This window comes from Rhodamnia argentea, chromosome 3, assembly GCF_020921035.1.
Source record: "Rhodamnia argentea isolate NSW1041297 chromosome 3, ASM2092103v1, whole genome shotgun sequence".
Taxonomy (NCBI): Eukaryota; Viridiplantae; Streptophyta; class Magnoliopsida; order Myrtales; family Myrtaceae; genus Rhodamnia; species Rhodamnia argentea.
This window is the reverse complement of record NC_063152.1, coordinates 34357326-34429414: the sequence shown is the minus strand read 5'-3', so window position 1 is coordinate 34429414 and position 72089 is coordinate 34357326. Positions and strand designations below refer to the sequence as shown.

The 72089-nt window shown below is 40.3% G+C and overlaps 4 protein-coding genes and 1 pseudogene across 5 annotated transcripts; 2 read left to right on the top strand and 3 right to left on the bottom strand.

Annotated features, from left to right (window-relative positions):
* Positions 1–1101: 1101 nt before the first annotated feature.
* Positions 1102–5149, bottom strand: LOC115730240 (urea-proton symporter DUR3). The gene is given in 10 exon segments (XM_030660847.2): positions 1102–1598; positions 1701–2350; positions 2514–2752; positions 2853–3115; positions 3199–3419; positions 3519–3601; positions 3717–3812; positions 3901–4008; positions 4833–4858; positions 4861–5149. Coding segments are annotated over 10 exon segments (2142 nt in total). The 5' UTR covers positions 5027–5149; the 3' UTR covers positions 1102–1308.
* A 4070-nt stretch (positions 5150–9219) lies between these two features.
* LOC115730242 (ubiquinol oxidase 3, mitochondrial-like) lies at positions 9220–10968 on the top strand. Its single transcript, XM_030660850.2, has 4 exons — positions 9220–9597; positions 9722–9850; positions 10068–10556; positions 10894–10968. The coding sequence occupies exons 1-4, from the start codon at positions 9316–9318 to the stop codon at positions 10951–10953; spliced, it is 960 nt and encodes a 319-aa protein (XP_030516710.2). The 5' UTR covers positions 9220–9315; the 3' UTR covers positions 10954–10968.
* A 1808-nt stretch (positions 10969–12776) lies between these two features.
* LOC115730241 (ubiquinol oxidase 2, mitochondrial-like) lies at positions 12777–15339 on the top strand. The gene is made up of 4 exons (XM_030660848.2): positions 12777–13298; positions 13414–13542; positions 14431–14919; positions 15031–15339. The coding sequence occupies exons 1-4, from the start codon at positions 12918–12920 to the stop codon at positions 15088–15090; spliced, it is 1059 nt and encodes a 352-aa protein (XP_030516708.2). The 5' UTR covers positions 12777–12917; the 3' UTR covers positions 15091–15339.
* Positions 15340–16541: 1202 nt separating this feature from the next.
* LOC115730244 lies at positions 16542–30713 on the bottom strand (annotated as a pseudogene).
* Positions 30714–42280: 11567 nt separating this feature from the next.
* Positions 42281–71409, bottom strand: LOC115732548 (alpha-glucosidase 2-like). Of its 2 annotated transcripts, none has more exons than XM_048276547.1 (23): positions 71192–71409; positions 70129–70414; positions 69881–69949; positions 69664–69801; positions 69444–69561; positions 68534–68616; positions 68300–68395; positions 67411–67579; positions 67009–67151; positions 66856–66942; positions 64879–65064; positions 63946–64113; positions 63375–63495; positions 63205–63274; positions 62363–62450; positions 62157–62277; positions 61341–61534; positions 61120–61228; positions 48351–48506; positions 47139–47241; positions 44259–44432; positions 43817–43962; positions 42281–42751 (listed from the first exon to the last, which is right to left on the bottom strand). In XM_048276547.1, the coding sequence occupies exons 1-23, from the start codon at positions 71401–71403 to the stop codon at positions 42558–42560; spliced, it is 3231 nt and encodes a 1076-aa protein (XP_048132504.1). In that variant the 5' UTR covers positions 71404–71409; the 3' UTR covers positions 42281–42557. The 2 variants fall into 2 exon arrangements, with proteins under 2 accessions (XP_048132504.1, XP_048132505.1); XM_048276548.1 differs by having other exon boundaries at positions 70129–70456; positions 71192–71337.
* Positions 71410–72089: the final 680 nt, after the last annotated feature.

Genomic DNA, 72089 nt, shown 5'->3' with positions numbered 1-72089 from the left:
GCTCCATGTTTGAATATGGCGAATCTCTCGTTGCCAGCATCACAGTTTTAGACCAGGTGATGGAGCAAATGTGACTCCATGTATGAATGAATGGGTTAAGTCGTTCCAGTAGAATGACATTAGGAACGAGGCATAGCTTTATGGGCAAGAGATTTCGAACTCTCTTTGTTCCATTCGATTAGGGGATGTGTTATTGACAATGGCAGAGGTTATAGCTGAGAGTATTTGCTTGGAAAGTGACTTTACATGATGATATCGATGGTTGCCCCATACCCTGCATATGTTTTTATTGCTAGAAGGAAGTCGGGAAGGTTGTTGGGAGATGATGAGAACTTTGATGGTGGGTAGTTGTTGAATCCTTAGGTTGTCAATTCCTTGTGTACAAGTACAACGTGTTCACTTGAAACTTGTTTGAGAGGATGTATCTTAATGTTCGTGCTAGATGCTAATGGATTGCGGGTAGGTGGTAGGTCGTGGCTCAGGAGTGCAAGCTATTAAAGATAAGGATAGAAATGAATAATCTTGCTGTCTTCCAGGAATGAGCTTGTGATTGGGTTGGTAATGGCGAAAGCGCAATTCACTCGGTATGAAAGCAATAGTCTTTTTCGCTTTCAAGGGATGGAGATGGTATCAGGAAAAGACCCGGTTCACTATGACCAAGAGGAAAAGATTTGACTCCTATAGTCCTATGGATGGTTTGTTCTGTTCACAAATTGCATTTACATAATTGATATGGGGCAGCAGTTCATGGTCTTTACGTTCAGAGAGAGGCTCCTGAGAACATCATATGTTATGGTTGTGAGTTGTTAAGGGCAAGTGCACTTATATGTGATCTGACTGTATAGGGCCTAATGCTGCAAAAAGTTTTTTTGTAAATTCCTGAAAGTGGACAATAGGTAAGGGGCCTGCTGGTAAAGGGATTGAGAGTGGAGACCCTAGAATCATAGGGGTGGGATTCGACTTCCACATTCAGTAAAGAGCTAGAGCAAAAATTAGAGAAATGAGAATTAGAGATAGGACAGACCAAAAAAAGAAAAATTCGTGAACTTGTAAAAATGAAATGATAGTAGGCAAAGACTATAGACAACTTTGATTTTATTCCGATGAAATCAGGACCATTTACTTGATGAAATTACGCATTATGGCCTCCAAGCCAGTTGCTTTCTTGCCCAAAGCGAGCTCCTTCAAGCACACAAAGATTGGCATGACATGACAAACAAGAGAGAGCAAGTTCACCCATCCAATTTTTCTGCACAACTTTCACTCCTCCCCTGAAGTTTTTCGCATCGGCAACTCACATCAAGCGAGCTAAGCAGGCAAGACTTGTTGCTCACTAGCATCCAGTTTTTTGGTCTTTTCCACCTCGAGGAGATACAATCTTTCCGCTTCGGGTATCGCCGTTACGATTGCCTGTAACTTGACGTTGAGTTCTTGGATCTTTTCCATTAGCCGGTCATTTGTGAACATGCCGATGCAGACACTCTGGATAGTCTGCCAGCTCTCCATCACCGGCAGAGCGATGATAACTGCAGACCCGATGGTTCCCCACGCTATCGCAATGACCGCCCAGAATGTAAAGTACCCTTTACTGAAGTCCCCTGCAAACAAGCCAAGCAACAGGTTAAGTTTCAGAAAAAGCAGAGATAAGATGTAGCGTGCAATATGTCAGGCAAGTATAAGGCCTTAGGAATTCAACTTACTTGCTGGGAGCGAGAGAACCGGCCACAACACGACGATGAGGAGAGTGAACCCGATGCCCCATCTCACGATCCATGCCTTGGCCCTCATCAGCTTCTCTTCCTTGAACTCCTCCGACGGCAGCTCAGTCTTATCCTTTTCAACCATGGTGATCTCCTTGGTGGTTTCCCAATCATAGTTTTGAGGCCACAGTAAGCTGCAGATGGCATGGATGGCCCCACCAGTAAGGATCGAGACGAGATTCCCCGCGAGCATCGGCGCATTCCTCCCAGTGGTGTCCAGATTCACCCGGCCATACTCAACGCTCGCGACCACCAACCAAGTTACGATTCCCAGGATGCACCCGCAGATGGTCCCGAGAATCGCGCCAAACGCGTTTGCCTTCCTCCAGAGGAGCATGAACCCGATGGGGATGACAGCCGAGCCGACGATCACTCCCATCGCGAGGTACATCCAGCCAAGCGAGACTCCGGCCTTGTTCAAGATCACGGCGAGCACTCCCATGAAGCACCCGAACCCAAGGATGATGCTCCTTGAAACTTGGAGGATTTTCTTTCCGCTCGCGTTTGGATTGATGTAAGTACGGTAGATGTCATATGTGCACAATGAAGACACCGCTATTAGTTCGGAGGAACCGGCGGACGTCACGGCCCTGACACATAAGAAAGGAGCAATTCTAAGTTCTCTATTTGATCTAAATTCGATGCCCATGTACCATTTTTCTGCCCGACAAGGCAACAACTGTGAATCAAATGATAAAAGCGCCCCGTTTAATTTTTCTCTCTTACTGTAGTATAGACAGATGCAGAACTTACATGAAGAGCATAGTGAGGAGGAGGATTGCTCCTCCTTTCCCCATCAAGGCAATAGCTGTAGCTGGAGGAACAAGTCCATGGCTTGCTTCGCTCGCTGTAATCGGCAAATCAAGCGCAAGCGCTCCTAGACCGAGGGACGTGGCCAGTGAGAACGGCACAGCAAACCACACTAGTCCGCCTAACAAATAGCCCTTGTGTGTTGATGAGGGTCTTGCAGCTATGGCGCTCACCCAGTATCCCTGCAATGTTTCAGTCAAAACAGGGACATCGCGATTAACGCTAAGGGAAAACCTATGCTTCCTTACGGGCGAACAGATCATTCTCAGTAGCTGAACTTACATTGTCGACAAAGACGGTACCAAAGTTGCCGACAATGTTGATAATACCGAACACGAGCCCTCCAGAGCTTAACATTGTCAAATAAGATCCATCGTAGTTCCCACTAACAGGACCGCAAGATTGCCCGCTGTGGGAAATTGGCTCCTGACATGATCTTGATTTGCTCACTACCTCCAAGAGATGACTGTAAACGACGCTCGGGCTACCGAGCTCGTTGCTTGCCGTGTATACCAAGTAGACGAAGATTACTAAAACCAGGTGCACTATGAGCGAAAACACCGGCCAATTAGTGCTTCCATTCCAAATCAGTAGAGCTTACAGGGAAAACTACGAAGTGGCGAAATACCTATAACAGAATGTATGTAGCTCGCCAAGAAGGTGGCCTTTAGGCCTCCAGCCAAAGTGTAGACAATCACTCCGAGGGGGATCAAGAAGCTAGCGGCATATATGTTCACTCCAGTCAGAGCATTTACGACAGCAGAGCCGCCGAGAAGCAACATTGCAGTGACGATTATGTTCGTCATGAAGCAGAAGACGAGGAAAACGATATGCGCAGCAGTTCCCCAACTGAAATTCAAGCTTACTCAATTAGCATAAGAGAATTTCTTGCCACACAAGTTAAACCAAACAGCAAAAGTGTAATATCTTGGGCCAGGTCATACATACCGAGCTCTCACGATTTCGCAGACAGTGTGAGCATGAGGAGCTTTTCTTTTGATCTCTATAGCCATTATACCGAACAAGAGTACCTGTTCAAAAGCATTTGGCGACTCAGCCATGAAAGCTCTCAGTGTCGATTTTCTCTCGGAAATTAAAGTCAATACACAAGGATGAGCAATCAGATGGAATGGAAGTTGCGCGTACCTGGATCGTAGCACCGCTCGCATACCAGAACGGCCCACTAACTCCGTATTCCCAGGCGACATTTGAGCTTTGCAAGATTGTAGCGGCCCACGTCCACTTCAAGAGTTCAATCAATCCGAGAAATATAAGTTGCTTGAGCTGCAATTCTGTCTAAGCAGCATAACAAACAGTGCAGAAGAAGTACCTGAGAAACGATGACACTAGCTATTAGTCCAGTTTTGACATTCCTTCCTGCAGTGTTGAACCATTCAGAAGTGTGGCGCGACCCGACATAACGCTTCTCCAGCCAGACCTGGCATCAGAGAAAATTACAAATCGGCAATCAGAATCACCATTAAGGTTCTCTACTCGATTCTGTAAGAAAAAGAACGATCACCTAGTGCCAGTCTGGGATGCTAGAGATGTAGGAATACAATGTTCCAATGAGATAGCAAAGAAAATTATGAGTGTCCATTTTTCTCTCGAACATGAGAATGTCTGCTCTCTCTGATACTTTTGTATGAATTATAGTTGTTCGTGGCGCTAACCGAGTGTTCAAGAGCCCAGTCCTCTCGACTCCTAATGATGATAACCCATGCAATCTCGGAAAGAAGTTCGACAAGAAAATAACCACAAAAGAGAAAGCATGTGATACATCTAAGACCCCGCTCGATCATCAAGTCAGTGATCAGAGAGGGACACTGCAGATTCCAGACTCTCCCAAAGAGACTGAGGTTATCAGCAGATAGCAACAATTCCACGTTGGAGCGAGCAACAAGTTCTTCAAAAAGATCAACTCAAGGTCCTTAAATCAAGAATCCAATGACAACAATGGATCATAACCATCTGAAGTTAACGAAAACCTCATCACGAATATCAGGAAATCATCAACTAGTGCCGCATAAAAAGACTAGTCCGGCAACCAAAGGAAAAAAAAGCCGTAAAGCTCTCTATGGCACAGTATTAGTAAATAAATAGTCAAGACTGAAACAACGTCAACATCAGTGAAGAGAAATGCTTTCTTCCATACCAAAAATACCATGATCCATAGATTGAAACGAGCAAAAACAGAGGCCAGAACGAACCGAACAAGCAGTCTACGCAGGAGGAAAAGAGTGAATGAGCTGAACAAAGTACCAGGAAAGAGGTGAAGACAGCAAAAATGCACCGAACCCAAGAATGACCGAATACCCAACGCCCTGATTGAGCACAGCTTGGCCTCCAAAGAAGCTGCTCTGCCTCACACAGCTTCCTCCATCCGCAGACACATGGTAGTACTTCGCTCCGAACCCCAACGGAGGACACCGCGTTAGAGAAGAACCAGCGGCCATTCAAGAACGACGATGCAGAAGAAGAAGATGGAGCAGGAGGAGGAGGAAGACACAAGACACCAGAGTGTTTCAGTTATATGGCCTGCTGAACTGATGAATCACGCAATGGATTTACAAGGGATCACCGATCTTCCTGAGTGCGGATTTACAGAGGGTCGTGTGTGCGTTTTCCGTTCCTTGTAGCTCTCGCTCACGAACCACAGGCCCGATAGTATCTAAACAAGTCAAACAAGGGCGGGGTATCTCTACCAGTGACAGAGAATCTCCGCCAATCATCCATCACTCTCTCTCTCTCTCTCTCTCTCTCTCACTGACCCACCACCGTCATCTTCTCTCGAGCCCATCACCGGAAATTCAAGGAACTTATCTAATTCAAACTTCGCTGCTGGAAAAAGGAAACTGAAATTCTTGGATACGGTTGATTTAGCCACATGAAACATTGATTTGAAGGAACTTTAGCTATGTTCGTGATCGATGGGAAAGAGAAATGAATGATTTCGCGAGCTAAACGATTCGATCGACAGAGTGCACGTAATAAGAACCCTTTGGACTATTTCTAGCGATTCGAATTAAATTGTCGTTGCTTATCTTCACTTCCGTTTGATTTTCTTCTGCTCATACAGACCGATTGAAAAGTTAATCAATTATTTTCTCATTCACTTATTCTATCCGAGCTTTAATTTAATCTGTCTCTTTTCTTTTCTATGGCACGGAGACTATCCACGTCGTGGTTCATGGACCGAAAAAAATGGCGCATGTGAATCTTGGTAAGCCAGTAAAAACTCCAGGATTGGAGGAGCCTGCAAAAGCTTCCTGCATGTCAATGCCATCAATAAAATATGAAAAAAAAAAACTGCATGGAAATTTTTTTTTACAATAATGTTTTTCTACAGTGAAAATTCATGTTAAAAAAATGGAATATTCTTGTCGATGAGGTGCGGTAGCGTAAGCTACGAAGCTTGACGTAATTGACAACTACAAACGAGAAGATATTTAGGGTTTCAAGCTTGGCCTCATTCGCTTTTCGTCACTTTGACAAGTCCTGGCTTGGCATGATCTGTTTGACTTTTATTACATCTGGAGGTAATTAAAATGGCGGCCAATTATTTAACAAGAGATTAAAAACAATTCAAAAAAATTCATTTGTGCAACACAAAGATACAGTAACGAGCTCGTACATGATTGCGTCCATGAACCAGTATTTTGCAAATTAATCTGACAGAATAGTACTAATTCTACGACATCTATCCCATCTTTTTTTTTTCACGTAACGTTTATTCGACACGTGATAGATAAAAAAGAGCTCGAATTGAATCTTGAAGAAGTTAACGGGGAGCTCTTGTCAAATTACCATGTCTCATTAGGGAAGTTCAAGATTCTCGTCATATTAGATTTTCGTTTCTTTCTTTCTGCTGATGGCGACAAAGCATTACAAACCCGTTCGCATCGAACGGTTATTATATGTTAGGACTAGTCGCGCGCTCGTGTGTGCACGATGCACGCACGGCCGCGTGTTGCGAGAGAGAGAGAGACAAGGGAGAGAGAGCATAAGCAGGTGTTTGCATTGTACTTTTGCTGATTCACCTCCTTCCTTATCCTAACGTAATCAAGAATCCCACATACCCTAGTTGGGTACAAGAGAGATGCTATACAAGCAAGAACTTTGTAAAACCCAGGTAAAATTAATACGTGATGGGGATTCCCTTCTTTCATCTTTCTTAATTTTTCTAAGCAAGATTCTGCAACATGGCTCGGAGAAGAGAATGCCCAGCTGCTGCCGCTGCTAACATCACTCATCAGTACGGACCATCACACGATTCACACCTTCCATTCTCCTGAAGCCACCTTTTCAACATCATATAAAGTCTTGCTAGTTTTGCTTTTGTGGAACAGAATTGGAAAAAAAAGAAAAGAAAAAGAAAATCCAATCAAGAGCCGGCCGAGCACGATTATCGCGTGCGGAAACACTTCTAAGGGCCCGTGATCGACGGCCAAGACTTCCTATCGTGATTTTATTTTTATTTTTATTTTTTGTCGGAGATGCACGTAGAGACTAGCATAGGGACTTTACTCACATGTGCACGTGCATTGACATGCGACAAACAGACCGATATATTTACCGAGGGGGAAATCATAAAGAAGGAGTCCAAATCAAAATCCGCACATATTCAGTCAAACCTATCATACTAAAAAATTTGAATTGATGAGTAATTTGGTCTGCTAGAATTGTTAATTGCTCCACGCCATTGAAGTAGACGAGAGGGGAGAACTTTCCTTGTATGGATCTTCGACTAGCCCACGCGGAAGCGGCGAACGGAGGAGCACATCGTCCCCAAAGCTCATTCACACGGGCCCTTTGCTCTGCCCTAAAAGAAAGGCCGTCCCATTATTTTTGAAAACAATGATGCTGTCCAGCTGACTTTTGCGATTCCTGGCTCTGTTCTACTAATCTTCAATTCAACCCTCTAGACTATCCATTGAATAATCCCCAATTTGTTCATTGTTCATTGGGAACGGGTGGAGTTTTCCTAGATCAATTCGGCTCGAATTCGAAACTTCGAGTGGAAATTGACATTTTTGAATTTGGGTACTTTAGGAGAGCTCATATGCATAAATTGGAAGATCTGACGTCACCCTACAAATGGGTCTTTGGTGTACACGTTCTCTTGAAGGGCTTGTGTTAAAAAGGTTTCCAATTGTATCGTGCTTTATCGCAGTGTCGTCAAATCACTTCCATGAGTGCCGTATATCTATAAGACTAGACTGAACATGAACCATGGAAAACATTGGGTCCGTAATGGTGCCACCGAGAGGTGACCACCAGGTCGGTGTCACCGAGCAAGTAGGCCGAGGGGAAAATGGGCGGGGCTTGAACTCGGGCAATATTCTTACACGACTTATGCCCAGCACCTCCAACTCTACGAGCTTGAGAATTTCTGTGTAAAATTGATGTTATGAACGGGTTTGGACAACAAATTAGGTCATTTTCGTGGGGAGAGGCCAATTTTGTCAAGAAATCTATGGAAGCAGTCAACTGAGTTGTGAACGAAATAGCTTCTTGGTAATTGCTACTGCCCTCTGTCTGTCTGTTGAGAAGCTCATGTCTTTTCATATACAGGACGTCGTTTCTGATTTCCATTCCGCCCCCTCCAAGTAATGGGAAGCCCTAAAAAGATTCCAAGCTTATGATGTTCACACTAGCTTATGGAAAAGTCATAATTGTCTCGATGACCGTCTTCTTATAAAAGCCGACGAAGCCGTTTGCCCTCCTCGAAGCTTCCTCACATGTCCTCTTGGGTATATTCAAATACGAAGAAATGACGATCACTACCTAATCAATCAGGTGCTCAAATTGCGTCTTCAATACTAATTCGAGATTGTTGGAATGTCCTAATCAAAAGCTTAAGCTTATAGTTAGTGATTGATTACATGTATATGAAAAGCATATAAAACACATTATTAAGCGATATCGGACATATTTGAACGGAGATCATTCTCCTTTAAAATTTGGTAAATTCGGGCCCAAGAGAAAATGCTAGAGACACGTTGATCATATTTTCACTTGAAATATATTATGCCAACTTCTCTCTCCTTGTCTATGATCAACTTAGAGGTACAACATCCTAATAAGTAGGAGAATTGACTTGATTTGGATTTGATCGATCTATGCCGATACCTTGAGAGAAGTACAATATATGTGAAAAATCACCCAATCACAAAAGACATACAGATAGAAAGGGAAAAACACGAGTTTTGAAGAGCGATGAGAAGTGCCGGACCAAAACTTAGTGTTAAAAAATTTCCCGACGGACATATTTTAAACTATACATTATCCTAAGTTAAAAAGGAAGGCTCAAGTGAATTATGACATCATGCCACCAACGAAGCAGTCACTCACGTGTTCTAATTGCGGTTGCAAATTAGCAAATAATAAAGCACTCCCTTACTTTTCTCCTCAAGAATGCACGATTCTCCGAAGGTCAACTCTCCCTACCAGTCAACACAAAGGTCCCAAAAAACTTTGCTGGTTTCGTGTCAAACCAGGACTTCGAACTATTCAACCTGAATTATTTGGTCAAATTTCTACTCTTTCCTTCGACTTTCGCAGGTACAAACACCGCAATCAGAGCCATAATTTAACATCTGCAGATGGCCTCCAAGTATAAATACATCCCTTCCATGAACCGTGGAATTCATAGTCAGACGACTCAGACCTACCCCAGAAAGAACAACACAAACGTTTCCACGCACGACAAACCATCTTCAACATCTCTAAAGTCCTACACCTGATGAACCCCGTCGCCGCAACCAAGATGTCCGGCCTGCTGCTCCGGCAGCTCAGCCAGCGGGTCCTCTCGACATCGGCCTGCCGGGGTCTGGTGGCCGAGACGTCGGCTAACTTGAGGCACGTGGGTTCGGTCGGTGGGGTCCGATACAAGAGCACTCAGGCCACTGATGCCGCGCAGGAGGAGAAGGGCGAGAGCAGCAAGGCCATCTCTAGCTACTGGGGGATCGCTCCACCTAAGATCACCAAAGAGGACGGCTCGGCCTGGAAATGGAACTGCTTCAGGGTAGGCACACAAACACAGATTGATGCAACTTTGTGTGGTTGGTCAGATTTCTGTGTTCTAGATCTTACCTTGGTCAACGCGTTGACTTATCTGTTTTTCTTCCTTCTTCTTCTCGTGGATATAGCCTTGGGAGGCTTACACGGCGGATGTTTCCATCGATGTGGAGAAGCACCATAAACCAAACAACATGATGGACAAGTTTGCTTACTGGACTGTTCAGACTCTCAAAATCCCCGTTGGGCTCTTCTTTCAGGTTAGCACTTCTTGCTCTGCCTTCCAGACTCCGACTGCTTAGGAAATTTTCAGAACAAATTCGAACACGGGACGTGTAAACCCGGCGAACCCGTCATGAGTTCTGGCGATTCTAGATCAAACTGCTCGGATCGATGCTCGTTCACTTGACTGAAATCCCAAATGAAACTCTCTATCAGTACTTAGTCCTAATTCTGAGTGAATGCGATCTTCTGCAGAGGCGGCACATGTGCCACGCGATGCTGCTGGAGACGGTGGCGGCCGTGCCGGGCATGGTCGGCGGGATGCTCCTGCACTGCAAGTCCCTCCGGCGGTTCGAGCACAGCGGCGGGTGGATCAAGGCGCTCCTGGAGGAGGCGGAGAACGAGCGGATGCACCTCATGACCTTCTGCGAGATCGCGCAGCCCGCGTGGTACGAGCGGGCGATCGTGTTCGCCGTCCAGGGCGCCTTCTTCAACGCCTACTTCGTGGCCTACGTGGTCTCTCCGAAGCTGGCGCACAGGATCGTTGGGTACCTGGAGGAAGAGGCGGTGATCTCCTACACCGAGTTCCTCAAGGACTTGGACAACGGCAGTTTCGAGAACAGGCCGGCGCCCGCGATCGCCATCGATTACTGGAGGCTGCCTCCGGACTCGACGCTGAGGGACGTGATCGTGGTGATCCGAGCCGACGAGGCTCATCACAGGGACCTTAACCACTATGCATCGGTACGAACCTAAACTTGTTCAATTCGCGTGTTCTTGGACATGTGCATAGCATGATTTCCGACAAGCAGCCTAGGTTAAGTCCCGGCACATTGTTGCAAAAGATCTACTCTAGGGTCTAAACACGTGAAGTGACCATAAGTCGAGGCAACATATTTCGCGGTTACCACGCGTCCCATTGACGTGATATAACGCCATCAATTACAAAGCATTGGCACGTGGAAAATAATCGTCCACCCGATCCCGCACTGTTGCACATCACATCATATCGCATCAGAATTCTGATGAAATTGTTGTTCTGGGTACTTACAGAAGATTTTTGCCAATGAAATTTTTGCAGGACATACAATGCCAAGGACATGAGCTGAAGGAGGCCCCTGCTCCAATCGGATATCATTGAATCATATGTTATATATATTTACATGAGAAATTCCATTAATTTAATGTAATCTGTGATAAAGTGAAAAAAAAAAGGATTTAATTTTACGTATCGAATGTAAGCATGTACGTCTTGAAGCCTTTTAGAGAGCCCGATTAATGTTATCCAATCTCTTCTGTCGAGCTGATTTTGTCGGGATCTAATGTCATTCTAACCATTGATTAAAGATGAATTATATGGTTTTGGGATGTAATTGATCCGATAGTGATCATTGACCAGGCACTGTGCTTGATGAGAGTTGAGAAAGACCTTTGAACGAAAATTCAAAAGGAGCTCAAATAATTCTGGAGAGATCTTTGAAGTCGTACGTTACACTGTCTGCGCGCATCAACTCGTTGGAAGATGTGGCTTATGAAGGTTTTCCTAATAGAAATGGTCAAAGGTTGACTTTTCCTTTAAGAAGATCCGACCCTAAGAATAATGTACTTAAGTACTATGTCATGTTTTATTTTAATTTTTTTTTATTCTTGGTTTTTTTTTTCTTAAATTCTTGGTTAAACACTAGAGGATCGTTTCTAAGCGCGAGATGTCGTAAGCGCTTACGTGATCGCGGCCAATGAGGATCGATTTTGAGGCCCAAGAGGAGGGGGGAAAGTTGGAGACGTCCACTGGTCACGGGCCACATCTTTAATTCCTTCCTACGACGCAACCTCGTTCAATTAATTAAGTCTTAATTAATCGCTCTGATCTAGGATGGTAAACGTGTAGCGTTACTCCCAATTGCCGTTTTTGAATCTACAAAATTGATGCCCTTCCCTCGGCGGTCAATTACGAAAATGCCCGTGGAATCCAGGAAACGGTGCGTGCCCGGGTCGGGCCATTAAAGGCACAAATGACAACGATTCTCTTCCCGCGCTCTATTTCTGATCATGAATAATTTTTTGAATTTTTATTATCTTGACGAGTTTTTGAGCAGAAACACGTGTTTGATAACGATATAAAAAATTTATTTTATTATTTGATAACAACATAAAATTTTTACGATTTGCGGTAGAGATCCATAGACTGATGATCAACCAGCGAATGGCAAACGGCAAAGCGCAAATGGGAGTTGGGGACCGTAGATCAACATCAGTCAATTAGAGAATGGCAAGCCATCCGCCGACAAGGACGCTAGAGAGGCGATCGGCGACAAATGGCAGTAGAGATGCGAAAAAGAGGGAGACCACATACAAAAAAAAAAAAGGAAGACAACACGCAAGAAAAATGGGTGGGTAATGAGAAGAATTCTTATAATAGAAATGAAAAAGTAAAAAATTTCTATTTTTTATTTATGTTCCAAACCTATTTTTAAGCAAAAAATTTGTCTCATAAATTTTAAAAAAATGAAATTATGTTACCAAACCAATTTCTTTTCCAAACCTATCTTTTGGAATATAAAAAAAAAATAGGAAAATAAAACTGTTGTCCCTAAAATGAGAATCTAGTTCTGTGAACAGTGCCAATGCATGCCATCTTAAGAGAGGGCATTTTGGTCAAAGGACCGTAGTTTCCAGATCACCGTCTAATTTTGAACATTGCTGTGCTGGTGGCTTGCTCTCCAAGTAATATCTCTTCTCGTCGAACCTTCCGTGCCCCAAATCGGCGATCCAGTTGTGAAGGGCCAATCTCCAACCGGCGCGTGTCGCTTCCCCGCCCTGTCCACGTAGGCGGTCCACAGGTCATACCAACTGACGCCTTCGAGGCGGCAGCAGCGAAACAACGGGAGCCTGTCTCTCTAGAAGTGAATTTCCGAGAATGCCCCCGAGCCGTCACCATATAAAACGCAACCGCCCCTAAAAGCTCCCCCGTCATGCCTTCAACGTGAACTCATAAACCCCTACAACAAACGCAGAAAAAGCAAACGAAGCGATTCCCTTCCATACTCTCGCGTGCGGGCGATCGATCCTTCTTCCTTCGCTGATCGGGGAGGCGACGTCACGACGATGATGATCGGACCACGCCACGGCAGCAAGCTCGCCGGCGCCACCCTGGCAGCGCTGGGCCAGAGGATGTTCGCGACAGCCTCCGTCGCGCGCGGCTTCACCGGCGAGGCCTCGACGGGAGCGAGGTATTTCTACTCCGTTCCCCCTCGCGGCATGCCGACCGCGTGGCTTGGGGCTCCGGCGATCGGGCTGCGCCACGAGAGCACCTTGGCTCTCGGAGAGAAAGAGGCGCAGCAGCAGATACCGGCGAAGGACAAGCGCGGGATCGCTGGTTCCGACGGAGCGAGGAAGGGCGAGAAAGCGATCGCCAGTTATTGGGGCGTGGAGTCTCCGAAGGTCACCAAGGGTGACGGTACCGAGTGGAGGTGGACTTGCTTCCGGGTAACGTGCATTTTCTCCGGCGATTTTTCTGTTTCGTTTGCGTTGAGTCTGCTTTTGGAGATGTTTGTTTGCTTTTCTTGCTGACGCGTGTTCTGACGGTGGGGGGTGGATGAAGCCCTGGGAGACGTACAAGGCGGACATGTCGATAGATCTGAAGAAGCACCACGCTCCGTTGACGTTTTTGGACAAATTGGCCTTCTGGACGGTCAAGTCCTTGAGATACCCAACTGACTTATTCTTCCAGGTACGTCCTCATGTTCCGATGATTTAGGGTCGGAGAGGGATGTGATCCGGCAAATTTAGCTCATCTGGCGGGTGGAAGCCTAGTTCTCCTTCTAATTCTAAAGCCGTATGGGATCGGAAAGTTGTATTGTCGCCCATCTGCACATACAACACGCCTAGGCATGTCGAGATCCATTAGAATATTCAACTTGGAACGTGTGAATGCATGATCCTGGCGTTCCATTGAGGATGGACTAGTCAATGTTTTTATGTGGACTTATACTTGTGGAGACAAAAGGAATCAATGTTTTTATGTGGACTTGGGCCTGCTAAAAACGAAATATTTAAAACGTTTAGATATAAATTGTTATCAATGAAAATATTTTTATTTTTATAGATTATTTCAAGCGATATCAGCGGTTATGTTTAAGAAAATATTTTCCAAATTAATTATTTTTCGCCAAATAAACGGAGCTTGAAATGGACAAAAATTTCTTGGACAAAGTATCAGAGTGCGTTTGAATGGCTAATTGTTATTTCAGCTTTTTCTGTGTTTTTAGTGGTTCGTTTAAGATTTGCTTCTAGCTTTTAAGAGTTCATTTTTATTTTAACCGAACACATCAAATGTTTTATAAAATTATGTGAAGTTGATGTTGGACCTTTCTTTATTAAGTATCAAAGTATTTCTTTTTAATTTTTTAGCTTGATATGTGCATTCAAAATACGAGTTCATGGATCTATTTGGTAATTAGGGGAGATTGTCTTATTTCCAGCCTCTGTCCATAGGAGGAGATGGAATTTTTTTTTTTTTTTGGTTGTTAAACTCATCTCAGATGTAAGGGCATGAGACGCTAGACATGCGCGATTCACTCTTATGAGTTTGACATGAATATTTATTCCTTGTAAACAGAGAAGATATGGCTGCCGAGCGATGATGCTAGAGACCGTGGCGGCGGTACCCGGCATGGTCGGAGGATTGCTTCTGCACTGCAAATCGCTGAGGCGGTTTGAGCACAGTGGTGGTTGGATCAAAGCCTTGCTAGAAGAGGCCGAGAATGAACGCATGCACCTCATGAGCTTCATGGAAGTTGCACAGCCAAGATGGTACGAGCGTGCGCTCGTGTTTACAGTCCAGGGCATCTTCTTCAACGCCTACTTCCTGGGCTATCTGATCTCTCCCAAATTCGCTCACCGGGTGGTTGGTTACCTCGAAGAAGAGGCCTTACACTCCTACACTGAGTTCCTGAAGGAGTTGGACAAAGGAAATATCGAGAATGTCCCAGCTCCAGCCATTGCCATGGACTATTGGCAGCTCCCTGAAGGGTCCACTCTAAGGGATGTCGTGCTTGTGGTGAGGGCAGATGAGGCACATCACCGGGATGTGAACCACTTTGCATCGGTAATGATCCTATTCCCAGGGCCTCTCAAATTTTCATTTGAGTACATGTTCAATTTATTCATTTGACTGTATACTCAATCCTGATGGATTTAAATGGATAAATTGTCGCAGGACATACATTATCAGGGACGTGAGCTGAGGGAAGCTCCTGCTCCACTTGGGTATCACTGAAATATCCAGCGTCACTAGAGTGCTGTGAAGGATTAAAAGTTCGTTATATGATCGAGGACTATGTCTTTTACTTTGAAATAAGTTGGGTACTCATTACAGTGTGTACAATGCCCTGTTTTGTCATTAAAATGATACTGATTACTGGAGTTCATCGTCATGAACCTTTTGGTAATTGTACTTTGATTCCTCTACGCCCGTGTGAATAACCCCATCTTGCTGTTGCTGAATGAAGAAGTTATGTTTGACCGAGATCATCCCTTCTGATTCACGATGGTACTTTTCAAATGGCAGATTTATGAGACATGGAAGAATTGGAGTTCGTCTGGGGAGAAGCTTTCTGCTTGAAGCAATTGATAAAAGTTCAAGCCATGTCTTCTCTCCTGGAACTCCGTGGGAACCCAAATGGTAATTGCAATACAGGGTGCATATTTTCAGGCGTAACCAGTTTTAGAGTTGATACTTCTTGAATTTGAACTTGCTAGAGACTAGATGTATGACTGGCCGGCAACTACTGTGTCAACTGAGAAGGGTTTAGAAATTACAAAATCTGGCAACATCTTTACAGCAGAACATAAGTTCATGTTGGTTCTTTCAAATGGAAGGATAGATTTACGTGGAAATTTCAGGTGTCGGTGAACCAATTCAATCAGGTCGATGCAAGTTCGAAGCAAAACTGCAAGATGGTAATTGTGGTGGCGGTTCAGTGTGGTGGTGGCAGTTCCGTGAACAGCAGGCAACTACCTCAGCTTCTAAATGTTGCCTGCGATTGGGAGATGCTAAAAGATCATGAGGATATACGATCGATCTTAGTGTATCAGTGTACAAGTATTGGCATCCGCTACAGTATATTGCTAACTGGTGACTAGTTTGCATGAAGGTTAGGGAAAATGTTCTTCTCTAACCACACCACCATGCTTAGCAGAATAAATACAAAAAGATGCAGCAGCATCAACGCACCAGAAGAGAAGCCAAGGAGGGAACACGGTGCTGTGCTGGGAACTACTCGTTCCCACAGAAGATCTCTTAAAGTAGCTTATTGGCTACTTGGATAGAAGCCCACATATTCTAAGTAACCTCCCTGATATTATGGAGATGAACCCGCGGAGACCATGGGTAAGTGTAACCAACGGCAAAAGCTGGATTGAGAGACTGGATTGGCTACACCATAATGAGCTGATTCACTGTTGATGAAGTTCCTTCTCCTGATTTACATATGTGCCCTTCTAAAGAATCTTTGGCTTAATTTAATGGAAAAAGTGCCATAAAAGCCCTAACTTATAATATTAGTACCAATTCAGTCTTAAACTATTCAATTAAATCAATTTAGTTCTAAAACTTTTTATGTTAAAAAAAAATGATTCATTAGCGATGACACGGGTGTAGAATTAAATTGGTCAAATTGAAAGATTTAAGATTGAATTGTTACTAATGCAATAGGTTGAACATTTTTATGGGGGTTTTCCCTAATTTAAGTGTGATGTTAACAAATAAGTGCTCTTTTCTATGACAACTGTGATGATTCTGTAGATCTTCCACTAAATTTGGAATCCAAAAGTTACACACTGAGATGCAGGTTTTTGAAGCATACGCAGAGATTGTAACTGGTTTGGCCGCGTCCAATGGTCATAGGTAGCTTGAAAGAGAAGATATGTGCCATTGTGACAAGCTTGTGATGGGAATTTAGTAACGACAATAATGACCAGAGACGTGATAGAGCCTCAGCATAGCGCACACAAATTCACCTTCTCCTTTGGGATAATGCTCCTGTTGTTCAGTCAAAACAGTGCAACAACATAATTTTCCAGTGGTGTGGATCAACAAGCGGAGCAGCTCAAATGTTCATTCTAATTCCCAGTTTCTTAATTCCACAGTGGATTATGGGAAATTTACGACATTCTTACAACCTTGTATTCGTGGGAAATCTTCAGGGGGTCTCTTTGGAAACAGGCCTCTCTTCTGACCACAGCTCCAGATTAACAGTTCCGGTTCCCCATCGGATCATACACTTGAAGACGCCATCGACATTGAACCGATTGACTAATCCCACACCAAGGCATTTGTCCCAGAGCGACCATTCACCTGAAAAATTAGACAGTTAGGCACTGAGATAAAGAACATCCTCATTTGTCAGAGAAGAAGCGTCAAAAGTGAGTGGCTGCCGGTTCGATGACCAATTAATGGTTGTTCTATCCAAAAGGATTTCATTTTAAGGAATTTTTTTTTAAAACTAGGAGAAAGATGCGTTAATTACAACAAAACTAAATACAGGTTCTCTATCAAGTTCATTTGAGTGGATACTAGTAAATGACCATTTAGGTTATGTAATCAAAAAGGAAAAGGTTCCACCGGGGACAGGAAAATAGAAGCTGGAGTGTTGCAACGGAAGCAAGGAGTGCTCTGACAGTGGAAGCAGGAAGTTTGAATGACAACAGAAGCAGGAACTTCTATCCCAGGAGCAAGATGTGCTTCACAAACCTGCAACTTCAAAATTCGAATCGAGTTTTGAATGATTCAATCTGAAGACCTACCACTTGATTGATGAGGTTACACTCAATCGTATATGATTCAACCCAACCAAAGGCTAGATATCGATTTATCATGGAAAAGATTGAGCAAATTGAAGATATGCTGAAGCAGATGTATTGACATCCATTTGATGAAGATTTTAACATAATGTAGATATGACCATCCAAAGAAAGTGAAGATTATTGCCATGCTCCGCCTATTGATGAGATGGAACTTCCGGATATGCAGTAGCTAATTGATGAAATCGGATATGGAGGGACCAGCAGTTGGTGGTTTCATGGAAGGAAATCTCACCTATCGATTGACTTTGATTAATACAAGGCCATACGAAGATTCACACAAGGATGGAAGAGTGGAAGACAATGATGGCTGGCTAAGGGACCTCTGACATTCCGATCAACAAGAACTGAGGACTGGAATTCGAAGCAGGAGACAAGAATAGTCCATAACAAGAGTACCACCGATATGAAGAGCCTACACCTTGATTGTCGAACTTCCACATGTGCTAAACTTACAGAGACCTCGAGTGTATTTTGAATTATCATGGTATCATCTTTTCTCTAGTCAGAGTGTGTTCACAAATTTATATGAGAGAGGGGCATTGATAGGAGACCATTCTTCTGTTCTAAAGGAGCGGCTGGTTCTGTGCCAGGGTTTAGTATAGAAGCAACTGATGCTGAAGTTGTGTGGAACAGATGGCATGAGTTGTAATATATTTGGTGGAAGTAGTGGATTCAGCCTTGGTTTGAAGCGAGGAGTAAGGAGCGGGCCTGAACCTCTCCGATACTTAGCTGAATCTTGTTATCTCCACTCTTTTATTTCTTGCTAATCACTTAAACCATCAACGGTCTCTATAATATTTATGTCGAACTGATACCAGTGTTAAAACTTCACTGCTAACCAAATTTTGATGATGCAAGATGGTAGAAGTACCAAAATCTTGAACAATGCACATGGATCTTTGTTTAACAAGGAATTTGTGATCCTGGTACCCTGGCCTTCCAGCAGATAACCATATGCAAGTTTTGGCAACCCAATGTGAGAGTTCCAAAATATGGAATGATGCAACTAGATCTTGGTTTACTAGGGAGTATAGCTCTCCAGTTAGCCAGGCCTTTGCAGCTGCTAACAAAATGCAGAACCAAAAGAAAAGGTAAGAACAAGAAATTACCATCAGGTAGAAGATTCCCTTCAAAAGTCTGCTCGCCAGAATCGGGCCAAAGTTCATGCTTAGAACCATCAATGGCTGCAAATGAGATGAAAGATTCTGTAGGGTGCAACAGGGTGAATGTGGGGTGTGCTCTCAAGCAGACCAACCTACAGCAGAATATAGACAAGGTGATTATCGACGATCTGAAAGTCAGATAAGAAACGAAAAGCACAAAATGCAGGCTTAACTTTAAGCATGTGTTCTCAATAGTGATTTGTAATGAGTTTCTTCGTAACATTATCTTAGCATTAACATAATTGCTCGTTTTCCAGAGGCCTATTATGAGAAGTTCTTTGTAGATGTGTAACTTTCTTGGGGACAATGTTTGAGCTGACCTTGAAAATCCACCAGAACCAGCACCAATATTCCTGGCTACAAGGCTGGAGTCAATTCGAAAGACCTTAGGGTTGTCCTTTCTGATAGATATGAGTCGTTGAAGAACCAGTCCACCACCTATTTCACCTTCCATCATAAGAGATTCCTCCTCTCCAGCATGTTCAATATTTCTCCTATAGGGAATGCAGAGCTTGCACAAGGTAAATCTACTGAAAGAACGACAATGGTGTCCAGACCTTACAGGATGAACTGAATATAATCCACATTCACACCGGTTTTGATTAAAGCACTGAAGAAACAAACTGAGATACAAAAAAAAAAATTGTAACCTCTGTGTCATATAACAAAGGTGAAACTTGTGAAAACTTGATTTGATTTGCGGCAAACTAAACATCACCGCACAACGCTGGACTTTGGCAGCTTGATGAAGGTATGCTGGTGTCCAGTGCTCCCAGCTACTTGGAAACTTGACAACGATCTCACTATTGAAGACAAACCCCACAACGGATAACAACCACAGTAGGCTTCTTGAGATTTTAAAGGGCCGCAATTGGGCAAATTTTTTAAGATGAGTTGCTACTGGATGGGGCCTTTTTTCCGACTTATCTTTTTTATAATGAAGGGAGCTCTGTTAAAGAAACAAAAGCACATGAACCAGAGTAAATTTGTAAAGCTCAACCAACACACAAACCAGAAACGACAGGGGACAACAAAGGATAAGAAGACGGCTGCTGGAATGATGGACTTAACAGAACCCTGTATTGGAGAACAGAGGGACATGATTGAGTGTTTCCACTATCCATGAAGGAAAGGACGAGCGACAAAGAACAGCTCAAGAAGGTGATGCGGAGCAATGTAGACTCGTGACGGGTGGGATGGACAGAAACTGACCGACGATGAGGCTATGAGCAACAGTGGCATGAGAAAAGTTTCCTCCTAATACCTGAAATTTCTTAAACAGCTATTTGACTCATTTTCTTCATGCAGCAGAGACGTAATTACCAAAGCTGAGAAACTTACTCGATGACAGTATAGTCCTCAGTACATCCGGCAGACCTATACTCTCTTCCACTATACTCTTCATATCCATCGATTTCAGTTCGGCTATGAAGCCATTGTGTCCCTGCGATACACACATATAAAATAGTAAAGGTTCTACCTTAAACTCTGACAACTTATATATGTTTTCGCACGTAATTATCTTATAGCATTTGCCTTCATGCTTTGCTAATCATCAGATCAACCTCAGCATTCCTTAGTGTAGCACAGTACAGAGGATCAGCTGTAATGTTCATCATCGCCGTGGCAGTGACAGCATACAGGTCACAGTTTTGTAGCAAGCACAAGTATGAGATAGAATCAAACTTAACGGTTCACAAAGTCTCAAACTTTTGCACACTATAGTGATGCTAGATTACTTCATGTCTGCTTTCATGAGAAAATACCAACTGAAGTGGCTGTGTTACCACTTAAGGCATAATTATCATTATGGCCACGACACATATTCAGAATTCCCTGTAACAAGAAATATCTGGTCTATGACAAGCTGCTTCATGGGCAGTGTAAGTAAAAGGATAGGCTGTCGTGCTCCTCTCTTCTAGATTGAGCAAGACAAGATGTATCCATGTTGACAAAGATGCAATAGAGGTAATACAAATGGTGTCGGCAATGCCAAATAAGTCTCAACAAGAACTTAATTTAAATTGAACTTCTTACGAGCTAAATTGTCACATATGCAAAGAAGGAGCATCATACATATCCTAATAAAGAAGGGAGGTTCAGAAGTAAGCAAAGCTTTGTAGACAGTGTTATCCCAAAGTCTTTCCAAGCACATCAATTTACTTCTTGAGCAAAGAAAAGAAAATAGATGCTTGTAATCAAGTGCAAAAGGAATCTCTGCATTGAATTGAACCTCTTATATATCTCATTGTCAGCTATATAGCTACCAAAGAGCATCACACATTTGTAAACAATTCAACTTTTGCAAAAATGTGTTTTGCTGAAGAGATTGGCATTTAGTTTGAACTTACTTATAGGAAAAATCAGCAAAGCATGCTTATCACTGCACGAGCTCTTTAATGAAATCAACAAAGCTTCTACTTTCAAAAGTTGGCATTCAAAAACATACAAATAGTTGTAATAGTATCGGGATGGTTAAGAACCCAGTCAAATCACCTGAAGGGACATGCTCCATTGATATGATCCTTCCCCCGACCCAAGGAACGACTTTGGCTATCCATTCCCCACTTTTTAACTCAATAGGTGTCCTTGAAAGTTCTACACCCTTATGGCTTGAAATCTCTTCGACGTCTGGAATGCGCTTACAGCTCTCTGCATGCAAGAATCACTTGCATCAAGAAACAAAAGTGTGCATGGAGAAGATGCAGAAGATATAGGCAAAGTCACTGCATGATATCATCAAATGCAGTGATTTTCAAAAAAATTTCTTTGACACCCATTATAATCCATGAGGAAGAATGACATCCCCTGTCAAGGAGGAGCCACCTTCCTCAAATATCAGCAAAAATTTAGAAAAAATGCTACAGGATATGCAGTAATGTTCATGGATTTACCAACTCTCTCTCCTTCCCACAGAAAAAAGTTTGTAAAGGATGTCCTGAATATATCATTCAATATAAACTTCTTAAAGTTGATGCATGGCAATCAGTAAGGAATTGAAACAAGTGTAAGCAGTCATTAGGGAGGTAACTTTACTCTGTGTGGATATGAATTAGCACAAAGTACCTCTTTCCAAACCATGGTTCATGATTTCACTTTGCGTTTATGGCTATAAATTTGATAAACAAATATTGACGTTCCATGTTGTTGACATGTTAACAGAATAAATCAGTTCTTATGGAAAGCATATTTACTCTACCAATGTGAAAATGGAAATTTGTATCTGTTTTCCATCGAAAACGCCAATTAAACCGACAAAAGGAATAGGTAGCATAAAGACCGAAAAATAAAAAAATAGATATCAACATAAACTTGTGAAATCGGTTTGATAAGAACTCGATAATGAGAGAGGTCCAGCCATGTTGACGGCAAAACACGATTCTTTTTGCAAGGAAAAGTAATGAATACATCCTCAGAGACAGACACATCATAGGGTTGCCAACTTGCAAACTAGCATTACCTAAGCGTGCATTATATTTCTTCTCACTTGCAGCTACCATCTTAGACACTTCATGCTCTGAAGGCAATGTAATTTCGATTGTGTCACCATCCATGCCCCATGCATCAACCTGTGTGTGATCATATTTGCTCACAATTTCAAATAAGAACTGGTGCTTAGTAACCAATTCTTAAATCAGATAAAACAAGCGTCCTTCCTTATGAAAAGGAATTTACCATTGCCCCTCCACCTAGTAACAGCAGTACATGCAGACGACGTTTTGGCCTCTTCCACGAACCTTCTTCTTGGTACACTCTTATGGTAACCAGTGAAGACTCACATTCAGCAATGTAGCAAGTTAGTAGATATTCTCCCTCCAAATACTTATATCCATCACCATCATCTTCAAAAAGAGTGCCTTTTGCGGACCCTGTTAGGCAGGAAGGATTCAAATCAGAGTGGATAGAATTAAACCAGTCTTCTTTATGGCAGGAAAAGAAAGGTGCGGACAAAACACACTGTTATCGCATGCTATTTTATCGAATATTGATCCTTCCTTTTTTCTTAACAAAAAGATTCTCTTGCAAGTGTATTTTGACTTCGGCCTAATAGCAACAAAAATTTAAACTGATTGCCTCACTTTGCCATCAACTTGAACAGTATCAAAGTTTTCGATGCTTGCCAATAATAGTGTGCGACAAAGGAGCATGTCACAGGATAGGAAAATACAGAATTAGAAAAGCTTACTTATTGGAAAAATGAAAAGAAAACAATCGGACACAGTTTAGCAAGTACTTTTAACAAGATTGAGAAATTAAATCACTTAATGACATGCTTAAATTGTTTTAAGCTTGAGCAACCAGAAATTATCTATTAAATAGACATCCGGCATCAGTGATCCCGTCAACAATCAACATAATGCCTAATTATGAAAATCCATAGAGGAAACAGTAGATTTTTCAATTGAAAGCGATGGGCAATGATAATTAGAATTCTAATTAGTAATTTGACGCATTCCAAAGATGAACTTTCACAAGTTAAATATGTTCATGACCTGTCTATATTCGAAACCATAGATGCAGCACCACCCTAGAAAAATTTGGGTCACACGAGAAAAATCAAGTGGAAGAGATATACCGTGTTCATTCAAAGCCACAAGGAGTGTCAAGTCATCTGAAAGATTAGCTTCACCAACATGTTGGTGGGGAGGACCCAAAGGAATGATTGACCCACCTTGTAGTAATAATAAGGGCAGATCCTATCAAGTTAAAGCAAAATAACATTAACTGCCGACAAACCTGTAACATGAAGAGCATTACAGAGAAACTAAGAACTTGTGGTACCGGGTGTGCATCATCGAAATCAAAGGTCAGCCAAATACCCTTTGGCAACACATGCTGCAAGTCATTTGATTCCTGCTGGGGCATAGAGCTGATGAAGATTAACTGATATTAGCAGATGCATATGGATTGATGTTCGGCTTAAAGCCCTTTTAAATGTGATCTTTTAGACCTTCACAGGACCATCTATAAGACCCAAAAACTCGAGTCTTTATTCGATAACCGGTAGTTTTGAATGGCCAAAGAATCCAAATAACCATCTGTTGTTTGGAAGTACAAACTCAAAATTTGATGAACATCACATCTTTTGCTAACTAATCCCATTAACATACCAGATGGCATATCTTTATGACGGCAATGCTACAAAATGCAGAAGGCCTTTAAAAGTGAGACATAAGGTTAAAAAGTACTGATACATTAACCTAATCAATCTCTCGTTGGTAGGGTTTTCCTCTCACAGTGGGACATGTACACTCAAATGTGAATAACATAGTTACGTAGGAAATCAGTGTAATTTGTGAGAATCAATGGCTAACTGAGCCTAAGGGGGTGAGGGCCACCACCAGCCCCTCCAGGTCCGCTTGTGGTGAGAACATTGATATTATACCGTATCTCATATGTTCACACATGCAGAAACATGCATATGTCATGTGATCAAGCTACATAAGACATGGACAGAAATTTTTGCTTTTGACATGATTAGACACTAGTATCTCTAAGTTGTAATCTCAAAAGTTGGAAAAATATATTCTCTTTCTCAAACTCCGAGAAAGATACTAACTAGCTAAGCAAAGAGAAAAGGAAAAGGGAAAGACACTAGTGACTGCAATACAATGTGGAGAAGCAGCAAGGAGCTCAGGTTGCATGTATCGTCATGACATATGCAAAGTGAAAATTTTTAATTTTTGTAGTGGAGAGGATAACCTTGCACAAACCAAGAGTGGCCCCAATAAAAATGAATTTTCCAGTGTCCTTAACCTGGGATCTTTGGGATCTGCACAAGAACTTGCATAATGCTTAGGTACCTATACAAATTAGAACAGTAATACATGTAGTAAGAAGGGAAGAATGCTATTTAACACCATGCTAACCCACCAGCAAAAAAGGTTGGACTTGCCACGGGAATGCCCATTTTATGAGCCATGTAGAAAAGAGTATATATGTGGGGAATAAAGCGGTAGCGCCGCTCCAGTGCCAGGCGACAGACTTCCTCACACTAGTGCAAGAGAGACAAAAAAGAAAGTAAAAGATCAATTCTGTAAGATCTTCCAAGGTAACCAATGATTTTAAAAAGTCAGTGCCAATGAAAATTAGAAGAATCTATACATTCCAGCAATCCGAAGGTAGAGAATCTGAGGTTCCCTAAGGACTGAGACTTGATTTAATTCACATATTTTCATAACCATCAAAGAAATTTGGAGTCATTCTGACAGGTCTCAGTAACTGATGAGCCAAACCTTTTCTTTCAAAAAACTGGGAGCAAGGTCAGCTGACAGAAGTGCTTTAGATTGGAGAGAATTTAATTTGAATGAATGAAATAAAAATCATCAGGAAAAAGTTCATGCACATGACGTGAGAACGTCACCAAGAAAAGGAGCACATACCTCCTCACCAAATGACCAAGGTTCATGGTCATTGGTGTCCTTTTCAGAGTGTCCACGACAGAATGGAAACATTGCACCTATACCCATCCACCTTCCAAAAAGCTTGGGTGTCGCATTTCCTATAAATCCACCAATATCAGGTCCTGAAAGTGGTTGACCACTGAGACCCTGAACAAAAGTAAGAATAGTCAGGACAGATGATTTACTAAGGGAATATCCATTATGTAAATTGTTCAGAAAAACAACACATCAATTTGTTGACGAGAGTCCAAAATCTGTGCATAAAAGCTAGGATCTTTCAGAAAAGGATTCCTATTTGAAGGTTGCATAAACTCATGGATAAGCTCACAGTAACCCATCAATTTGGAATCCAAAGATCATAAAAGTGGCAGTTAGAGTCATAGCAAAGTGAGGGCAAACAAAACCAGGCTCAAGTGCTTCAAAGGGTCCAAATCGATTAAAAGACATTGAGAATTAATTCTGCAAAGAGTGTTCCACAAACAATAGAACTCGATTATTTGGAGTTATTGCTTTGTCATGCTTTGTCAAATGGAAGCTTACTTATTTAAATCAAAGTGGCAGCATGACATACAACAGCTATACCTAAACTATGTTAGAGCATCACCTTTGTAGGGAAATACAAATTAAGGTTACTGCTAGCTCATCCTCTTTGATGATATGCACAATTATTACTCCATGATTGATGATGAAAACCAAAATTGTATGTCCATGCTGCACACTGCAGTTACAATATCATAACAACCCTGATGTTTATAGACACTTGAGCTCACCTTGAGTACAAAAGCTTGGAAGGAAAGACCTAAATTCAATACTGTCATTTCCTTGAAGTAATCCATTATTAAGTCAAAAAAGATGGACGTTGGACAGGAAAATGCAATAAGTTCAGAAACCATAAGCAAATGGAATATCTTGACGTAAAAACAAGCAGCGTAGCCTCCATTATTCACTTACGAGCTGAAGTACCATCGAGATGCTCATGTGCAGGTGCTCCCAGTTTGAAAGGTTATCACCAGTCCAAGTAGCTGCATACCTCTGGCTACCAACGAATCCAGCTCTAGTAAGAACAAAAGGACGCTTGTGTTCATTAGCTGATTTCATGCCCTCATACGTAGATCTAGCCATCAGCATTCCATAAACCTGTAATGGGGACGGTGAAACTGAGTAACCAGATTTTGTGGACAAAAATAGGATAACCAGCTGCATGAGCAATGCTCACAAGTCACCAAGATAGTTAGGATGTACTATTTGTCACTGGGCATCTATAATAAGGAAAATTCTTGGGAATTATCCCCAAAAATATTCGATCTCTCTAAATAATGTCACTAAATAAAGGAGACAAGTAGAACTACTTATTTTATTTCCAATTGTGAGTACATTCAAAGTATCTTTTCTGTCTACTTCTCCCACTACACTAGAACAGCAATGACTCTAATCTGGTAAAATTGCCTATCATTTTTAAGGCCTTGAACTACTGTATTTTATCCTTTTGTCATCTTCACTTCTTTGCTTTCCATTCAAACTAAAGCAATAGCCAAATAGAAGCCTTGAAACTTTACTTAGGGAGCATCAGAGGACCAAACCAAGCAATGTGGATTGCACATGCAAGCCAGAATCACAAAATTGACCTTTTCTCGATTTCAGTTTTGCCCTTTGTGATGTTGATGGAATAATTTTTTACTGTTTCCTCTTTTAATGTTTGGAAGTTATTGATCAGCTGTTTGGTTCTTCATGCAATCTCAGTACCTGCACAGGTTATGGTTTGATAAAATGATGAGACTAACTTCACAAAAGTTTCTACACTGATTTAATCTCCACTACTGGGGTTCTTTTGCAAATCTTACATGTTTAAGGTTAAGTTGTAACTCACTCCACTGTCAGATTGTCGCAAATAAGTCACTTGATTCCAATATTCATATCACTGGACTGCTGTTTAATGCGATCACAAGCCACATATCTCTATTCTGGAGCTACGAAAATGATAATTGTCTTCAGTCCTGTTATCCTTCAGACAGCAAACTTACTGATGAATGAAAACCTAACAAATGTTTGCCGATCTCTTCACACAGTTGGTATAGTAGTTATGGATCCGCCGATTAGTTTTGTGTGAAATATTGCAACCCACTCACATATGTGTTTTGTGAAGGAGGACCAAGGCAACCCTTGTAAATGATGAAAGTACCAAAGGATAAAAAATAAACCTCCTGCCTAATCTTGCGATGGTGGTATTGCTAATGCTTTACAAAGAAAGAAGTCTTCTTCAACTAGCTCAGTCTCAATTTGCTTGAATTTAATGGTTTGATCGTTGTTGTATATATGGAAGAGAAAGGTCACGGGAGAGAAGGCTCTCAGAGTGCACAATGCAAATGGCAGAGAAGATCCTCAGACACAGAGGTGAAAAGCAAGGCACTCTTTTATTCTACCAGCCTCACCATTTGTTTTATATGACTCTAAATGTACAGCTATGATGAAGTAATCAAAAGTTAATGACATTGCTTGTGCTAAAAATGTGGAAAGCCCGAAGTTATCATATTTTAGCACTTGACCCCGAATCGTGGTGGATGCATTACAAAATTGCTTCTATTTCCATGTATCTCTAAAACATGAAACACAAACTACAAATAGCAAAAGGCTGGAAAACATACATTATGATAGTGTGAGTGATTCTGGAGACCTCCAACTTCATCATCTCCCCTATGAATGTTGCTCTCCGGCATGGTCTTCGTTACCGACTGAAAGGGAAGTTCTAAGCCATAGTTCAACAAGAGAAAATGACAAATACTAATACTTCTAGTTACCTTAAAGACAGCTGGTTCATTCATATCGTTCCATATACCATCCACTCCATTAGAAATGAAATCCTGAACTAACTGAGCCCACCAATGACGGAATTTTGATTGTGTAAAGTCAGGGAAAACACAAGGACCAGGCCACACCTCCCCTGACAAACAAACAGTTACTCAGCATTGTCAGATCAATTTTTGCCTTCCAGAATTTTGCATACATACCTGCATACATATTGATTTATTTTCAGCTTAGTAATGATTCAGCATGTAAATGTATGTGTGTTTTGATAGATTTTAGGGGTTACTTGTATTTCAAATGCTACAAAAAAGGGAAAGACAAAAAGGAAAAAGCAAGACAAAATAGACAACAACAAAGAAACCACAGTGAAAGACAGCAAGGTACCAACAAATGGAGTTCCATCTGCTGCTTTGACCCAGACATCACTCTTGCAACCACTGTCATAGACAAAATACCCCTCTTCACGTTTGATACCAGGATCAAGCATCCAGATGGCTTTGAACCCATCTTGGTGGAGACTATCTACCAAACATTTTGGATCAGAGAAGCAGTCCTGAGAGTACATCCTCAGTTTCAGTTTCCATGCTGAAAATAGCACTCTTTATTTAGTAGAGAGGTGTTTACTGCTTACTAAGCATTGAACCTAAGTCCTTTTACTATGAGACAAGTAAGTGAGGCAAGATGTCCCAGACATGAATTCGCTTTGGAGGTTTCAAACATAAAGTGACTACCAATCTCAAAGGACTCAATGGATTTCATGTATGGAACCGATGGACAAAACAGAGATGCATGGCATAAAAATAGAATATCAAAAGAACTCTGATCATTGCAGTGCCTCCAAAGTGTACTAACCGACAACATATTCCACACAACCTCCCCTCACTTCCAAAATGAATAACTCTATCTTCCTCAAGATTATTCCTAGATTTAAGACATATGTTCATTCATATTTGACAAAATTCTGTCATCTTACATGTAGATGTAGATATATGCTTTGCTTCAGGTGAACGTTCATGATGCAGATATGTAGTTATGCTTTGTTTTAGGTGAATTTTCACGATATGTATGTGATGGCTTTTTGAAATTGGCTAAAACTGTGAATTTTCATCCAGACTTAAGTTGCAAGTGGTTTGATACCTATGCAAAAGTAAGGTAAATATGTGAAATTGGACCTACTTAGAGGAAGGTAATCTGTAATTTTTCCAAACAAGGCAATAACAGGGTTAACACAAGATGAGAGTCCATGCCTTGTCAAAAGTGAAGCAGCGAAACCCGTCCATATAGTCTATATCCATCCATACGACATCACAAGGAATCTTCTTTTCTCTGAATTTACTTGTGATCTGCAATAGATGGACAAAAATAGAGTTAAAGAGGTATCATGCATTAACTCATGAATGATATGCTGACAGCTTACAGTGCAAGTTGGACATTGCTATAAAATCAGGTGAAAGGAAATGATGGTTGAGGAGGAAAGATTTTAGAATCAAGCAAGATGCATCAGAAGGGCCTACCTCTCTAACTCGGTTATCAGAGTCATAGCTATAGCGGCATTGATGATAGCCTAGGGACCACTTTGGTGGCATAAACACAGTTCCTGACAATATATGCAAGCTATGTCGTTAATTCAAGCAATAAAAGTAATAAACAGACTGTCAAGAAGACTGTACAGTCATTCTGGCGGCCCTGTAAAGTCCATTGAGTACTAAACTAGAAATCCAAAGATGGATTTTTCTTGAGATAAGAAAAGTCATAGAAAGAAATATTTATTTTGACAACTTCATTCAGAACCATGAAGCTTTTTCTTCATTTAAAGACAGGAAAAACCAAGAGCTCATGGTAACAAGAATTATGCATGATATCCTGATAAAACAAATACATTCAACTTTTCTCTATCTGTAACTCTAATGGCGTATCATGTACACTACTATACTTGTAATAAAAGGAAAATGGTGGAAAAAAGCAGAAAACATGCCTCAACTGTTTTGGCATCAAATGTCGAAATCAAGATCTCAAGGTTTAGAGAGCGTCTGTAGAAAAGAATCTAAGAATTTGAAGTATCATTTGTCCACAAATAAAAAAGGACCAACTAAAAAAAATGGCAGAATTTGCAGTACAGGAAGCATGAGAGCCTTGCATCCAACTGTTCGGTAACCTAACAAAATGAACTTCTTCCATGTTCTTGGGTTGTGCTTTTTACTTGTTTCCTTTGCCATATGCCCCATTAGAGATTTTTTGCAAATTTGTTTTGAGGTCAGCACATTCATTGACACACTTTTCAACATAGTGATTAGCATCTTAGAAAAGTTGCCAGACATTGAAAATCATTGGGAGAGCAGAATTAAGCAAGAATAGCACACTTATGGAAAGAAGCTGAGTTGTGCAACACAATTACCAATTGCATGAGACAAGGATGTTAGAACCGCGCCAGGTGAAGCAAATGGACCGAATGTAATGACAGGATATGAGGATGGAGCCGTGAATTGTATTCTTGACTTGTTTCTCAGATCAATCTGCCCATGAAAAATATCACTTGTAAGCTTAAGACAAGTTCAAATTAGAGCTTCCAAGAAACTACTCCAATATGTGATCATAAGAATGAGTTTTACAGCACCTCACAACGCCGTGTCGTATCAGCAAGGATCCCCAGTGACTCTCCACTCGGAAGAACAGCTAACACCCAAGGATGAGATTGGTATAAAGATGTAGTAGCAGGGCCATAACCCCATGCATCCGTGTTCCATGTAAACACCTACAACAAGAGATATCCCTGGGTATTATTCAAGGAGAGAAAAACCAAATGCTAGCATGGAAAGTTGGAGAAAGAGGACCCAACTCCTTTTCCCGTACGCTCTAGCTGTCCAGTGACTTCACCAGTCCCGTAAAAACTGGTCCCATCAGGTAGCTAAATCAAATGTAACATAATGTTAATCCAACCGAGGTTTAAGGACTCAAAGAATACATACTCACTTCGAATACATAAATCAAGCAAACAAAGTTCCTAAAAGTACTGGAAATGTCAATCTGGAGAGTGCAACTTCCCAACCAACAAGTGATTCAACTAATTCACGAGAAAGAAATAAGAGCATGCGGTGACTGACCTCAAATTTGACAGTCTGCTGCCTGGAGAGACATTGGTAAGAAGGGATATAAGGAGGGGACATGATGACTCATTATCGGTGTGTCCCTATCCTTGCTGTTGACGAAAGAAAGACTAGGAAATGCAGCATCTCTATCCTTTGCAGAACAATCAAAGCGGAAAACTCCTTCCTCCAAAATAGGCTCAAAAATCATATCCCCTGTGGGGACATCCGCAGCCATCACCTGACTTTCTTGAATAGTCATTTTAGATTTCAATCTCAGCTCCTTACTGTTTGTCGTCCTGTCTCTGCATGCACAAATTTGCACTGGTATCACTCTGCTCTACAACTATTCATTATTTTTCCACATGCCAGCAGATGCAAAACTGCTAAACCCAATTGAAGATTATTGATAAGAGTATTATTGTATAAGAAACAAATTTTGTAACCTCAGTATATGAAAATGGAAGAAGAGCTTTTGACGTGCAGGGACTTCCACATAAGAGAAACATTGCGCATGTTACAAATCCAAATCTGCTGCAGCACACCAGTTTGATATTGGAAAAAAGATTGAAACAGTAGTAAGCTGATACATCAATGCAGCTTGTTGACTCGCAATTATACCCTCTCGACTTCACTGAAAATCACATCAGATTGACTCTCACAAGTCACAAGTAATCAAAAACCACACCACAACGAGAGTCAGAAAGCTCGATCACTCGCTCTATTAACGACCGGCGGTTGACTCGCCGCATTGAAAAACCAAAATCAGTCGCCAAAAGCATGCGTGATCAAACGACGAACCAGGGAGAACAGACGAAGCAGGGGCAGACCTGAACAGAGACGCTGCCGATGCCGCCGCAGAGAAGACGTTGGTCGTGAAGAGGAGGGAGAAGAGGCTTTAAGCGCAAGCAACCGGAGTACAAGGTTCTCGACAAAGGCAGGTGAAAAGCGAGAACGACGACGGAGAACGACCTCCGGTGAAGAACCTCCGCGTGCTGCGACGATGCTGCTGCGACTGAGCACTGGCAGGTCCTCCATTTGTACACCCCTTGGCCGGCGCACGGGACTGAGTATTAAAATACTATTTCTTGTGGAAAAAAAGAAATACTGAGCAAAAAAGAAGTATATTTAAAATGAGAGAAAATGTGGGGCGTCTGCGAATTGCATGCACATGCAGCATCTCCATATTTTGTGGATCTCGTGACACTGACAATCATATATAACTTTCATGCGAGTGTCGAACGTGCATAACATCATACTAAATCAAATCTACTAAACTAAGGATTCCTTGACACGAGTATCAGGAGACCGGATCAGTGCTTGGCGGCATCTGTTATTAAAAGGATGCCCGGCGTGGCCTGTGCAATGGGTTCCCAGGATCGATTAGACATTACTGGTGGTTATCATCAGCACATCTCTTCCAGATGGTTCGGCCGCAGCGACAGGCGATAGGCTTTCGTGTGAGGCCACAAATGTGGGATGTCCGAGATCGCCATAACCGGAATGAGAAACAGAACAGGAGAGAAAAGAGGAATAGCATGAACCTTATTTAGAATGTTAGAATTATCCTAATGTGGGTTTATATTAATTGAGACTGTAATTACCGTTTTATGGGATTAATTTACCGTTTATAGGTTGGTCTAATAAGGTAAGATATAAAGATCCTTAACTAATTTAATATGGATATGGCATTGTGTGGGCTGAGTTGAGTCCGGACCGTAATGAGAGGGGCATGGCTAGAAACTCTATAAATAGCAATTTAGTCCCTCATTTAGCCCTAACGAACTCATAACATTTTCACCTAAAGAACGCATACAAATTGGCATCATTGAGGGGCTATCTCATTAAGTCCAGGGATACAGAGAGTCATAAAGGAGAAGATCTTGAGTATCGTATCATCGTGATTCCGCCTAAAGTAACGATGGATTCCAAATCAGGTGCACAAATTCCTTTAAACACCATTCTTGCTTTTCTAGCTTTTAGTTATGTTGATCTTGGGATTGTCATCTTTAAGGTTTGTAGCGGCTTAAATGTGGTATCAGAGCTTCCACATTCTAGACTTGGAACTTTTGATTTTTATCATTTTCAAAAATTTTATTAAATGAAAATTGATTTTGATTACATATTCAGGATCTTCTTGATGAGATGGTCACTTTGGCGGGTGGCATGCCTCCGGGCGAGGTGGCACGCTCCAATACATGCCACTGGGGCGTCGGTGCTTGGAGCCATGCGAGGCCACGCACTAGCATGCGTGGAACCCCTCAGGCGCTTAGGATTCAAGCATGCGCCCGCTCGTGCGCCACATGGCGCTGCCTTTGGCGGTGGCCGCCACGTGGCATCGGGTGACATCACTCATTGCCTTGGGGCGAATCGGGTCAACCCGACTCGGGTCCGACCTGTAGACTCGACCCGTTTATTGAATGGGGATTTGACCCGACTAGGTTTGATTGGTCCAACCGATAGGCGGTGGGACCGACCGTAGGCCGGTTGAACCATTGCATGTGCATGTCGTGTAACACATGGGTCTCGCAAGCTTGATTTTCCAATGGCACGTCTAGGCGCGTCCGAGCTCCGACTAGGGAGTTCTTGGTACCGACGTGCTCGTATGAAGATTCTCTATGTCGGGTATATTTATTGTACATGTTTGAGAATTTTAAAGATAGAAAAATGTATTAACCTCCTAGATACGTGTATTTCTAGGGGGTATTTTTGGGCATTTTTCTTGTATTTTCATATGATTTTGGAAATACTAAGGCTAACTCACATGTATATGACCACATACATGATGTGTAGAGTGTTATTAATTATTGGCATGTAGAAGATTCAACATGTATCAATGAGTGAAGCAATATTATGAGCATCGCCTGTGATTTTAGGATAAAGTGCTCCCGTAATCAAGTCTAAAATCACATGAAAAATGTGAGATATAAAGTTTGTGTCCTTGGTGTGAGAGAGTTTCAAAGATTCAATTTGGTAGTGATCGCCAAAGTGGCACACTTAATTAGGTTTGAGAAATATCGGTCTCATATTGTGGTGGAATGTCTTTTGTTCTAATGCGTGATCATACTCCCAAAGGAGGTGATTATGTGTTGGTTTATGGAGGGATATATGTATAGCATATGATTGAAGATTGACCAATTCTAGTGATCCATACACCCAAAGATGGTGATTCATGAAGATTAGAATATATTCTCATGGCCACCATCATATGGAGAGTTTACAACTGCATGTCATATATTTTGCCCAAAAGTGATTATGTGATGTGTATGTAACTCTCAAGATGTGTACTTATGCAAGTTACACAATATTGATTCACGAAGTGTCACATGTACAACATATGGTTGAGGAGTGACTAATACTAATAGTTCATACACCCAAAGGTGGTGATTCACTAAGGTTAGAATATATTCTCATGGTAGCTATCATGTATAAAGTGCATATCATGTATTCTGTATTCTGCCCAAAGGTGATTATATGATAATGCATCTAACCCTTAAGATGTGTGCTTATAAGGTACAAGTTATATAGTACTCATATGATGCCAATTGTATACATTGCTTATTGAATTAGTCGTCTTCCTTGTAAACGGTGACTCCATTGAGATTGAGGTTCATACTGGTTCAAACTTTGATAAGTGGGTAGAGGATTTTTGTTTAGGATGAAGGTGACGAAGGTTCATATACTCTTAATAATGATAAGCAAGTAGATCTTACTATCGACAAGACGGAACCTAAAAAGACACATTTTGTTGTCTAGGTCAAAAGCAATCGGATTGTTTATTATCTATGTAGCGATCCATTCAGGACCATTTGAAAAGTATTTTGCTAGCTAACTGCATTGCTATACAGATGATGAAAGCCTTGGAGGCTATGAACTATGTCTCCTCTAATGTTGAGGTTGTAACACATTTGCAAGGACTCTTCAACATGAGGTTTAATAGTTCCGATGGGATTAGAATTACGTCATAAGGATCGTAGATTGATAAATTAAAGAGGTCTAAAAATTATACTCATAAAGGAACTCCTAAAACCACCAATCATTTTGACAGTTTGGGTTCAAAGATAGTAATTTGTGGGCGAGGGCCTTCACATCACTATCGGCCATAGTCGAGGGCACAAAGGCCTTCACTAGATCTAGGTGAGGACCACCTAGCCCATTGTTGGTAGGATCGCAAAGGCCCTTGCCCAGATCCGTTAAGGGCCTTGGCGCCCTCTCCCACAATCGGCGGGGCTACAATTGTAGCATCAATGCTGACACGTGACTCGACACGACATATCTACACGTCATTTCTCAAAAAATAGAGAATTATGATGCGTTGGGACACGTAGTGTAGTAAATGTATATTTTTATGAAATACATAATTATATAAAAATATCGGGAGTTTTTTTTCTTTTTCTTCCGTTAGGGATTCACGATGATGTGTTTTTTTTTTTTTTTTTGCTAACTAAGTATATTAATTTGGGTTAATACTACGGAAAACCCCAAACTAGTACGCCCGTGACAAATTTACTATAAATTATTTTTTAACCATCAAAAACCCTAAACTAGTAAATTTGTGACAAATTTAGCTCCAAATTGGTACACTTGTAACAAATTTACCCTCCATTAGTTTTTGTTAAATCCAACTATCAAATTGCTAAGTTTGATGGCATGTGACGGTTCATGGATGTATCAATTTGGGATTTTTACCTTCTTTTTATCACAGGTTTATTAAAATGAAATTTTCCGTGGTGTCATTTCCAATTTAACATAGGGTAAATTTGTCACGGGTGTACCAGTTTGAGATTTCCCTTGGTCAAAAAATTATTTTAGGGTAAATTTATCACAAAAGTACCAATTTAGGGTTTTTGGTGGTAAAAAAAAAAATAGTTTGAGGTAAATTTATCACAAGTGTACCAATTTGAGATTTTTCGTGGTCAAAAAAATAATTTGAGGTAAATTTATCACAGGTATACTAGTTTGGGGTTTTTCATGGTATTAACCCTATTAATTTTGGGCTAACTAGATATATTACTTAAATATATATTTTTTTTTTATAAATTCACATTTTGACCCATAATTTATTAAAAATACTTAAAATTGACCCGTGGGTGTTGCAATAGCGTGTCAAGATGCTGGATTTACGTGTTGCCGACGTTTGTGGAACACTAACCACGTGTGGATTGCATGTCGGAAGGAGTCAAGAAGTGTCGGGCGAGCATCGGACTATCGGACACGACACAAAGGCTTTCGAAGAGTGTCGGTGCTTCCTAGACTACAAAGCCCTTATTTAGGGCCCTCTTGGCCTCCTCGGCCGTAGGGTAGGGTGGGAAGGCCCTCGCTAGATCTAGGGAAAGCCATCTCGCCTACAATCAGCAAGTAGCGAAGGCCATTGCTAGAGGCCATTGCGGCCCACAAAAGTGGCCGATGACCTTCGTTGACGCAAAAAAAATTAAAAGGAAAATAAAATTTAAAAATTTAAAACTTAATGTATTATTAAAAGTAATCCTTAGTGTCGGACGTGCCACGTTGGACAAGTGGCATTTGCGATCTCCAGCCAAAATTGATCGAAATGACTCAATTAGTAAAATTGAAATGTTTATGATTGAGTTGATGAAAGTGAAACAGATTTAAGGCTTTTTAGATAATTTTCTCTTGTCATAATTATCAAATAAAATGAGGTGATGATACATAAAATCTGAAAATATATTCAATCAATGATTTCAATTGCTTTTTTGTTTTTGTATTTTTTTAATTTTTTTATTCAAGACCTAGGAATACTTCAAAAAAATTATAGATCTGACTCCCGTTAGTCAATCTAAAAGACGAACAAAAGTCCTTTGGTGAGTCTCACCGTTTTGGTCTTTTTGTGGAAGAAGTATGAGACTTCATTGTTAGTGGACCAGCTATGCAACTATGACTGCATATGACCGATCAATCAGGGCATGCGTGAGAATTCGACCTATGCTCAAGAAAATTTGATTAACCCTGAAAGTCAAGTAAAGAATCTTCAAACTATGCTCAAGAAAATTTGATTTCTATGGAGTTTTAAAAGATATGTGGTATTGACACGTGAGACACGCACGGTACGTTTTAGTAGTATCTCAAATTATATGTTAAACGCGAAACTATCCCTTCTTTTTGCCATAAAATACTGAACTATCTTTGCTTGATCGTGATCACACAAATTGACTCAATAAAAACATGAGATTTTTTTTAACTTATCCTCATAAATTTATGAACTTACGATGTAGATTAAGTGAAGGTATCATCATAACACTTAAATCCATCCACTAATAGCCATAAAATAGTGGAAATCGTAAAATTATCACAATCCCAGTACTTAGGTTAGTACAACTGCTTTATCATATGGAAGAAAATTCTCTGTTGTGGGTTGGCACGTTTGGTCTCCTTTTTCTTTTCCATGGAAAATATGTGAGATGAAATTTCACTGAGAAAGTGGGCCATGCCAATAATAATGGCAACGACTGGCGAAGCACGGCACGAGAAAATTTACGACTTTCCATGGGCATTTTCAATTACAGCTTTTGACACATGATGCATTTATCTTGGTTGGACTTTTGAGTCTCTCTGTCCGTAAATACTGTATGGTCTTTGCACCTGTTGGTCAAACTCATCTCCATCTTTGATCAAGTAAGCCCCATAAATACAATCTACGTAATTAATGGTTGAGACAATATTGATTCACATTTTTTGGTCAAGTTATTTTTAGGAACCCATCGTGTGTTATACAAGATTATGAAAAATCTAAAGAGGACTTAAAAATTTGTCACGCAAATTGTGTTAGACGCATGGTAGCACACATGATATAATTAAGAGAGAAACTTCACTAATAAAAAAATCAAAATGAAACGATGAAAGAGAAAATTAGTCTCAAATTTAATGAATCCCAAAACAAAATGAATTTGTGCGGTAAGCAAGATAAAAATGCTTATTGAGAGACATGAGCCCACCTATAAATGTGCTTATTGAGGGAAGTCTACACTAGCAATCCATATGGATGAACAAACAACCATGAACAAATTATGTACTCCAAATTTGGCCTTGAAGCTATGAGCCAAATCAAAACGGCATGAATAATTACACTAGACCTTGTTGCCAATTTCCAATATGTCACCAAAAGAAACGAACATCGGGTTACATAATCAACTCTTTCTACATTTACCCCCGAGATGATGAAGCCGACCCATAGGTGTCCATTATTGGCGTGCATGACGACGGCCATGACCGGTGGTGAATCGCAAAAAATGAGCACGCGCTGAATACCGGCAAATGATTGCCGATGCTACTGGAGGCCCAATAATGAGTAGAGGTATCAAAATGGATCTTAGACCCTTTTATTATATATTTGAAGCTGGTTGTAAATGTGTTGTTAGACATTTCAAGGATTGGCTCAAAATGAGTCTAAAATATTTAAGTCCAATCAAAGAGAGTCATAAATGGGTTACTTAGAAACCCATTTACGATTCAATTAAAAATTGATTAATATCACGAAAAACTCTAAACTGGTACACTTATGACACATTTACCTTAACTTATTTTTTTACCACAAAAAACCTCAAACTATTACACTTATAATAAATTTACTCCAAACCGACCTTTTGACCATAAAAAAACCATCATACTGATACATTATGAAAAATTTACCTCTGTTAGTTTCCAATAAATCGAGTTAATACCACAAAAATTCCAAACCGGTACACATGTGACAAACATAAGGTAAAAATCCCAAACTAGTTTACCTTTCAATTGCTACATGTTATCGAACGGAATAATTTGACGATAAAATTAATGGATAGTAAATTTATCGTGGTTTTACTAGTTTGGTGGTCAAAAGATTACTTTGGGATAAATTTGGCACAAGTGTATCGGTTTGAAGTTGTTCGTGGCATTAATCATTTACTCAAATAAAGGCATAAAATGGACTTTGTTTCAAATAGGGGCCCGAAGTGGCAATGTCGATCTCAAAAGAGGACCTCACATCAAAGGTATTTTTGTCCTTTATTTTTTATTTTTCTTTCTTTCTTTTTTCCTTTTTCTGCTTTTAAACTGAACAAAAAATAAAAAAGAAGAGAATCCGAGCCCACCCCGCCTGTGGTCATCGCCCCATTGCTAGTGGAGCGACGATGATGGTCGGCGGGGCTGCTAGTGCTTCGGCAAGGGTTGGTGACTCTCGGCGACCGGAGGCGAGGGCTAGTAGATCCTCACCAGAATCGGGAAAGGGCGGTGAGAGTTGCTAGTAGTGGAGGGCGGCCTCTCCTAGGTAGGGCAAGGTTGTCCCTTGCCTCGCCCGATCCGGCGAGAGTCGCCGAACCTTCACTAGCCGCAACAAAAAAAAAGGGAAAATATAAAAGCAAAAAGAAAAAAACAAATCAAAAAAGTAAATGATGTAAGCGCTTTTGACCAACCAATGAGATCATACCCTTCTTTGAGACTAACATTGCCACTTTAGATTTTTATTTGAAAAAATTAAGGCATTTTAGGCTCTTATTTAAAAATTTTCCTTAATTTGATATTGGTTACTAGATTTCAGCGTCACGAACCTTTTGGTAATGTTGCTTTGATTCCTTTCCCCCCTTGGGGAAAAATCCCATTATGCTGTTACTAGACATCAGTCATATTTTGGGGATCGAAGTATAGAGCAACTGGATGGTTTATCACTCGAGGTCCCCCAGGGTTTTCACCTTTCGCCGCCAAGCCCCTCCAACTTTCAGCCCCTCCTGCAGCAACTTTCCGAGGATCCCTCTCTTTCACCCCTCATCCTCTTCCTTTCCCTTTTGTTTTCTTATCTCTTCGCATCCTCAACATGTTTTGAAGTTCTTTATGTTTTTTTTCGTTGATTTGGTGGACGATTTCGTCAACTTCTTTCATGTGAAAAGTTTTGTCCGAAAAGCTCAGAAGTTCGAAGCATGAGCACCTCGAAAGAATAAACTATTCCAGATCTGCTTGCTCGCTTCAGCTCTAGTGCTTGCTTTATATAGTCGAGTGTGGTTCCTCTACCTTTTAGCAATCCGCTTATATGAAAGTAATTTCATGATCAGGTGTCTTTTTGCAAGTCTTCTTTCCACATCTAGAGTTAAATTTAGATTTGGGCGCTCTCCTATTCCGATCTAGAATTAGATCTGGAATTTATACGGTGTTTTATGTACTATTTTGACATGTTAGTGTTGTTGTTATTTGTTTTTTGTGATGGTGCTAGAGACGTTGAATCCGGGTGTAAGTGGAGAAGGATATCTCGATGTCTGCCCATTATTGATATGAGATTCATTGATTGGCCACAAGTGATATCTGCTCATTATTGATGCAAGATTCATTGATCGGCTACAAGTTGGGCTTTGACACTATGATAGACCTGTCTTTGTGGTGGAATAAATGAGCCTATGCAAACTATACCAAGTTGATTTATCTTTTAAATTTACTTGCTTTGTTTGATGTTCATTTTATCTTGAAGCAATGTACCTCTTTTTTAAGTGAAATAAAAATATTGTTTCCGACCAAATTAAAAAAGTATAGCAACTGGATGTATGAGTAGCCGACAACTATCGTGGTCAACTTGGAAGGGTTTAGGAATTACAAAATCTAGCAACATCTTAACAGCAAAACGTAAATTCTCATGTTGGGGTTCTTTCGAATGGAAGAGCTTATACTACAACAAGTTTTACAAATTGAATCGCAGTGAATGATTTTTGTAGAGACCACCCCTGCAGCTCGAACGTACTCATCCTCGGGGAAGATCTCTAAAAATATCTTATTGGCTTCTTTGATAGAAATCTCGTTCAAGAAAATTGGGTCCGAAACCTATTGTACTTTTGTTAGTTCAGTCATAAACTTTTTAACTTTATTAATTGAGTCATAAATTTTTTCATGTTTTATCAATTAAGTTCACCCGATCAATTTTGTCCGAAAAATCACTAACGTGGATGCTGGTGATCCTACGTGGCATGGCATGGCCAACACCGACTGAAAATTTTTTAATGATATTTTAATACTTTTTTCGAAATTTTAATTATTTTTTTTTACATTTTCTTTTTTTCAATTTTAAATTAGATTCAAAAAACTAAAAAAGAAAGCTAAAACTTTCTTTTGAAACAAAAAATGAAAACTGAAGGAAAAAAACAAGGAATGGCAGGATCTTAGGGCGTTTCCATCGACGCCCATCACCGGAGGGGCAGCAGACGTCACCGGCCCTAGGCGAGGGCTCCCAAATCTGGGCAATGTTGGCCATCTCGTAGGGTCGGCAACCCTCCCGAGGCTCGGGCCAAGGCACCGAGATTGGGAGACACTAGCGATCACTTTGGCCTAGTGAGGGATGCCGGCCCAAGTGAGGACACCCAAACTAGGAACACCAATGGTCGCTTAGGCATAGTGAGGGACGCCGGCCCGGATCCGGGCGTCGAGCCCGGCAAAGGCCGGCCACCCTCGCCCTTGGCCAAAGACCTTCACCACCCCTCTAGCGACCCCCTTTCCACAAGCCTGCGATTCCTCTTTCTTTCTTTTTTCAGTTTTCTCTTTTTAAAATAAAGTTTTAGATTTTCCTTTTTAATTCTTTAATCTAATTTTAAAATTAAGAAAATTAAACATAAAAAATTACTAAAAATATGAAAATATATGAAAATATTACTAAAAATTACTCATATCGATCCTGACCATGTCGCGAAAGACGGTAGACAACTACATTAACGATTTTCGGCCTAAATTGACCAGATAGATTCAATTGAAAAAATATAAAAAAAAATTAGGACTCAATTGAAAAAATTAAAATATTTAAAACTAAATTGGCAAAAATACAATAGATTTAGAGTTTTTTTGATAATTTTCCTTAAGCAATCACTTTGACATCATGAAACTTCGTTAACTGACTGTACGTATAACCGCAAACGGCAAAACCGGATCAAGTGATTAGATTGGCTAAATCATAATTAGCTGATCTAATAGAATTCCCCTGGCTGATTTACATATTATATGGGCTTCCAAAGAATATTTTGGAAAGTTTTGAATGACATGTTAACAGAGAAATTTGTCTACGTTTGTTCTTTTTTCTTCTTTTTTCCTTTTTTTTTTCTTCTGTGATGATTCTGCAGATCTCCCACTGAACTTGGATTTGAAACATTACCCGCAGATGCAGGTTGTGGAAACATAAGCAGAGATCGTAACGGGTTTGGCCTTCCAATGGTCATAGTTGAGAAAACAAGATTTGTACAATTGTGACAAGCTTGTGATTGGGATTCAGTAATAATGACCACATGACATGTGATAGGACAAACCTGCAGCAAAACGCACATAAATTAACTTTCTCCTCTGTGATAATGCCCCCGTGTGGTTCACTCAAAACACCGCAAGTAGACGTGTTGTGGATAACGACGGGACCCAGCTCGAATGTTTATTTAGCTTCTCAGTTTCTTAATTTCACAGTGGAATGTTGAAAAGTCACGACATTCTTACAACCTCGTATTCATGAGAAATCTTCAGGGGGGACTCTTTTGAAACGGGCCTCTCCTCTGACCACAGCTCCAGATTAACCGTTCCGGTTCCCCAGTGGATCATGCAATTGAAGACCTCATTGACATTGAACCGATTGACTAGTCCCACACCAAGGCATCTGTCGCAGAGCGACCATTCACCTGAAAAAGTAAACGGTAAGGTGCTGAGATGGAGAATATCCTCGTTTGTCGGAACAAAAATGTCAAAAGTGAGTGGCTGCTGATTGTATGACCAATTAATAGTCGTCCTATCCAAAATGTTATCATATTAATGAACCTTTTGAGCAGGATGCTAGTAAATGACCACTTAGGTTATGTAATCAAAGAAGAGAAGATTGCACCGAGGACAGGTAAATAGAAGCTGGAAGCAGTGTAAACGTACTGAAGAAGCAGGATGGCTGGTTAAGGGACCTTTGGCATACGGACCCATGAGAATTGAGGACTGGAATTCAAAGCAGGAGATGAGGATAATCTATAACAAGAATACCACCAATATGAATAGCATACACCTTGATTCTTGTACTTCCACTAGTGCTAAACTTAGGAAGACCTCGAGCGTATTTTGAACTATCTTTGTATCATTGTATCTCTAGTAAGCACTGCAGAGATAAATGAGAGGGAGAGGCTTAACTCTAGGGGGCAATGATAGGAGACCATGGTTCCGTTCTAAAGGAGCGATGGGTTCTGTACAAGGGTTTAGTCTAGAAGCAACTTATGCTGAACTTGTATGGAACAGATAGTATGAGTTGTAATATATTTGGTGGAAGTAGGGGGACTCAGCCTTGGTTGGAGGCAGGAGGAAGGAGCGGGCCTGAACCTCTCCTATACTGAGCTCAATTTTGTTTTCTCTACTCTCTTTTTTCTTGTCAATCAATTAAAGCATTCAACGGTTTCAGGAATATTTCAGTGAAACTGATAGCAGTAATTCAATGCTAACCAACTTTTGGTGATTCCAGACGGTAGAAGTACCAAGACCTTGACAATGGACATGGGTTTTGGTTGAACAAGGAATTTGTGATCCTGTTACCCTGGTTTTCCAGCAGATAACCAAATGCAAGTTTTGGCAACCCAATGTAAGAGTTCCAAAAGGTGGAATGATGCAACCGGATCTTCGTTTACTAGGGAATATAGCTCTCCAGTTACCCGGGCCTTTGCAGCAGATAACAAAATGCAGAACCAAGAGGAAAGGTGAGAAAAAAAAGTTACCATTAGGTAGAAGATTCCCTTCAAAAGTCTGCTCGCCAGAATCAGGCCAAAGTTCATGCTTAGAACCATCTACAGCTGTGAATGAGATAAAAGATTCTGTAGGGTGCAACAGGGTGAATGTGGGGTGTGCTCTCAAGCAGACCAACCTACAGCAGAATATAAACAACCCTTATAGGTGATTATTGACAATCTGAAAGTCAGATAAGAAACGAAAAGCGTAAAATGCAGTTCTCTGATGATATCTCCACTCAATTTTCTGATTACATTTATTCACTGTAACAAATATGCAGGCTAAACTTTACGAATGTGTTCTGAATAGTGATGAGCAATGAGTTTTCATAACATTTTCTTAGCATTAACATAATTGCTCATTTCCTAGAGACCTGTTATCAGAAGTCATTTGTAGTTGTGTAACTTTCTCCAAAACTATGTTTGAGCTGACCTTGAAAATCCACCAGAACCAGCACCAACTTTCCTGGCTACGAGGCTAGAGTCAATTCGGAAGACCTTAGGGTTGTCCTTTCTGATAGATATGAGCCTTTGAAGAACCAGTCCACCGCCAATTTCACCTTCCATCATAAGAGATTCCTCCTCTCCAGCATGCTCAAGATTTCTCCTACAGTTACAGGGAATGCAAAGCTTACACAAGGCAAATGTACCGATTGAAAATGAAATTCCTATGTTTTCAAGGTTAACAGGGAATGGGAGCAATAGTTGTTCGTACTAACAGTAAAGATATATAGATAACTGTTGATTAATATTATTCAGCAGACTACGAGTGGTCAAATGCTTCTACGTAAATGAGAGGTCAACTTCAACTTTGGTCTAATTTGCAACTGCTGGCATTACTAAAAGCATTCTCGAGCCTTTTGAAAATACTGATGGCCACATGCACAAAGAGATTAATAATATTCTGATTCACTTCTTATTGTACTAAAGCCATGAAAGGATGTAGTCTAACTCATGTTGTGACAAAATGAACCACTGTTATAAGTGTAATTCTACGATCTTCAAGAGAGAGGGAGAGATAGAATCAATAAAGACAGCATCTTTACTCAAAGACTAGATAAAAGAGTATATAGCTGGCTCTATTTATAAAGCATGAGGGACACTAACAAAACCTTAATTTCCCTATTTATGACCACCTGACCAACTACTAGCCAATAGGCTAACATCATAAATATACATTTCAACACTTCCCCTGAAGTTAGAGCATACACCTTGCATACGACAGATGCAACTTTTGTCCAACATTTGTGACTAAAACGTTTTGTACGCCGGACCTCGATAGACAATGGATGTGGATATATCAAACTAGATTTAAGATAATGACAATTGTGTCCAGACCTTACAGGATAAACTGACTATAATCCACATTGACACCAGTTATGGTGAAAGGACTGAAGAAATAAAGTGATATAATTAAAAAAAAAAAATTGAAACCTTTCTTTCTCTTATAACAAAGGTGAAATGTGCAAAAAATCATCTTGATTTTCGGCAAACTAAGCTCCATCACCACACAACGCTTGACTTTGGCAGCTCCATGAAGGTATGTTGGAGTCCAGCGCTCACAGTTTCTTGGAAACTTGACGCCGACCCCACTCGTCGATGACGCTCTCAAATGAAGACGAGTCTAACAATGGATAACATCGACAGTAGGCTTCTTGAGATTTCAAAGGACCACAATTGGGGAAATTGTTGAAGATGAGTTGCTACTGGTTAAAGCATATTTTTCAACTTATCTCATTTATAATTGAGAGAGCTCTGTTAAAGAAACAAAAGCACATGACCCAAGCAAATTTATAAAGCTTGAACGACACACAAACCAGAAACGACAGATGACAACAGAGGATAGGAAGACAGCTACTGGAATGAAGGAATTGATGAAACCCTTGATTGGAGATCAGAGGGACTTGACTGGGAGTTTGTAATAGTCTTGAAGACAAGGACGAGTGGCAAAGAACAGCTCAAGAAGGTGACGGCGAGCTATGTAGACTCGTGACAGTTGGGATTGGCAGAAACTGACCAACGATGAGGCTAAGAGCGACAGTGGCTTGAGAAAAGTTTGCAATAGTGGACTTGAGCTCGCTGGAGAAGACGAGATTGATGGTCACTGATTGAGATGGGTGGTCAACAGACAGCAAATCCGAGGAACAAAGGAGCAGCAACTCCTTGACGGCAAGGAAGATGCTGACGAAGGCCATCAGTTTACTTGATCTGGACAAACAGTGATTCCCTTTGACGACAAGCAGAGATTTGACGGAAATAAGAAAGATGAACCTTGGGTCCCTCTTTTGGCTCTGGTATCATGTAAACTTGTGGGATTACTTTCCGTTCAAAAAATTTAACATGTTACATGCAGGCGTAGACTAATATTCATATACTTTAACACTAGCTATCCCTCATGCGTAAGCTGGACTTTGTGAAGTATATGATAAAGGAGGAAAATAAGGCCTGAAAAGATTTTAAACTCAGGACCTTCTCAAGAAGACTTGATGAATGTAGATAGATTTGACTTACAAATTTTCCAGTATTTGCAGGATTCAGCAATCATACCCTTACACTGCCATGTTTGGCCGGGCTTTGCAATCAATGGTCCAATAAAATACCCAGACCCATAATGATGAAACCAAACAGAGATGAAGTTAAATCTTCTACTAACTCGAGCAAACTATTTGTCCCTAATAATCCAAACTCATTGTTTTTTTTTTTTTTTTATAACCGAGGTGTCCGCGCAGCCGGCGAGCTTGCGCTCAAACCAGCGGTGAAGCACAACTAGTCCTCGGGGGCAACTGCAGAACCCCACCACCACGGTGCCCGGGTAAGACACCGGCACCACGAAGTTTTGAACCTAGGACCTCTCGTGAAAGGAACCGAGCGCAAACCAGCGCGGCCACCAGCCGGTGGGTACCAAACTCATTGTTTTTTCCTCCTAATACCTGAAATTTCTTCTCATGCTGCAGAAAGGTAATTACCAAAACTGAGACAAACTCTTTTTTTTTTTTTTTAATAACCGAGGTGTCCGCGCGGCCGGCGAGCTATGGCTCAAACCAGCGGTGAAGCACGACTAGTCCTCGGGGGTGGCTAGTGCAGCATCCCACCGCCACGACCCCCCGCTTAAATCACCGACGCCTACGAGTTTCGAACCCAAACCCTCTTCGTGAAAAGAACTGGGCTCAAACCATCGCGGCCACCGATGGGTGGATGAGACAAACTCATTGTTTCTTCCTCCTAATACCTGAAATTTCTTAAGTATTTTACTCAATTTCTCTTGCTGCAGAAAGGTAATTACCAAAACTGAGACATAAGTTGAGAAACTTACTCAATGACAATATAGTCCTCAGTACATCCAGCAGACCTATACTCTCTTCCACTATACTCTTCGTATCCATTGATTTCAATTCTGCTATGAAGCCATTGTGTACCTGCGATACAGACATATAAAATTTAAAGGTTCTACTTTAAATTCTGATAACTTATATATGTTTTCACACATAATTGTCTTACAGCATTTGCTTTCATGCTTTGATAATCATCAGATCAACCTCAACCTTCCTCAGCGTAGCACAACATAGAGGATCAACTCTAATGGTCATCACCATCGTGGCAGCGACAGCATAAAGGTCACAGTTTTGTAGCAAGCTCAAGTATGCCATAGAATCAAACTTAATGATTTAGGAAGTCTCAACTTTTGCACACTATAGTGATGCTAGACTTCATGTTTGCTCTTCATGAGAAAATAACAACTGAAGAGGCTGCGGCACCAGTTATGGCATAATTATCGTTATGGCCATGACACAATTCAGAATTGCCTATAACAAGAAATATCTGGTATATGACAAGCTGCTTCATGGGTAGTGTAAGTTAAGGACAACCTGTCATGTTCCTCCCTTCTAGATTGAGAAAGACAAGATGTATCCATGTTGACAAAGATGCGATAGGAGTAATGCAAATGTTGTGGGCAATGCCGAATAAGTCTCTCCAAGAACTTAATTCACTACCAAGCAAAGGAAAAAGAAACACCTACAAGTCCAGAGTTAAATAAATCTATTTTTATTTAAATCGAACTTTTTATGCTCTAAATTGTCACACATGCAGAGGAGCATCATCACACCTATCCTAATAAAGAAGGGAGGGACAGAAGTAAGCAAAGCTTCGTAGACAATGTCAACCCAAAGTCTATCCGAGCACATCAATTTACTTATTGAGCAAAGAAAAAAAATAGATACTTGAAATCTCATGCAAAACGAATCTCTGCGGATTAGAACTGAAACTCTCATATATCTGATCGTCGCTATATAGCTACCAAAGTGCATAACACATTTCCAAACAATTCAATTTTTGCAAAACTGTATTTTGCTGAAGAGAATTGGCATTTAGTTTAAACTTACTGATAAGGAAAATCAGCAAAGCATGCTTATCGCTGCACGAGCTCTATAATATATTAACGAAGCTTCCACTTTCAAAAGTTGGAATTCAAAATTGTTTAAGTAGTTCTAATAGTATCAGGATGAAAAGAACCCTGTCAAATCACCTGAAGGGACATGCTCCATTGATATGATCCTTCCCCCAATCCAAGGAACGACTTTTGCTATCCATTCCCCGCTTTTTAACTCGATAGGGGTCCTCGAAAGTTCTACACCCTTATGGCTTGAAATCTCTTCAACATCTGGAATGCGCTTACAGCTCTCTGCAAGCAAGAATCACTTGCATCAAGAAACAAAAGGTTGCATGGAGAAGATGTAGAAGATATAGGCAAAGTCACCGCATAATATCAACAAATATAGTGACTGTCAAACATTCTTCATTGGAACCCATAATAATCCATGAGGAAGAATGATATCCGTCACGACCTAAAAAAAATCGGGTTTTCCAATTTTAGGTTAATGGATTGCCAAATTAATTAGATTAATTAATTTAGCTCGAACTCTCCCAAGTTCTACCAAATCGTGGCTTATGGTTCAAATGTTTATCTTTCAAAAGATTTTTTAATTTTTCGGAGCCGCCACTAATCATTTCTTGGTAGGTTGATTACAAACTTACATAAAATAGTGAGAGAAAACTATTTTATTTCTGCAAACCAAAGATCTTAAGTTCGGGACTTGGTTACATTAATTTTTCAATTAATGCCCTTACAGTACCAATTTCATGAAAAAAAGTTTGATTTGACAATTTTGATGAATTATGACTTGCGGTTCAAAGGTGTAATTTTTGGGTTTTCTTTTTATTTATTTATTTGTATTTTTGATGTATTTTCGAAATTAAAAAATTAAAGGAAAATGAGAGTGAATTGGTTCAAGATCATCTTAAAGTTTTCGGATTTAACTTGCATTAATTCCAAAATTTTTTTAAGAAAATATCTTAACCCTATGTCCGCATCTTTTAATATCTATCCTAATGGATTCCCAAGATCTTGTTTATTGAATGTAATCCATGAGATAAGATTTCTAGAAAATCCTATCTTTCTAAAAAAGTGATAAGACGTGGTTTTTAAGAAACCATATCTTGCTACATCCTTTTTTTATTTTCTGAGATTTTGTGACATGAAAATTAAACATGAGACATGCACGATTTGTTTCTTTTATTGAATTTTTCTGATTTTTTTTTTGTGATTTTAAGTTTTTTTGAATGAATTTAAATTAAAGTTGCAAATCTTTTAATGGAAAGATAATTACCGCTATTTTTTTCGAATTAAGTTTCGATCCGAAGCCCGACAGATCGACCCTAAAAATTCGAAATTCCCGCTATGGAAATAATTCCATCTAAAGCCCGATAGATAGACTTATTCCCATGTACGCGGTTGCGGATTAGGAAATTCCTAATCGATCACATTTTGAAATATTTTGGTACCTTGAGTATATTGAAAAAGATTTTTGGATTACCACAAGATTATCACCAAGATCTCAAAATATTTGCATTACGATATAATCTTCCCAAATTAAAGACAAGATATATTGCAAGATATATTCCGAATTTCTTCCAAAAAAATAACGTGCAATCTTCCAACTCAAGCAATGAAATATTCAAAACTTCTAATGCAATTTTCTAAGTAGGGCAATTCAAACAATCAATTTTGCAATCAAATATTCAAGATATCCAGGATTCGATTTTTGACATACAATCTTCCCAATCAAGCAATTTTCGGGTATCTCAATCTTGCAAAATGATTTCTCAAGATATGCAGCAAAATATTCAGATTAAGAAAATATCCTAAGAATATCATGAGATTAGATAATTACCTAATTTCGAAAATTGAAGCAGAAAACTGTAGCACCAAGCAAGCTTTCTTGGACAAAATGGCGAGGAACTTGTGCGCACCTAGGGGAAGGATCACGCAAGCCCAAACGGACTCTGGACAGCAACCAATTTCGAGCTGTGATTGGTGTCAAATGACAGGTGTTCCGCTCCTAAATATGGGGTACTCGATCCCGGACAGTAAATATAACCAACCCTGAAAATTGTCAAAGAAAACACCAAAAACTGCACTGTTTTGGACCCAAACAGTGGCTAAAACAGTTTTGGACAGCAATTAAATCAGCTCTGAACAACAGCTAAATCAACACCAAATCACAGGGACTTCGTACGCCAAACTCCAGCACAAATGAGCACCAAACAGTAAGGATTTTGGCACACAGTAGCAGCTAAACAAAGAATAAACAGCAGCACAGATTCGCCTTGGACAGCTGCGAAAACGTTTCACCCGGACAAGAATTTGGACTCGTTCAGGTCGCACTTCGATTACGTCGGGACAGCAGCTTGGATGGTGATGATCAGCAGTTGGTTCTTCGACCCCCGTCGTGCTATAACAGGCTACTTCGGAACAGAGTTGACGCTGGGACGATGCTGCAACGTCGGTGGCAATGCAGCGGTGATGACAGGAAGGATAAGGATGGCACACGGAGGGAGCTTGGCTCGAAGGAGGGTTTCGCCCCCTTGAAGAGAAAACTTTCGAACTACTTAAACTCCCTCAAAAGCCCTCCCTTAAACTCCCTCAAAACCCCTCCCTTTCTCACGTGGATTTCAGCATATAAGCAGAAAAGATAGTTTTTTTTTTTCCTCTCTCTCGCCAATAGCTCTCGACGTTCTTTTTTAGAAGAATTCCACCCCCCCCAATTGAAGCACTGTGAACGAACTTCTTATAGGCATGAGGGTCTGAGGTAATAAGGAAAGGAAATCAGATTTTTTTTTATCTCCTACAGAATATTTGAACCAAATTCTCTTCTTCGTGGATACATTTATAATTCATCTAGAAGCAGGCCTCCTCCACGTGCAATATTTTGTCTCATGTGATATTCATTTCCTTTTGCTGACGATGGCCGATCTCCTCTTCTTATTTGAAACCCAAAAAATATATCATTATCTTATTTTGACGCAATTAAGAATTTCAAGGATTATATTTTTATTTTCCCCAAATTTGATCAAATAATGCAGACCTTCCAACCCTTGCCCTCCACGTGATTTTTCTACTACATGAGCTTAGTCAAATTTTCAACCATCACGAGTTTTGTCCAACTAATTAAATTCGTAATTATCCACTCGCGTCCGATCACCACCAGTTCGATTCAATTCAAATATAATGCGATGCTAAAGTAAATGCAAACTATATAAATATTTTTGATAGAGACTAAGGTTAGTCCCTAATTTTTGTGCAAATTTTTCATAAATGAATTAATCAAAATTTAGGTGTCAACAGCTGCCCCTCTTTAAGTGGAGGCTCGCAGAGGTTTCGCTCAAAGACCAAAATTGAAACCTAAATTTTGACAATGCAATTGATTTTTTTTTTTTTTTGTTTATGCAATAAGAATGATGCATGATATGCAAAATGCAGACAGTCAAATTAACATGTGTAGTGACTTTCCACTTCCATTCCGGCGGAGCGATGAGATACTTACACATGGATCGCATACGGAATACTAGGCTTTTATCCTAAATACTCTGTAATGCTAAGGAGCCTTTTTTTATTCCCCATTCTTCATTTTGGTGAAAAATTGAGTTTTGAAGAGTTGAGTGTTTATCTCCCGATAAGTCGCCATGTGGACTATAAACCGTGAGTCGGTAGGGATGTGAAAAATGGTGTGATGTCCGAGCTAATCGGTACGAACACTATGTCTCTCGGCAAGTCACCATGTGGACTATAAACCGTGAGTCCGTAAAGATGTGAAAAGAGATGTGACGTCCGAGCTAATCGGTACGAACACTATGTCTCTCGGCAAGTCACCATGTGGACTATAAACCGTGAGCGGTAAAGATGAATGTGAAACCCGAGCTAATCGGTGTAAACACAAAAGGGAAGTGACGCCCGAGTTGATCAGAACGAACACAAAGGGGTATGACGCCCGAGCTAATCAGAACGAACACAAAGAAGACAACTTGAGCTAATCAAGTGTCAATGTAAGGTAAGATTTTTTTTGAAAGGGAATCGGGGAGCATACCCGAGTTCTTCTCTTCCAGTCAAGAATAGCCTCGCTAATTGCATTGTACCCGACTTTTCATTTCATATGCAAGGCAAGTACATGCAATATATTTTCTTGACAAAATTATCTCATGTTATCAAGCTTTACTGAGATAGAATGTCAATCAAGGAAACCTGTCTTGTCCTTTTGACAATCTGACGATATTGAACGAGAAACCTTCACTCAAAAAGGACTTTTCACGCATTCTCTCATTAAAAGGGCTATTTTACCCTATCATTGATACGGGTTTGAGAATCACTCAAACTCACTTCATTGTGCTTGATAAGGGTCCGGGTGTTCTCGAAATCAGCATAACATGACCAATCCGAGAAGTCTTTGTGAGGGTTATAATGTAGGCTTGGTCAAAGGTTTAGCAATGGGGACTCTTGAGAGTCGTTTTGGCTTTGAAAGAATTGATACGATTTGCCGCTTCGAGTTTACAAGTCGGGAACCCCGCAAAATGAGATAGAAAAATCTTGCTCGCACTTCTTTGAGCAACATTTATGAGCATATGAAATCCTATGTTAACTTGAGTGCCTTAATCTGAAGAGACTTCGGTAAGGGTTGTAGCATAGGTTTGGGTAGGCATGAAATGAATGGCCTATTTTCACCAAAAGGGAAGCATTATCCGAGAAAATCGAGAATTGGTGATCATCCAATCGTGCTTCCACCACAGATTCTTGCTCTGATTATCTTCATTGACGATCCGATGATTGTTCCAGTCTTCCGCTCCATGGCTTTTCCTTTGCAAAATTTCAAGTGATCCTTCTTTTCATGAGGGAGCATTTTGCGGGTTTTTGCTGGGGTCCTTCTCTCTTCTTCAAATTTTTTTTTGGAGAGGTTTTTTTTTTTTTATAGAGATTGAGAGAGGGGACATCATTCATTGAATCTTCTACGCCCCTTCTTTGATTTTTCTAGGTTTCCACTTGCCCCAAGTCGCTTTGAACTTGCTTTGAGATGATTTCATTTGTTCACCATGGGAATGATCACCAATCGGGTTGAAATGAATCCACCGCTCAAATTGGGTACGCAAAGGGTGTAGTGTGTAGGGAGATAGAAAGAAATGCTCTTCGTCATATCTAAGGCACTTAAGCTAACACAAAATTTGCATGCAATAAATATGCTTGAAGATTGATGCAAGTGAAAGCAAGAAAATTCTAACCATATACGAACTTGTTGAGATGTTGTCCTAGTGTGGGATTGTTCCCGACATGGGTGAGAAATGAAACTTTGCTCAAAAGGGGTTAAGCGAAGGATAACCTGTAGTGTTTAGATAGAGAAAATGAATGCCTCTCATCATTTTGGTCGTCATACTTTTCTCGAGATTACCCTTTACCTTGCCAACACCGAATATTTTCGCCCAACTTGTACTGGGGATTATCGTATCGGACGTATATAGAAATGGCTTGCCTTTCGTCGTCCTAACGTTTCTCATTCAGTATGATCATTTATCAAGAGCGAAACAGACTTCCCGATCAAATCCTCCTCTCAATAAAGGTTGGCAAGATGACAAAATCATGTATCGAATTTTTCACTATGTGAACGCCTTTTAGGCACGCAAAATGCAACAATGACTGGTGCTATGAAAAGCTCATACGAAAAATACTAGCATATTCGGATCATACAAAGCCTTCAAGAATGGGGGCTCTAGATTGCCCCAAGATATGCATGAGGCAAGTCATATGAGGGATTTTGAAGCTTTGATAGTTTACTTGGGACGACCGTCATGTCGGTTGCATGCCCCCGCAAGAAAAAGTGTTACCCTTAGAACCGAATAAGTTGAAGAAGAAATACTCCCTTTTATAGGTTGGGGGTTCACTTTGGGTTTGCCCCATTTTCAATCAGGATGGATCTTGCTTGAGTGGGTGACCTATAGAATTGCCCCCCAGATTTGGCATAGGTTGGAAGTCGGATGTCCGGTGAATTATTTCTGTGCTTGATCCCGCACAAGAAGAATGTGCATGAGTGGAGATTGGAGAATAAAATGAAATATCCCCAATTGTTAGTCCGCTTCTGTGGTAGCAATCAAAGTCACGCTTCCTAACTTGGTATCCGCAAAGGAGAAAATAGAGGGTCATTTCTAAAAGGAATGATCAAACTTGGTAAGAGATACTCCCTTTAAGATAGGGCCGTCGTGGCTTTGCCCCGCTTTCAATTGGTCGACGTGGAACGATTGAGGGTGAAGCATGGATCAACTTTGGTTGCCCGATGAACCGAGATTAGCTAGGGATCTCTAGCTTGCTTTAAAGCTCGACGTTCATGTGTGGGGCCACCCCAGGATCCACCGGGCCGATGCATAGTCAAAGTTAAGAATCTACCTCTTTACCCCTGGATTAATTCCGATATACATAGTAAATAGATTAATAAGACAAACAGGGTTAAACCGCATGCCAATCATTTATGAAAAAAAAAATTTAAAATTTTTTTCTTTTCAAAACCTCGGGACGAGAATTCTTCAGAAGCCCAACCCTCGGTACTTACCATAAATGATAAATTTTCAATCGTTGGTTATCGTCATGGGGTTGGTTTGGCATACTTCGACGAAATTCCAAAATTTATGAAAAACATTTGTAATTTTATTGATAATAAATCAATCAAATTACATTTCATTGCAATATAAATCCTAAAGTGCAACATGGAATAGAAAGGAAAGTTCTAAAATGTAGCAAAGGTTCCCTCACAGGGGAGATGAAAAGACTAAAAAATGCTTGCTCTTGACCAGCGACCACTTCCATTGGTGACTCTTCAAATATCGCCCGAATGATCCGGTAGCGGGTTGCTCCGAACATTGGGCTTACTAGTTGGTTGAAATGCAAATGTTCCAGCCTCAAGTAGATCCCGGATCCGGTGCTTGAGCACGGGACAATCATCGACCGAATGACCCCGTTCGTTGGAATGATAGTCACACTTCTTTGTAGGATCATACCTAGGATACTTCGCAGGATTGGGACGTTGGGGTTCAGAGGACAACGGACCCTTCTTGCGTAGGACGGCCAGGACTTGGGAAAGTGTACCAGGAAGTGGAGTAAACGTTCGGTTCTTGCGCCGATTCGTCCTCCGATTCTCACGACTATAGCCCGATGTCCGTTGAGGAGCAACCTGCATCTTCCGGACCTCAGCTGGTACCTTCTGGACATAAGTCATATTGACTTCGGGGGCGTGATCCTTATCCTTCTTACCAGAAAATCGCTTCCCAAAAGAAGTGGCTTCACCATACCATCCCTTCTTTAGTCCAGATTCAATTTCTTCTCCCATAGAAATGAGCTCGCTAAATGTTCGGACTGCCGTAACCAGCATGCGCGAACGAATTGCTCGCGGGAGGGTAGATACAAACAGCTTCATCAAGTCTCGCTCCGGTGGCTCGGGCATAATCTGTCCCGCCATATTTCTCCATCGAGTTGCGTACTCCTTCAAGGTCTCCCCCTTTTTCAGCTCAGTCCACTCAAGGTCTTCACGAGAGATCGTGACATCTAAATTGAATTTAAAATGCTTAATGAAAGCATTTGCTGCATCCTCCCATGAATCCATGCGGTTGATTTTGTGGTTGGTATACCACCGCATAGCAGCACCCTTCATACTAGCCCGAAACGTTTGAACCATAAGCGGACCGTTGGAGACATACTTATTCATCAAACCTTGGTACATCTCAACGTGCTGGATCGGATTAGAGGTTCCCTCATACTTCTCAAAGGTCGGCATTTTAAACTTATCCGGCACCCGGACCCCGGTAAATACCGATAAGTCGATTGGGGCAATGCTCTGAGTCCCCTCAACTTCTCGCAGCCTCCGGTCCATCTTGGCCAAGAGCTTGGCACTTTCGTCATTCATTATCCCGATAGTACCTCCGGGTTGAGGGATGGTCATCAAGGGTGGTGTGACGATCCGAGCCGTGGGCAAACCGGTATACCCAAAAGGTTGAGTTGTGCCCCGAACTCCGGGTGGGATAACATTCACGGGGGGTGGGACGGCGTTTGTAACTCCAGGTAAAACAACATCTTCAAGGGGAGGCATGCCATCATAGGTCCCATCGCCTTGAGCGGTTATCCGGGGATCAAAGCTCGTCCGGGCTTGAAACGTAGGTGCTACTGGGGCAGCCGGCGATTGTCGTTGACCGGTTATGAGTTCAGCCATCATTAATCTCATTTGGGCCATCCGGTCGTTGACCACCTTCATTTGCTCCTCCATTTGTTGCTTCATTTTTTGCTCCATCCGGGCCAACAGTTCAGCTTGCTCGGCCATTTGTCTTGTCCTAGAGCGAGTGTTGTAAGGGTGTGGAGGATCCGTGATATGTTACCTAAAAAAGAAACCATCAAAATGAACATAATGTATGAGAAAAACGAGTCGGTCCATGACACCTATCTAGACCTCAAAACACGAAGTAGTGATTACTAAATCGAAGTCAGGCAAAATTCCAATTTTGTCCCCTTTTAAGGAAAAATCTGTGTTAATTTACAAATTGATCGAAACAATACCAAGATTTATGGACACATGTTGAATTTTTGAGGTGATAGATTAGGATCCCGGAATTTTTTTTTTTTTTTTTTTGTGCGGACTTTGTAGGCCAATTCGAATGACAAAATTTTTTAAGGAAGACCAAAAGATCAATTTAAACAAGATCAAGAATATCCAATGATCCATAAAAATATTGAATAAATCAACCTAAATCACGGACCGACCCAAAATAAGATAAGGAAAAAAATAAATAAGTTTCAAGAAATTACCACATTTGGGGAGAAAATGGCAAACACAAAGACATGCACGTGAGTCATAGATTCAATTTTAATTCTTTTAGCAAATTGAAGTAACAGACGGAACGACATGTCGCAGACTCGCGCACTTTCATCATGACTAGTCGCCGCCTCGCATACATAATCATGACTAGTCGGGTCCATTCACTTCGGCTTGGTTCGGTCGACAAAGGCAAAGCCCATGCATCGTAGCCTCACGTGCATGAGAATGACCCTTGAGCCATTTTTTGAGAGATTTCGGGATCCAAGTGGGATAACCTTTAGCGAAGCCTTAACGCCAAGGTTAAAGAACCACTTAAATACCATCCTAAAACTATTGGGTGACCCGGGTCCGATCACAAATTGATGTGGTGTAGTGCAATTACACTAATGCATGCACGACATTTAAAAGCAATCGGCGCTCCAATAGTTCAAAGAATAAAAATCAAGAATTCGCATCACCAAGCCTACAAAACAAGGGGTTAGCCACAAACTTCTCCCCTTATAACTCCCATTCCGCAAAACCATTTAACACCTAAGGGTTAAAAATCAAGCAAGATTGCCAAACCAAGTGCATTTCCCACGAAAAATCTTGGTCTAAATCCTACTTAAATTTTCAAAAAATTCAAGCTATTCCCAAGCGTAGTCGCCAAGCTGTCACGACCTAAAAAAAAAATCGGGTTTTCCAATTTTAGGTTAATGGATTGCCAAATTAATTAGATTAATTAATTTAGCTCGAACTCTCCCAAGTTCTACCAAATCGTGACTTATGGTTCAAATGATTATCTTTCAAAAGATTTTTTAATTTTTCGGAGCCGCCACTAATCATTTCTTGGTAGGTTGATTAGAAACCTAAATAAAATAGTGGGAGAAAACTATTTTATTTCTGCAAACCAAAGATCTTAAGTTCGGGACTTGGTTTCATTAATTTTTCAATTAATGCCCTTACGGTACCAATTTCATGAAAAAAAGTTTGATTTGACAATTTTGATGAATTATGACTTGCGGTTCAAAGGTGTAATTTTTGGGTTTTCTTTTTATTTATTTATTTGTATTTTTGATGTATTTTCGAAATTAAAAAATTAAAGGAAAATGAGAGTGAATTGGTTCAAGATCATCTTAAAGTTTTCGGATTTAACTTGCATTAATTCCAAAATTTTTTTAAGAAAATATCTTAACCCTATGTCCGCATCTTTTAATATCTATCCTAATGGATTCCCAAGATCTTGTTTATTGAATGTAATCCATGAGATAAGATTTCTAGAAAATCCTATCTTTCTAAAAAAGTGATAAGACGTGGTTTTTAAGAAACCATATCTTGCTACATCCTTTTTTTATTTTCTGAGATTTTGTGACATGAAAATTAAACATGAGACATGCACGATTTGTTTCTTTTATTGAATTTTTCTGATTTTTTTTTTTTTGTGATTTTAAGTTTTTATGAATGAATTTAAATTAAAGTTGCAAATCTTTTAATGGAAAGGATAATTACCGCTATTTCTTTCGAATTAAGTTTCGGTCCGAAGCCTGACAGTTCGACCCTAAAAATTAGAAATTCCCGCTATGGAAATAATTCCATCTAAAGCCCGATAGATAGACTTATTCCCATGTACGCGGTTGCGGATTAGGAAATTCCTAATCGATCACATTTTGAAATATTTTGGTACCCTGAGTATATTGAAAAAGATTTTTGGATTACCACAAGATTATCACCAAGATCTCAAAATATTTGCATTACGATATAATCTTCCCAAATTAAAGACAAGATATATTGCAAGATATATTCCGAATTTCTTCCAAAAAAATAACGTGCAATCTTCCAACTCAAGCAATGAAATATTCAAAACTTCTAATGCAATTTTCTAAGTAGGGCAATTCAAACAATCAATTTTGCAATCAAATATTCAAGATATCCAGGATTCGATTTTTGACATACAATCTTCCCAATCAAGCAATTTTCGGGTATCTCAATCTTGCAAAATGATTTCTCAAGATATGCAGCAAAATATTCAGATTAAGAAAATATCCTAAGAATATCATGAGATTAGATAATTACCTAATTTCGAAAATTGAAGCAGAAAACTGTAGCACCAAGCAAGCTTTCTTGGACAAAATGGCGAGGAACTTGTGCGCACCTAGGGAAGGATCACGCAAGCCCAAACGGACTCTGGACAGCAACCAATTTCGAGCTGTGATTGGTGTCAAATGACAGGTGTTCCGCTCCTAAATATGGGGTACTCGATCCCGGACAGTAAATATAACCAACCCTGAAAATTGTCAAAGAAAACACCAAAAACTGCACTGTTTTGGACCCAAACAGTGGCTAAAACAGTTTTGGACAGCAATTAAATCAGCTCTGAACAACAGCTAAATCAACACCAAATCACAGGGACTTCGTACGCCAAACTCCAGCACAAATGAGCACCAAACAGTAAGGATTTTGGCACACAGTAGCAGCTAAACAAAGAATAAACAGCAGCACAGATTCGCCTTGGACAGCTGCGAAAACGTTTCACCCGGACAAGAATTTGGACTCGTTCAGGTCGCACTTCGATTACGTCGGGACAGCAGCTTGGATGGTGATGATCAGCAGTTGGTTCTTCGACCCCCGTCGTGCTATAACAGGCTACTTCGGAACAGAGTTGACGCTGGGACGATGCTGCAACGTCGGTGGCAATGCAGCGGTGATGACAGGAAGGATAAGGATGGCACACGGAGGGAGCTTGGCTCGAAGGAGGGTTTCGCCCCTTGAAGAGAAAACTTTCGAACTACTTAAACTCCCTCAAAAGCCCTCCCTTAAACTCCCTCAAAACCCCTCCCTTTCTCACGTGGATTTCAGCATATAAGCAGAAAAGATAGTTTTTTTTTTTCCTCTCTCTCGCCAATAGCTCTCGACGTTCTTTTTTAGAAGAATTCCACCGCCCCCCCAATCGAAGCACTGTGAACGAACTTCTTATAGGCATGAGGGTCTGAGGTAATAAGGCAAGGAAATCAGATTTTTTTTTATCTCCTACAGAATATTTGAACCAAATTCTCTTCTTCGTGGATACATTTATAATTCATCTAGAAGCAGGCCTCCTCCACGTGCAATATTTTGTCTCATGTGATATTCATTTCCTTTTGCTGACGATGGCCGATCTCCTCTTCTTATTTGAAACCCAAAAAATATATCATTATCTTATTTTGACGCAATTAAGAATTTCAAGGATTATATTTTTATTTTCCCCAAATTTGATCAAATAATGCAGACCTTCCAACCCTTGCCCTCCACGTGATTTTTCTACTACATGAGCTTAGTCAAATTTCCAACCATCACGAGTCTTGTCCAACTAATTAAATTCGTAATTATCCACTCGCGTCCGATCACCGCTAGTTCGATTCAATTCAAATATAATGCGATGCTAAAGTAAATGCAAACTATATAAATATTTTTGATAGAGACTAAGGTTAGTCCCTAATTTTTGTGCAAATTTTTCATAAATGAATTAACCAAAATTTAGGTGTCAACAATATCCCCCGTCAAGGAGGAGCCACCTTCCTCAAATATCAGCAAAAAGTCAGAAAACCTGCTACAGGATGTGCAGTAATGTTCCAACAGCAAAAAATTTCTAAAGAATGTCCTGGAAATATCATCCATATACTGTTCAAAGTTGATGCATGGCAATCAGTAAGGAATTGAAACAAGTGTGAGTGGTCATCAGGGAGGCAACTTTCCTCTGTGTGATTATGAATTAGCACAAAGTATTTCTTCCAAACCATAATTCATGATTTCACTTTGCATTTAGGATTGATAAACAAATATTAAAGTTCCAAGTTGTTGACATGTTCACAGAATGAATCAATTCTTACGGATAGCATATTTACTCTACCAATGTCAAAATGGAAATTTGTATCTGTTTTCCATCGAAAAAGCCAATTAAACCCACAACAGGAATAGGTAACATCCAGACCCAAAAAAAAAATAGATATCAACATAAACTCATGAAATCGGTTTGATAAGAACTCGATAATGAGAGAGGTCCAGCCACGTTGATGGCACAACACGATTCTATTTTGCCTGGAAAAGTAATGAATGCATCCTCAGAGACATACACACATCATTGCCAACTTGAACTAGCATTACCTAAGCGTGCATTATATTTCTTCTCACTTGCAGCAACCATATTAGACACTTCGTGCTCTGAAGGCAACGTAATTTGGATAGTGTCACCATCCATGCCCCATGCATCAACCTGTGTGTGATCATAATTGCTCAGAATTTCCAAATAAGAACTCCAATGGTGCTTAATAACAAGTTCTTAAATCAGATAAAACAAGCGTCCTTCCTTATAAAAAGGAATTTACCATTGCCCCTCCACCTAGTAACAGCAGTACATGCAGACGACGTTTTGGCCTCTTCCACGAACCTTCTTCTGTGTACACCCTTATGGTAACCTGTGAAGATTCACGTTCAGCAATGTAATGAGTTAGCAGATATTCTCCCTCCAAATACTTATATCCATCACCATCATCTTCAAAAAGAATGCCTTTCGCGGTCCCTGTTAGCCAGGAAAGATACAAATCAGAGTGGATAATATTAAACCAGTCTTCTCTTAATAAAAAGCTTCTCTTCCAAGTGCATTTTGACTTCAGCCTAATAGCAACAAAAATGTAAACTAATTGCCTCACTTTGCCATCAACTTATACAGTACCAATTGAGAACTTTTGTGGAAAAAGTTTTTGATGCTTGTCAACGATAGTGTGTGACCAAGGAGCATGTCACAGGATAGGAAAATACAGAATTAGACAAGCTTAGTTATTGGAAAGACGGAAAGAAAACAATCGGACACAATTTAGCAAGTTTTTTTAACAATATTGAGAAATTAAATCACTTAATGACATGCTTAAGTTGTTCTAAGCTTGAGCAACTTTGTCATTAGTCATTCTGCGAACAATCAACATAACGCTAAATTATGAGAATCATAGAGGAAACAGTAAAACTTTCAATTGAAAGCGATGGGCAATGATAATTAGATTTCTAATCAGTGATTTGACGCATTCCAAATATGAATTTTCACTAGTAAAATATGTTCACGACCCGTCTATAATCAAAACCATAGATGCAACACTACCCTAGAAAAATTCGAGTCACACAAGAAATATCAAGTGGAAGAGATATACCGTGTTCATTCAAAGCCACGAGGAGCATCAAGTCATCTGAAAGATTAGCTTCACCAACATGTTGGTGGGGAGGGCCCGAGGGAATGATTGACCCACCTTGTAGAAATAATAAGGGCAGATCCTGTCAAGTTAAAGCAAAATAACATTAACTGCCGGCAAACCAGTAACATGCAGAGCATTACAGAGAAACTAAGAACTTGTGGTACCGGGTGTGCATCATCGAAATCAAAGGTCAGCCAAGTACCCTTGGGCAACACATGCTGCATGTCATTTGATTCCTCATGTGGCATAGAGCTGATGAAGATTAAAAGACATTAGCAGATGCATATGGATTGATGCTCAGCTTAAAGCCTTTTTAAATACAATCTATTAAACCGTCACAGAACCATCTATAAGACCTAGAAACTTGGGCCAAAGAAACCAGACAATCATCTGTTATTTTGGGGACTAATAAGAACAAACTCGAGACTTGATAACCATCACATCTTTTGCTAACTGATCCCATTAACTTTCCAGATGGCTTATCGACAATGCTACAAAATGCAGAAGACCTTTAAAAGTGAGACATGAAGTTAAAAGTACCGGTACATTAACCTAATCAATCTCTTATTGTTAGGGCTTTCCCTCTCACTGTGGGACACGTACACTCAAATGTGAAAAACATAGTTAAGTAGGAAATCTATGCAATTCGTGTGAAGCAATGGCTAACTAAGCCTACGGGGGTGAGGGCCACCACCAGCCCCTCCAGGTCCGCTAGTGATGAGAACCTTGATATTATACTGTTCACATATGTTCACACGTGCAGAAACATGGATATGTCAAGTGATCAAGCTACATAAGACATGGACAGCAATTATAGCCTATTAAATATGCAAAAGGGAAAGACACTAGTGACTAAACTAGTGTCCTTAACCTAGATCAGCAAAGAGAAAAGAAAAGGGAAAGACACTAGTGACTACAATAAAATGTGGAGCAGCAGCAAGGAGCTCAGGTTCCTCATGACACATGCAAGGTCAAAATTTTTAACTTTTATAGAGGAGAGGATAACCTTGCACAAACCAAGAGTGGCCCCAATAAAAATGAATTTTCCAGTGTCCTTAACCTGGGATCTTTGGGATCTGCACGAGAACTTGTATATGCTTAGATACCTATGCAAATAAGAACAGTGATACATGTAGTAAGAAGGGAAGAATGCTATTTAACACCATGCGAACCCACCAGCAAAAAAGGTTGGACTTGCCACGGGAGTGCCCATTTTATGAGCCATGTAGAAAAGAGTATATATGTGGGGAAGAAAGCGGTAGCGCCGCTTCAGTGCCAGGCGACAGACTTCCTCACACTAGTGCAAGAGAGAAAAAAAAAGAAAATAGTCTATAAGATCTTCTGAGGGGGCCAATGAATTTACAAAATAAGTGCTCATGACAATTAGAGCAATCTATACATTCCAGCGATAGGAAGGTAGAGAATCTGATACTAGATAGTCAGCATGCTAAATTAGTCGTGATTTCATATATTTTACAAGAAAGGGAGGACCAGAGGTTCTCTAAGGACTGAGAGACATGATTTATTTCACGTCTTTCATAGTCATTTAAGAAATTTGGTGTCTTTCTCAACGGGTCTATCAGTAACAGATGAGGGAAACCTTTTCTTTCAAAAAACTGGGAGCAAGGTCAGGTGACAGAAGTGCTTTAGATTGGAGAGAATTCAATTTGAATCAATGAAATAAAAATCATCAGGAAAAAGGTCATGCACATGACATTAGCATGTCACCAAGAAAAGGAGCACAAACCTCCTCGCCAAATGACCAAGGTTCGTGGTCATTGGTGTCAATTTCAGAGTGTCCACGACAGAATGGAAACATTGCACCTATAGCCATCCACCTTCCAAAAAGCTTGGGTGTCGCATTTCCTCCAAATCCACCAATATCAGGTCCTGCAAGTGGTTGACCACTGAGACCCTGAACAGAATTAAGAATAGTCAGGACACGTTATCCAATAGAGGAATATCCGTCGTGTGAACTATTCTGAGAAACACCACATCAAATTTGTTGACGGGAGTTCAAAATCTGTACATTAAAAGCTAGGATCTTTCAAAACATGGATTTCTATTCAAAGAGTGCATAAATGCATGGATAAGCTTGCAGTAACCCATCTATTTGGAATCCAAAGTTGATAAAAATCGCAGTTAAAGTCATAAAAAAGTGAGGGCAAACAAAACCAGGCTCCAGTGCTTCAAAGGTCTAAATTGCTTAAAAGACATTTGACAATTAATTCTGCGAAGAGTGTCCCACAAACAGTAGAACTCAATTATTCAGAGTTACTTTGTCATGCCTTGTCCAATGCAAGCTTACTTATTTAAATCAAAGTGGCAGCATGGCGTATAACAACTATACCTAAACAATGTTGGAGCATCACCTATGTAGGGAAATACAAATAAAGGTTACTGCTCGCTCATTCTCTTTGATGATATGCGCAATGATTACCGCATGATTGATGATGAAAACCAAATTTTTATGTCCATGCTGCACACTGCAGTTATATTATCATAATTACCCTGATGTTTATAGACACTTGATCTCCACCTTGTGTATAAAAGATGGGAAGGAAAGACCTAAATTTGCTACCATCATTTCCTTGAAGTAATCCATAAATAAGTTCAGTGCAAACCATAAGCAAATTTCTTCACGCAAAAACAAGCAGCATAGCCTACATTATTCACTTACCAGCTGAAGTACCATTGAGATGCTCATGTGCAGGTGCTCCCAGTTTGAAAGGTTATCACCAGTCCAAGTAGCTGCATACCTCTGACTACCAACGAATCCAGCTCTAGTAAGGACAAAAGGACGCTTGGTTTCATTAGCTGATTTCATGCCTTCATACGTAGATCTAGCCATCAGCATCCCATAAACCTGCAACAGGGATGGAAAAACTGAGTAACCAGATTTTTATGGACAAAAACAAGAGTACCAGCTACATGATCAATGTTTACACGTCAGCAAGATAGATAGGATGTAATATTTGTCACAGGCATCTATAACAAGGAAATTCTTGGGAATTATCACCAAAAATATTCGACCTCTCACAATAATGTCACAAAATAAAGGAAACGAGTAGAACTACTTATTTGATTTTCTAATTGTGAGTACATTTGAAGTAGCTTTTCTATCTTCTTCTCCTACTACACTAGAACAGCAATAACCCCAATCTGGTAAAATTGCCAATCATTGTAACGCCTTGAACTACTGTATTTTTTCCTTATGTCTTCTTCACTTCTTGGCTTTCCACGTGAAGGTTCAAACTAGAGCTATAGATAAGTATAAGCCTTCAAAAATTACGTAGGGAGCATCAGAGGACTAAACCAAGCAATGTGGATTGCACATGCAAGCCAGAATCACAAAATTAACCTTTTCTTCATTTCACTTTGCCCTTTGAGATTTTGATAGAAGCAATTTTTTACTGTTTTCCCTTTTAATGCTTGGAAGTTCTTGATAAGCTGTTTCGTTCTTCATGCAATCTCAGAACCTGCATGGCTTATTGTTTGATAAAGATAAGACTAACTTAACCAAAGTTCTACACTGATATAATCTCCAATACTGTGGTTCTCTTTCGAATCTTACATGTTTTAGGTTCAAGTTTACAACTCATTCCACTGTCAGATTACTGCAAATAAAACACTTGATTTCAATCTCCATATCACTGGACTGCTGATTAATGTGATCAGCCACATATGTCTATCCCGGAGCTACAAAAGTGATAATTTTCTTCAGTCCTGTTATCCTTCAGACAGCAAACTTACTGATGAATGAAAACCTTACAATTGTTTGCTCATCTCTTCACAATGTTGGTACCATAATTATGGAACCACCAATTAGTTTTGTGTGAAATATTTCAACAAACGCATATATGTGTTTTGTGAAGGATGCATGCAATCCTGTAAATGATGAAAGTACCAAACAATCAAAAGATAAACCCCCTGCCTAATCTTGCGATGGTGGTATTGCTAATGCTTTACAAATAAAGAACTCTTCTTCCACTAGCTCAGTCTCAGCTTTCTTGAATTTAATGGTTTGATTGGGATTGTATACATTGAAGAGAATACTTAGGTCGCGGGGAAAGAAAGCTGTCAGAGTGCACAATGCAAATTTGGCAGAGAAGATCCTCAGACAAAGAGGTGGAAAACAAGGCACTCTTTCATTCTACCAGCCTCACCATTTTTATAATATGACACCAAATCTACAGCTATTATAAAGCAATCAAAACTCTAAGCATGACATTGCTTGTGCTACATATGTGGAAAGCCGGAAGTTATCATATTTTATCCTACTATATTCAATAGAAAGAATTTAGCACTTGACCCCGAATCAACAACTCATTCTTTCACTCGACCCCCCTTGCTTTTCCAGTACAATCATGGTGGATGCATTACAAAATCGCTTAACATCTATTTCCGTATAAATCTAAGATGTGAAACACAAACAACAAATGGAAAAAGGCTGGAAAACATATTTTATCCTACTATATTCAATAGAAAGCATTTAGCACTGGACCCCAAATCAACAACTCATTCTTTCACTCTTGGCACCCCTTGCTTTTCCAGTACAATCATGGCGGATGCATTACAAAATCGCTTAATATCTATTTCCATATAAATCTAAAATGTGAAACAAAAACAACAAATGGAAAAAGGCTGGAAAACATACATTGTGATAGTGTGAGTGACTCTGGACACCTCCAACTTCATCATCTCCCCTATGAATGTTGCTCTCCGGCATGGTCTTCGTCACAGACTGACAGAGAAGTTGTAAGCCGTAGTTCAACAAGAGAAAATGACAGAAACTAAAAGTACTAGTTACCTTAAAGACAGTTGGTTCATTCATATCGTTCCATATACCATCAACTCCATTAGAAATGAAATCCTGAACTAACTGAGCCCACCAGTGACGGACTTTTGACTGTGTAAAGTCAGGGTAAACACAAGGACCAGGCCACACCTCCCCTGACAAGCAAACGGTTACTCAGCATTGTCTGATCAATTTTTTCCTTCCAGAATTTTGCACACATACATGCATACATGTAGATTTATTTTCAGCTAAATCCAAATGATACAGCATGTAAACATTAGTATGTTTGGAAAGATTTTAGGGGTTACTTAAATTTGAAATGCTACAAAAAAGGAGAAAACGTGAAGGCAAAATCAAAACCAAATAGACAACAACAAAGACTAGCCAAAACCACAATGAAAGACAGCAAGGTACCAACAAATGGAGTTCCATCTGCTGCTTTGATCCAGACATCGCTTTTGCAACCACTGTCATAGACAAAATACCCCTCTTCACATTTGATACCAGGATCAAGCATCCAGATGGCTTTGAAACCATCTTCGTGGAGACCATCTACCAAACATTTTGGATCGGAGAAGCAGTCCTGAAAGTAAATCCTCTGTTTCAGCTTCCATGCTGAAAATAGCACTCTTTATTTAGTAGACAGGTGTCTACTGCTTACTAAGCATTGATCCTATGTCCTTGTACTACTAGACAAGTTAGCCAAGCCAGAAGTCCCAGACACGAATGCACTTGGGAGGCTTCGAACATAAAGTGACCACCAATCTAAAAGGACTCAGTGGATTGAATGTATGGAAGCGATGGACAAAACAGAGATGCGTGGCATTTCTGCATCAAGCACAGTACCTAAGGTTGAAAATAGAATATCATAAGAGCACTGTTCATTGCAGTGCCTCCAAAGTGTATTAACCAACAACATGTTCCACACAACCTACCTCACTTCCAAAATGATAACACCATCTTCCTCAAGATTATTCCTAGATTGGAAACAGATCTTCACTCATATTTGACAAAATTCTCACATCTTACATGTAGATGTAGATATATGCTTTGCTTCAGGTGAACTTTCATGATGTAGATATGTAGTTATGCTCTGTTTCAGGTGAATTTTAATTATAAGTATGTGACGTCTTTTTGAAATTGGCTAAAACTGTGAATTTTCAGCCAGCCATAAGTTGCAAGTGGTTTGATACCTACTGAAAGAGAGGTAGATGATGTTAAATTGGACCTACTTAGAGGAAGGTAATCTGTAATTTTTCCAAACAAGGCAATAACAGGGTTAACACAAAGCAGGAGTCCATGCCTTGTCAAAAGTGAAGCAGCGAAACCCATCCATATAATCTATATCCATCCATACGACATCACAAGGAATCTTCTTTTCTCTGAATTTACTTGTGATCTGCAATAAATGGATAAAAATTTAAGCTGAAGAATTATCACGCATTAACTCATGAATTGTTATTAAATCAGGTAGAAGGAAACGAGGGTTGAGGAGGAAAGATTGTAGAAGCAAGCAAGATGCATCAGAAGGGCTGACCTCTCGAACTCGGTTATCAGAGTCATAGCTCCAGCGGCATTGATGATAGCCTAAGGACCACTTTGGCGGCATAAACACAGTTCCTGACGATGTATGCAAGCTATGTCATTAATTCAAGTGATAACAGTAATAAACAGACTATCAAGAAGATTGTCCGGTCATTCTGGTGGTCCTCTAAAATCCATTTAGTACTAAACTAGAAATCCACGGATGGGTGTTTCTTGAGATAAGAAAAGTCATAGAAAAACAAATATTTATTTGACAACTTCATTCATAAGCTTCAAGCTTTTTCTTCATTTAAAGACAGGAAAAACAGAGAGCTCATGGTAACAAGGATTATGCATGATATCCTGATAAAATGAATACATTCAAATTTTCTGTGTCTGTAATTCTGACAGCGTATCATGTTTACTCCTCAGGAAAACCACTTAAATGAAGCCTATACTTGTAATAAGAGGCACATGGTGGTAAAAAGCAGTAAACATGCCTAGAGTGTTTTGGCATCAAATGTTGAAATCAAAATCTTAAAGTTTAGAGAACGTCTGTAGAAAAGATTCTAAGAATTTGAAGTATCACTTGTCCAGAAAACGAAAAGGACCAAATAAAAGTGGTACAATCTGCAGTACCGGAAGCACAAAAACCTTGCGTTTAAACTCAAAGTGTCCAGTGAGCTAACAAAATGAGCTTCTTCCGTGTTTTGGGTCATGCTTTTTACTTGTTTCCTTTGCCCTATTGCCCATTAGAGATGTTTGGAAAATTTGTTTTGAGTTCAGCTCATTCATTGACACCCTTTTTAAACATAGTAAATAGCATCATAGAAAAGTTGCTAGACATTGAAAATGATTGGGAGAGCAGAATTAAGCAGCATAGCATACTTATGGAAAGAAGCTGACATGTGCAGCATAATTACCAATTGCATGAGACAAGGATGTTAGAACCGCGCCAGGTGAAGAAAATGGACCGAATGTAATGACAGGGTATGAGGAGGGAGCCGTGAACTGTATTCTTGACATGTTTCTCAGATCAATCTGCCCATGAGAAAATATCACTTGCAAGCTTAAGATAAGTTCAAATCGGAGCTTCCAAGAAATTACTCCAATATGTGATCCCAGGTATGAGTTTTACAACACCTCACAACGTCGTGTCGTGTCAGCAAGAATCCCCAGTGACTCTCCACTCGGAAGAACAGCTAGCACCCAAGGATGAGATTGGTATAAAGATGTAGTACCTGGGCCATAACCCCATGCGGCCGTGTTCCATGTAAACACCTACAACAAGAGAGATCCCTGAGAATTCAGGAGAGAAAAAACAAATGCTAGCATGGGAAGTGGGGGAAAGAGGACTAACTCTTTTTCCTGTACGCTCAAGCTGTCCACTGACTTCGCCAGTCCCATAAAAACTGGTCCCAGCAGGTAGCTAAATCATATGTAACATAATGTCATAAAGGACTCGGCCAATACATACTTGGAAACATAAATCAAGCAGACAAAATTTTCAAAAGTAGCAGAAAGGTCAAAGTCCAGAGAGTGCAACTTACCAACCAACAAGTGATTCAACTAATTCATGAGAAAGAAATAAGACATGCGTTGACTGACCTCAAGTTTGACAGTCTGCTGCCCTGAGAGACAGTGGTAAGTAGGGATATAAGAAGGGACATGATGACTCATTATCGGTGTGTCCCTATCCTTGCTGTTGACAAAAGAAAGACTAGGAAATGCCGCTTCTCTATCGTTTGCAGAACAGTCGAAGCGGAAAACTCCTTCCTCCAAAATAGGCTCAAAAATCATTTCGCCTGTGGTGACATCCGCAGCCAGCACCTCACCTTCTTGAATCGTCATTTTAAGTTTCAATCTCGAGTTCTTACTTTTTGTCGTCCCGTCTCTGCATGCCACAGATTCACATCGGCATCACTCTGCTCTACACCTATTTATTATTTTTCCACATGCCAGCATATACATAAATGCTAAACCCAATCGAAGAGTATTGATTAGAGTAAGAGTATAAGAAACAATATTTATGACATTGTGTGCACGTAAGAGAAACATTATGCATGTTACATGTGAGAATAGATGAAAATGGCAGGAGAGCTTTTGACATGCGGGGACCCCCACATCAGAGAAACAATGTACTGTGTTACATATCGAAATCTGCTGCAGCACAACCAATTTGATATACGAAAAAGATTGAAGCAATAGGAAGTCAATCCAGCTTGTTGACTCGCCCATCTACTTTCTTTCTTCAACGGTCCAACCCCTATGATTCCAATTACACACAGATTCATCCTCCCTTGACTCGAAAGTAGGGACATGGTAATGTTCACGAGGAGATCTTTTTATATTACAGTCGAAGTACTTGTTCAATCTAATCGCAACTTCAGATTAAGGAAAAATAGTAGCAAAGCTGCTCCAAAAAAAGCAGCACGAAGCATGCAACACTCTCTACTTCACTGGAAATCAAATCACATCCTCTCTCAAAACTAATCAAAACCACACCAGAATGAGAATCCAAAGCTCGACCATTCGCTCTAGCAAAGGACCTAGAAACGCCCGAGAAAGACGAACTACCGGAATTCCCCTTCCTCCGGCGATTAACTCGCCACATGAAAAACCAAAATCAGTCGCCGAAAGCAAAAGCGTGCATGACCAGAGGAAGCAGGACCTGAACAGAGACGACGCTGCAGCAGAGAATCCGCGACCGGGCAGAGGACGGAGAAGACTCTTAAAAAAGCCCGAGCGACCGAAGGCCGGGGCGGTACTCGATGAAGGCACGTAAGGGCGAGGACGACGACGGAGGAGCGCGACCTCCAATGAAGAACCTCCACGTGCTGCTGTGACGACGCTAGTTCGACTGAGCAGCAGCAGGTCCTCCATTCGTCCACCCCCTTATCATTTTTTATTATTTTTTTGGTCTTTTGCTGTGGAGAGAGAAAAAAAAGGGCGGCTCGAATGATTGAGAAGATGGTGGAAGTTGACACGTCGGGGGATTGAGTTCGTCCACTTGTCACAACTCTTTCCCATGAATAAAAAAAAAGGATCTGTCGCGTTTATTTCACAAAAAATATAAAAAATTAAAGCACAGTTTTTTTAAATAATCATTTATATCATTTATAAATATGAATGAATAAGAAAAAATTCATCGTTTGCGAAAATATATAAACATAAATTATTAATAATAATAATAATAAATTATTAATTAATTATTTCAAATAATATAAGCGATCATTTTTCGAAATATATTTACTAAATCCTTCATTTTTCGCGAAACGATCACATCTTATATTTCATTTGATACAAAACTACTCCCTCACTTTGAATAAGCCCGCTGTCGTCCCCGCACAATTACGAGCTGGAGTAAACTCGAAATGATCTCCACATAAGAATTTCTTGAGATCGAGAAGCGATCAGAGGATCCAAATTCGTTGATTAAGAGTTGTCCTTTACCCGTATGATTCCTCGCTCGATTCCAAATCGGGTACTTCCATGCACCACGTCTTGGCATCTCGCAATTGATTTGATAAAACATCACAAGGTCGCAGACAAAATGATCACTGAATTTC

Excerpts from the sequence above, each read along its gene's own strand:
- LOC115730241 (XM_030660848.2), top strand. The coding sequence starts at position 12,918 with ATGATGATCGGACCACGCCACGGCAGCAAGCTCGCCGGCGCCACCCTG. Across the intron at positions 13,299-13,413 it reads GGAGGTGGACTTGCTTCCGG|CCCTGGGAGACGTACAAGGC; the intron begins GTAACGTGCATT and ends GGGTGGATGAAG. Across the intron at positions 13,543-14,430 it reads CAACTGACTTATTCTTCCAG|AGAAGATATGGCTGCCGAGC; the intron begins GTACGTCCTCAT and ends CCTTGTAAACAG.
- LOC115732548 (XM_048276547.1), bottom strand. The coding sequence starts at position 71,403 with ATGGAGGACCTGCTGCTGCTCAGTCGAACTAGCGTCGTCACAGCAGCA. Across the intron at positions 69,950-70,128 it reads AGCAGACTGTCAAACTTGAG|CTACCTGCTGGGACCAGTTT; the intron begins GTCAGTCAACGC and ends CATATGATTTAG. Across the intron at positions 69,802-69,880 it reads TTGAGCGTACAGGAAAAAGA|GTGTTTACATGGAACACGGC; the intron begins GTTAGTCCTCTT and ends CTCTTGTTGTAG.
- LOC115730242 (XM_030660850.2), top strand. The coding sequence starts at position 9,316 with ATGAACCCCGTCGCCGCAACCAAGATGTCCGGCCTGCTGCTCCGGCAG. Across the intron at positions 9,598-9,721 it reads GGAAATGGAACTGCTTCAGG|CCTTGGGAGGCTTACACGGC; the intron begins GTAGGCACACAA and ends TCGTGGATATAG. Across the intron at positions 10,557-10,893 it reads ACCTTAACCACTATGCATCG|GACATACAATGCCAAGGACA; the intron begins GTACGAACCTAA and ends AAATTTTTGCAG.